Source organism: Cricetulus griseus, chromosome 3, assembly GCF_003668045.3.
Source record: "Cricetulus griseus strain 17A/GY chromosome 3, alternate assembly CriGri-PICRH-1.0, whole genome shotgun sequence".
Taxonomy (NCBI): Eukaryota; Metazoa; Chordata; class Mammalia; order Rodentia; family Cricetidae; genus Cricetulus; species Cricetulus griseus.
In genome coordinates, this window is record NC_048596.1 from 21,492,706 (window position 1) to 21,560,068 (window position 67,363).

The 67,363-nt window shown below is 38.8% G+C and overlaps 1 protein-coding gene across 3 annotated transcripts; it reads right to left on the reverse strand.

Annotated features, from left to right (window-relative positions):
* Positions 1-7,756: 7,756 nt before the first annotated feature.
* On the reverse strand, positions 7,757-41,047 carry LOC100757723 (cytochrome P450 2C29). 3 transcript variants are annotated; one of them, XM_035443076.1, is made up of 10 exons: positions 40,880-41,047; positions 39,558-39,720; positions 39,238-39,387; positions 37,335-37,495; positions 35,947-36,128; positions 31,089-31,101; positions 25,869-25,992; positions 19,274-19,461; positions 17,054-17,195; positions 7,757-8,228 (listed from the first exon to the last, which is right to left on the reverse strand). In XM_035443076.1, exons 1-10 carry the CDS (start codon positions 41,045-41,047, stop codon positions 8,047-8,049), a joined length of 1,473 nt encoding a protein of 490 aa, XP_035298967.1. In that variant the 3' UTR covers positions 7,757-8,046. The 3 variants fall into 3 exon arrangements, with proteins under 3 accessions (XP_035298967.1, XP_035298966.1, XP_035298968.1); XM_035443075.1 differs by lacking the exon at positions 31,089-31,101 and having other exon boundaries at positions 25,869-26,010; positions 35,952-36,128; XM_035443077.1 differs by lacking the exons at positions 31,089-31,101; positions 35,947-36,128 and having other exon boundaries at positions 25,869-26,010.
* Between the last annotated feature and the right edge of the window lie 26,316 nt (positions 41,048-67,363).

Here is a 67,363-nt window from a genome sequence, read left to right on the forward strand (position 1 = left end):
GAATCAGGTAGTGTAAATGGCAATGGGAATGATTGTCCAAATACATGAGATTCTTGAATGCAAATGTCATTAAAAATAATTTCAGCTTTTGAAATTAAATATGCCACCTATGTCTACATGAAATAATTATAAATACAAACATACAGTGATAAAAGACTGTGATATTTATGAAAGATTAGACAAGTTACTAAATGAAATACAACAATGGGCAAGAAAGCATTAGTGCAGGAGTCAATTCATCCTTGATAAATTCTCAGAGTGATTAGTGAAAAATGCAATGTTTCATGAATATTCTCTTTCTTAAAAAAGAAGAAACAATGCAAAATATGGACTGGTTGATTTTAAAGATATTTGTTTCAGATCAACATAACTTGATTTTTTTGTGTTCTTTGACTTAATAATGTGATCTCTTCAGTAATGGGCTCTTATCATGAAATTCTTGAGGATAACTTAGAGCAATGGCTATAGCCTGTAATATATGTGGGTCTATGGGTCTTCACTGGCAAAAAACTCTGATAGAGGTAACTTGTATCTGGCACTGGGCTTTTCATTTGTTAACCTATGTTGTCTAATAGGGTCATTGTACCACATTATAGAGTAATACATCTAAACTCTCTTTATATGTGTAGATGATGTAGAAACTTCATTTCACCTGGCTTGCATTCATGCAGATGTAAGGTGCTATACATACTAGTTGAATAAAAAAGTTATCCCCAATATTATCCAGTAATGAACTCTTGGAGCTACAATAATAAGACAAGACCATTGGTGTAAGAGTGGCTTGAAAACACAGTAGCAACCCATCATTTTTCTCTTACAATTTAAGGCCCATTCTACAAGATTGAACCAATACTATTATCAGGGCCAAGAACATGAGGCTAGATAGTTTATATGTCTTAAGAGAGATCCAACTACTAATACTTCATGAACACATAGTATTTAACTGACTCTTATTGAAACTAGTTATTATTTATCTTATTAACTACTTTTACTTACTATCTTTTCCCTATTTATTATTATATTGTTATTTATTTTTATATGTTTTATCTATTTATTACATTTACTTTTTTATTTATAATAGTAATTTACTTATTTACAATTTTACTTATTATTTATTTATGACCATTTGTTATTATATTTTATACAATCAATTAATACAGACCCATGACTATAGGAGGTTCAGAGAATGATATGGCAGAGTGTTTCGTCACAAGAGTGGATAGTATTATTTTGGATTTTGGTCACAGTCCCCCCCCCCATGTCTTAGTATTCTTTGTAATAGAGGGGGAAGAAAGATTGTAATAGCCAGAGGGAGTGGACGATTTCAAGGAAACAGTGCTTTACAGACACTATGGGCAATAGCCCCTCTGATGTCACAGCAGTTATACCAGGAAACAAGACATGTTTAAGTTCAAGCCGATCAAATTTCCAGAATGTATGTGTTGGAGGGGGGTAATCACATTGTCTCTCCACTAGTTGAACAGCTATTGGTAAATAATAGTGTCCAGAAATGAGAGACTTCATTTCCTGTAACATTAGTAGGTAAAGTACCACACAATCCAGAGTATATAGGCATCACGTTTTGGTTTAATTGGTTTGGAGATTTGAAAGAAAATGCCCCCAACAGGGAGTGGCTCTATTGGTGTGGATTTTTTGGAGTTGGTGTGCCTTGTTGGAGGAAGGAAGTATGTTACTGTGGAGGTGTGATTTGAGGTCTCATATATGCTCAAGCCATGCTCAGTGTCACAGTTTACTTCCTGTTGCATGTGGCTCAAGATGTGGAACATTCAATTCCTTCTTCAGCACCACATTGGCCTGCATGCTACCATGTCCCATGGTAATGATAATGGACTAAACCTCTGACACTGTAAACCATCCCCAATTAAATGTTTTCCTTCATAAGAGTTGTTATGGGGGCTGGAGAGATGGCTCAGCGGTTAAGAGCTCTGACTGTTCTTCCAGAGGTTCTGATTTCAATTCCAGGCAACCACATGGTGGCTCACAACCACCTTGAATGAGATCTGGCATGTAGGCAGAAGACTATATATATATAATAAATAAATAAAATAATAAAAAGAGTTGTTATGGTCATGATGTCTCTTCACAATGACAGAAACCCTATCTAGGACAATGGGTAAGAAAGATAAATGAGGGTGCTTATGGAATGAATGAAGGACCTACAAGGGGTGAGGGGAGGTGTGAATATGATCAAAATGCAATATATGAAACTCAAGGAATGGGTAAAAATGATTTTGAAAATCCTTCCCCTTTCTCAAAGTATTTACTTCATGTAGAGTATGTCGTTTGCCCCCACACAGAGGCAAAGTCTATATAGTCTCATTACAGGAAAATGAGACACTGAGCAGGGACCAACATTTCTCTAGGTGTAAAATGATGCTGTATTTAAAGAAGTATACAAAACTTGTTTCCTCTTAACACAGTCTATCAATTCATGGAGTTTTAGAGCAATGAGAGTCAGCTAACAAATTATTTTGCAGTAGATAACAGAGAGTTCCAAGAGTTTGAGTCACTAAAGTTTAGAGATTTCAAAAGCAAACTTTTCTAAACTCTATGTAATAATAACCATGGAAACATTACTGACTAGATCCATGTTTATTTATTACAACTGATTATGGCATATAGTGAACTATGAGGCAGAGTTTATAAATGTTTGTGAATGTAATTGAACATAGTGTTTCTGTGCAGGCTAAGAAGTGAGACACAAGTGGTGTGACCTCCAGTCCTTTTCTATGAGTAGAGGAGGCCATAGGAATGTACAATAGTGACAACTAGTATTTAGCAAGTTGACCCACCAGACATGTTTCCTGATTGGGAAGCCCCACCTGGTAAGGCCAAGGGGTGTTACTGGCCGTAGATAAGTATTTGTCTCTGTATTTTCTATCATAAGCCACCTCATTTCTTCCTAACAACTTCATTTCTCCCCTAAGAAAAGCTTTGGGTGTATTCTTACTGCTTGTGTATTTATTATGTACAAATATGCCATCTATTGGGAACACATATATCTGTGGATGGTCAGGGAGATGACCATATGATGACCAGGAAGATAGACATAACATTCTCAGTCACAATGACAGCCTTTCACACAGACAGCTGATTTCAGACTTCAGAACAGATTAAAAGCAAACTGGTTGTCCCTGGAGACAAATATCTGGTTGTCCCTAGAGACAAATATATGAGGTATGTTTTTACTGATTCAAGGTCAGAGTTTGAAGCAACCTTAGTCTGCAGTACTCCCTACCACTCAAGGTCCAGCTAATTAGTCATTACTGTTAAGTCTTGAATTCCAATGTCATTTTCTGTCTGGGATTCCTCACCAACTTACAGCTATGTGCATGGGCCAATGTGACATTCCGAACCTAAGAGAACTACCTGATTTATTGGGTGCTATGGGAATGTGTTGGGCCCTGAAAATGTAACTTGTAATTGTCCAGAGTTTGGCTGTGAAGGAGCAGGGGCAACAGTGGTGTGGAGCTATGTGAGAGATGCTGCAGAATAGGGAGTGTGTGTGTGTGTGTGTGTGTGTGTGTGTGTGTGTGTGTGTGTGTGTGTTCTGAGTGTTAGATGATGAAGCACGAGAGAAGTGCAAGGAAGTGAGTGGGTGAATGAGTGAGTGATATAGCAGCTTCTCTGAGGATAAGGGGGGGCAAAGAAATGGTTTCAGACCTGGGAGAATGTAGAGAAGCTGTGAAAGTTGCTAGACACCTGCAAGGGGGTGGCGAGAAATTTCCAGGAAGAAGCTGAGTAGAGCCATGAGGAAACAGAATGATGGGTGTCATGGTAACAAAAATTTCAACCCTAAGCAGACTGAGAGACTTGCCATGGAGAAATGTGCCAAATCACAGAGGAGCAGCACTCCTTTGCACATGACGGAAGCATGGTAGGTTAAGAGGAAGCTTTGTGACATTCTTGTGAGGCTTTATCAGCAAATGTAGACACACAAAGATCTCTCCAATGTCACTTACCTAGTAGAAGGGGAGAGATAGTGATTAGAACAAGTACAGGAGAAAACAGTTGGAGAGGTACAAGTGTCTTATTGAGTAGACTCTCACATGGTAGGACCCTGAAGGGCATATCTGTAAGATGCCCACATAGTGGTTGCTCCAAAAAGTCGGTACCTACATGGTAGGTACCACAAAGGGAATAGTAGGTTCCAGGAGCCAGAATGAGGACACTTGCTTAGAGATCAAGAAGCTATGGATCATTAGGTTAGGTGGAGGAAAGAAGGGACTGGAGAGGCAAACTTTAGAATCAAGTTTTGTGTGTGGCAAAACCCTGCAGAGGCAAAGTATTCATACATACCTTAGGAGAGTCAGGTTAGAAGCTTGGTTTGGAATTGCCAAGTTCATTAGGAAGAAACTCATTTGTGCTACTCTCAGGATTTCAGCTCCAGATGATTGAAAAAGGAAATAAAAAGGAAGGAGATGAGTGCTCCTAGGTAAGGTGGAGAAGCTTCTTATGGATGCATTGGAGAGCATAGCCAGAGGAAGAGACATCTTGGAGAATCCAGATTGGACATGGCCCCATCTGAGCTGGGCCATGTCAGCAGAGGGGAGGGGAGTGAAGAGAAGATAGGGGAGAACGGGGTGCAGCAGTTAAGATGGCAATGATACAAAAGGGGCAGGTAATTAAAGTGGCTGGATTACATATGGAAGAACCCCCGGGAGACGGCAGCTCTGCTGCTGGGCTAGAGAGTTCAAATTGGCAATGGGTATGGCAGCTCTGCCCTGTTACAGTTTGGGACTGAGGGATGCTGGGAGACCCTGGCTGGCAGATCTGCTGTGATACTTTAAAAACACACCTCGTCATTTGTCCCATTGTTTGAGACTTAACCAGAACCATATTTAATACCACTTTCATCTGTTCAAAGACTGCATAGCCTGTGTGAATATATGCCTGTGCACTGATACTGATGTGTGTACAGACACATGTCTGCATTTGCCACTACTATAGTTGTCAACTGGGAATAGGCAAAGTGACTTCCTTTGGCATTCACAGCAAGGGCACATGACTTACTTATCTTCTCATTTAATAACTTCCAATGTGATGAGAAGGGAATATATCAAGTAAAACCATTAGGAAGGTGAGTCTCCACCATGACTGTTTTTTTTTTTTTTTTGCTGGAGAGAAGAGAGACACTTGGAGATAAAGTAAGCAGTAGGAAAGCAAAAGGCATGCTCAGGTTTAAACCGGAAAGAACAAGTCAAAAGTATATTTAATATATTTATATTTTTTCTTGGTATGAGGAAAGCAGGAATGACCTCCATTCTGTGTATTCCTGTGTATTCCACACTTGTTTCTCTATCAGATGTGGGTGCTTGACACTGTTTATCTGTTTTATGTGTAGATGCTTCCACTAACTCTTGATGATGCCCTGCCAAGAGCTTTCTCTTACTCTCTTATTATCCTCCTCAGTCTTTTTTTATGTACAGTGGAAGAGCATAGAACTCCTCTCTCTCTCTCTCTTTCTCTCTCTCTCTCTCTCTCTCTCTCTCTCTCTCTCTGTATTACACTTGAATGCACAGGATATGTATGTTTTCATTTGTCTATGATTGTCTGTTTCTGTGTTGGTGTGCATATGCAAGAGCGTATGGAGTCAAGCCCTCAGTTTTTGGTGGTGTTCCTTAGGAACTTCCTACATTGGTTCCTGGATAAGATATCCCACTGGGCTGGCTATAACCTGGCATGACTCTGGTTCTGCTTCCAAGTCTCTTGTAAGAAGTACTCATCATCATTTCTGACCTCTAAGATAGGTGTTGAATGTAGACTTGTGTCCTTAGGCCTTCCTGGCAAGAACATTGTTGACTGAGCCACCTTCGCAGCCTCTTTCCCTTAATATTCTCTATGCTTCCTGATATGAGAACCAGTAGGAATCTTTGGGAAGAAAATCTGTTTTCTTTCATCACTGTCTAGAGCTATGCATCCTAGTCTCAGAGTAGCACATGACTACCTGGCCAACAGGTTTCCTTAGATCAAGGCACCTGTGGAAATAGACTTTCACTTGGAATGGGCCAGCAGTCCATGGGGCTATGTAGCAATTTGCAAAATTTGTGCAGCTTGAAGGCTCTTTTCTTTTATTATATTCTTAACTCTTGGGGGGATCGTTTTATTTTGTCAGTCACACACGCAAAAGCTATAAATTTTCACTGGAAATTCTGGTCCTTCTCAAATATTTCTCTCTAAGATTTAGCAGGGAGCTAATGCTTCTCAAACCTCTTATCTGGAATCACTAACTACAACTTCCATTTCTGGCAACTTGTCTGGCTCAATAGAGACAGTTAGGTACAAATGAGAAAATAACACTTGGATCATTAACCATGTCTCACAGTTCTGGAAAGACGGGTAAGGCATATATACACAGAAAAGGGAAAAGCCTAGGAATACACGTAGTGCCAACTGTTGACAGTAAGTTCCCTGGACATCAAGCATATAGAATCAATGATAAGATCTAGTATGATCCAATGAAAATGCATGCAAATTATGGGAGGAAAAGATCTATTTTTTCAGAGGAACTTGTAGTGGTAGAAGAAGAGATGGGAAAACAGTGCTTTATCAAAGTCTGTCTTTCACAGAGACATTGAGACATGACACCCTTTTATAAAAAGGGGACTGTATAAAGGCATTGTAGAATATTATTTTAAGATGAGTAACTTTTTATGTTGTGGAATATTTGTTTAGTGATGCAAGGATGTGTTGTATTCTTTTATGATGTATTTCTTTATCTCTGTGAAACTGTGTTATTTTTCCTGTCTAAAACACCTGATTGGTATAATAAAGAGCTGAAAGGCCAATAAGAAGGCATCAGGAAGGATAGGAGGGGACGGCAGGCAGAGAAAATAAATAGAAGGAGAACAGGAGGGCTCAGGAATCAAGAGAGATTAAGGAGCAAACAAAGAAGGTGCCAGCCACACAGCCACACAGCTAACCATGGAGTAAAAGTGAAAGTAGTAAGCTTACAGAAGTAAGAAAAGGAAAAAGCCCAGAGGCAAAAGGTAGATGGAATCATTTAAGAAAAGCTGGATAGAAATAAGCCAAGCTAAGGCTAGTCATTCATAAGTAAGAATAAGGCTCAGTGTGTGCATGTAATTGGGAGCTGGGTGGTGCCACCCCTCGCCCCAAAGAGTAAAAAGCAATCAACTACATAAAAGCATATCTTTCGGGCATCAATGGATTGTCTAGGCTAGCATATTGTTGTCCTTAAAGCATGATACCCATGTCTATTACCTTTTTACTTTGTAGCCACAAGTAGAGGGCAGCTTACATAAGTGCTGTGATAGCAGCAGATGTCTGATCTGGTATTTAGTTAAACCTGCTAATATTCTGAGCTCTGAGTGTAGAATAATGTTATGTTGGGAGTGGAAATGTGTATTTGCCGACATAAAAAGGAACAATAGATGCTTTCATAAGGATCATGATGTATTTCTTAAAACATATTATGTGTCTTAAAGCCAACTATAGGAACCATTACTAAAGCTGTTCATGTAACCCTGGTAAGTAACTGTAAGTAAAAATAAAGATGGTCCAAGCTCTTTGGGGCCACTTGTGTGCAATCCACCTGGTCGTCAAATTTTTTCCTTGTGATGATGCTCCTTCCCCATTTCAGGACCTGAAAATAGGCTGAGGCTGGACCCCAGAATATCCCTTATGTGAACTGAAGGATAATCTGATTAGAACAGGAATACAAACTGAAAATTTTATCAAGGCATGCAAAAAACACACATGACTGTGAATTATTGTTTATTTGTTTTACCTGGTAGAATTTTATCTGTTTTACCGTGAAGCCATGTTAACAGCTTAGGTTTAGATTCCTGTGAGTACAAGGAATATTAAGAGTGTTATAGAGAACATAGAATAGCAGATATTTTGTGCAGTGACTTAAGAGACTGCCAACTGACATCACTGGGCAATGAGAAAACACAAGCCATGAGAAGGGGGAAGGACACAGTGTATAGGCTGGAAAAATGGTAAATGTAGGCTTTGGGGTGATTTCAGAAAGGAATACAACGTGAGCCAGGCATCTGATATTCTTCAGACAGGAATGAAGCAGATCTGGTAATGTGGAGGCACTAAAGATATACCATTGACCACTGAGGTAATATTGACATCCTTTGGGGGAACTAGAGATTTCAGCTTGAACTTCTGTAAAATGGTAGTCAGGAATAGAAAAAGCTCCATTTTAGCCAGGCCCTCTCCTGCACAAACACGTTTTCCTGTGGGGAAAAGAGACAAAGGAGGTGACCATGACTTGTACATAAGTGAGGGTGAGATACCTTGTGTTTGTAAACCAAACTGAGCTAAGAGGAACTGCTGAGTTACTGGATGGGTAGTTAATTGTGTGGATGAGTGAGAAGATAATCAGTTAAGCAAACAGACAATAGTGGGTAACATTTAAGTAACATAAGATTTAAGAAATGAATCAAACAAAAATCCTCATCAGCTTGATTGCCCACATCTGTCATCAGAACATCTGTGAGACTGAAGGATAAGGATTATGAATTTGTTATCAAATACTTAGTGTATGGCCATCCATGTCAACAGATTCAGATGCCTACCACAACAGACATGCATATTTCAACATAGATGAAGCCTTAGAAAAAGATCTTAAAACAGCCTGTTTGCATGTAACAACAGAGGTCCTTAAAGGGAAATGAATAAATCCCTTAGTGAGATATAGGCAAACACAAACAAACAGTGGGAGAAAAAGAATAAATACTTTAAAGACATTCAAGAAAACACAAATATCAGAAGAAGAAAAGAAACTATTCAGGTTCTAAAAATGGAAATAGAATCAATAAAGAAAATTTGAACTGAGGAAATTCTGGAAATGAAAACTTTAGGAATTCAAGTAGGAACTATAGAGGAAATCTTCACCATCAGAATACAAGAAATGGAAGAAGGAAACTCATGCATTGTAGTTACAATAAAAAAATTGGTTATATCAGTCAAAGAAAAGTTTAAATATAAAAGTCTCCTGAGACACAACATCCAGGAAATCTGTGACACTATTAAAAAACCAAAACCCTAACAATAGAAACAGAAAGAAAAGAATTTAATCTCAAGGTGTAGAAAATATTTTCAACAAAATCATAGGAGAAAATTTCTCTAATCTAAAGAGGAAATTTTGTAAATTCTTGTGAAGGTACAAGAAACACACAGAAAACAAAATAGAGTGGACCACAAAAAAGTCCTCAGCACATGATAATCAAAACACTGTAAGTACAGAACAAAGAACATTAAAAGTTACAAGGAGGAAAAAAACAAGTAACATACAAAGGCAGACCTATTAGAGTTACACCTGCCTGTTCAAAAGTCACAAGAGTCAGGACAAATGTGCTGATCACAGATGCCAACAGAGACAACCATATCCAGCAAAACTTTCAATCACCATAGCTGGATAAAATAAAATGATCCATGATAGTCAAATTTAAGCAATATTTTTCTATAAACCCAAACCTAGAGAAGGTTCTAGAAGGAAAATTCCAACCACAATAGGCTAACTACAACTATGACAACAAAGGGAAAAAATAAAATCAGAATCAGTAAGTCAAAAGAAGAAAAGTAAACACACACACACACACACACACACACACACACACACACACACACACACACACCCCACAGTGGACACCAGCAATAACATAACAGTAATCAGCAATCATTAGCCATTACCATCTTTCAATATCAGTGGTCTCAATTCTCTTATAAAACACAGACTAACAGAATGGATGTGAAAAAAGGATCCCTACTTTTGCTGCATCTAAGAAATTCACCTGAATATCAAGAATAGACATTCCTCAGGATAAAAGGTTAGAAAAGTTATTCCAAACAAAGTGACATGAGAATCAAGCTGGTGTAGCCATTTGATAGCTAATAAAATAGATTCAAACCAAAACTAACCAGTAGATATTGGGAAGGACACTACAAATTCATTTAAGGAAAAATCCACAAAGATGGCACTTTAATTCTTAGTGTGTATGCTTCAAACATAAGGTCACCAAAGTTTGTAAATGAAACACCACCACAGCTTAAGTCACATATTGACCCTCACAAACTGATAGTAGGAGAGGTCAATACTCCACATTTAGATGATATAAAAACAATTGTCTTAACTGATATATACAGAATGTTTCACCCAAACACACCAAAACTTCTTGCACCCATTGTACTGTCTCAAAAATTAACCACATATTCTAACACAAAGCAAATCTCAACAAATGTAAGAAAATTGAAATCATCCCTGTGTCCTATCAAACCAAAACAGTTTAAAGCTAGATATTAACAACAACAGAAGCAACAGAAAATTTACAAATTAATGGAAACTAAACAACTCCCTACTGAATGAAAAATAAATCAAGACCAAAATAAAGAATTTAAAGACTTCCTAGATTTCAACAAAAATGAATCCACATCAGATCCAAACTTAAGGGCTTCTAAGAGTCAGGTCCACAGCATGTGCATAAATAAATCAAGAGTGAGCCTGGGCATTGGTGGCAAACACCTTTAATCCCAGAACTGGGGAGGCAGAGGCACTTGGATTTCTGTGAGTTCAAGGTCAGTATGGTCTACAAAGTGAGTTCCAGGACAACCTCCAGAGCAATAGAGAGAAATCTTGTCTCAAAAAAGAATAAGTAAATAAATAAATAAATAAATAAATTAGAGTGATCTCATACTAGGGAGCTAACAGCACACCTGAAAGGTGTATAACACAAAAAGAATTCAACCCAAAAGGAGTAGATGGCAAAAAGATTAAAAGTCAGGGTTGAAATCTATAAACAGAAACAAAAATACAAAAATTCCATGAAAAAAGTAACTAGTTCTTTGAGAAAACCAATAAGATTGACAAATCTTTATCCAAATAAACTAAAAGACAGAGAAAGAATATCCAAATTGACAAAATTAGAAACGAAAAGGATGACATAATGAAAGATGCTGAGGAAATCCAGAGAATTACAAGGATATAGTTAAAAAATATGTAGTCTATCAAACTGAAAAAACTAAATGAAATGGAACATTTTTGATAGGAACCACTTACCAAAGTTAAATTAAGAACAAATAAGTAATTAAAACAATCCCCCTCACACACTACCTGTGAGCAACCTCTCCAAATCCCCAACCCCTCCCCCGCACCTATCAGTGACTGAGGTGATAAAGCTTGCCTGGAGATTAGAATGCAATGCTAGCTACAGCCATAGAGGTCAGACAGTTGTGGTACACACCTTTAATCGAAGCAGTCACACTAGTTAGCCATGGAAGCTGGGAAGTGGTGCTACAAGCCTTTAATACCAGGACTAGAGAGGTATATAAGACAGGGGAAGGTTCTCAGAGCTGGCATTCAGTCTTGAGTCAATTAGACTCCAGCCAGGTTGAGGACAGGATCACCACAGTCTTGGGAGAGATAACAGCTCTCTGGTAGCTTGACTGTATTGCTTTTCTGATCTTCAGCTTGAACACTGATATATGTCTCTGTGTTTATATCATACATGTTACAACTGACTACCAGACCTGAGAGCCTGCATGCACGTGGAGGAGTTAAGTTTCTGGCTCCCAGAAGGCCCTACTATCTAGGCCCTAGCCACCAGTGTCTCATCCCAAGCCCCAACCCAACTATCCCCCACCACATCAGAAACCACCAGAGCCAAGACCCTGCCAGTACCTGGAGGTGCAATCACCAGAGCCACAGGCCACACCTGACCAGTTTAGAGGAAGAGATGAATAGACTACAGTGTAAGAATACATTGAACAACATAAAGAGTCATACAACACCACCAGAAGCTAGTGTTTATACAACAGCAAGACCTGAACATCACAGTGCAGATTAAGCAGAAGAAAACAACCTTAAAAATAACTTCATGAAGTTGATAGAGGCCCTTAAAGAGTAAATGAAAAATTCCCTTATAGAAGTGGAGGAAAAGACTAACAAAAAATTGAAAGAAATAAACAAATTCCTTAAAGAAAGTCAAGAAAAAAAAAAACAAACATGTGAAGGAAAGAGTCTAAGACTCAAAAACTGAAATAGAGGAAATAAAAAAACCCACAAACTGAAGAAATGCAGGAAATGTAAAATCAGGGTAAATGATCAGAAACTATAGAAGCAAGAATAACTAACAGAATACAATGGGCATTGAAGATACGAAAAAGAAAATAGATTCATCGGGGAAAATAAATATTAAATCCAACAAATTCTTAACACAAAACATCCATGAAATCTGGAAGACCATGAAAAACCAAACCTAAGAATAATAGGGATAGAAGAAGGTGAAGAAGTCCATCTCAAAGGCACAGAAAACATATTCAAGAAAATCATAGAAGAAAACTTTCACAACCTAAAGAAGGACATGCCTATGAAATATTAGAAGCTTACAGAACACCAAATGGATTGAACAATTAGTGTCCTCTCCACATAATAATCAAAATACTTAACATACAGAATAAAGAAAGAATATTAGAGCTGCAAAAGAAAAAGGCCAAATAACATATAAAGTCAGACCTCTCAGAATTACACCTGACTTCACAATGGAAACTCCAAAAGTGAGGCAGCCCTAGACAGATGTTCTGCAGACAGTAAAATACCACAGAGACCAGCCTATACTACTACACCCAGCAAATCTTTCAAGCACTATACACAGAGAAAACAAGATATTCCATGGCAAAACCATATTTAAACACTACCTATCCACATCCAGCACTACAAAAAGCACTAGAAGAAAAATTCCAGCCCAAGTAAGTTAGCTACACCCATAAAAATACAAGCAATAGATTATCATGCACTAGCAAAGCACAAAGATGGGAAACACACACATAATACTACCACCACCACCACCAAAACAAAAAATAACAGGAACAAATAATCACTGGTCATTAATGTTTCTTCATATCAATGGTCTCAATTCAACTATAAAAAGACACAGCCTAAGAGAATGGATATGAAAAAAGGATCAATGCTTCTGCTGCATACAAGAAACACACCTCAACTTCAAAGACAAGCATTACTTCAGAGGAAAGGGATGGGAAAAGATTTTCCAATAAAATGGGCTGAAGAAACAAGCTGCTGTAGCTATCCTAATATCTAGCAAAGAGACTTCAAACTAAAGATAAACTCATTTCATATTGATCACAGGAAAAAACCATCAAGATGAAATCTCAATTCTGAACATCTATGCTCCAAATACAAGGGCATGAACATTTATAAAAGAAGCATTACTAAAGCTCAAATCACACATTAAACTCCACACACTAAGAGTGGGAGACTTCAACACCCCACTTTCATCACTGGACAGGACTGCCAGACAGAAACTTAACAGAGAAATAAAGGACCTAACAGAAGTTATGACTCAAATGGGATTAATGAACTTGTATATTACATTCTACCCAAATACAAAAGAATATATCATCTCAGCACTGCATGGAACCTTCTCTAAAATCCACTGCATACTCGGTAACAAAGCAAACCTCAACAGATACAAAAAATTGGAATAACTCCTGGTATCTTATTGGATCACCATGGGTTAAAGTTAGAATTCAACTAATTGCAGAAAGCTCCCAAACTCATGGAAATTGAACAATGCTCAACTGAATCACCCCTGTGTAAAGGAAGAAATAAAGAAATTAAAGACTTCCTTGAAATTTTTTGATTGCTGATAAGCAAACAACAGATTGTTGACAGACATGGGAGGTAAACCAGACTGTTAAAATAAATCAGCCTATATATTGTAAGAATGCCTTAACTTACAATTGTTAACTAAAAAACTTCACTGCTTTGGAGCAGAGGTTTTGCTTTTGTTTCCATGGTAAATGAGAGACTGTTGACTCCTTTAGGATTAATATGGATCAGGTTTGATCAGGGAAAACCTCCTGAATCCTGACAGCTGATATATATCAACAAAGGTTACAGCTTGTCTTCCCAGGAGATGTCTATGATCTCAGTTTTCTTGGGAACCACTAAAGATGCCTTCTCAGATAGACAACAGGAAGCAGTCTAGAGAAAAATGACACCCATACTTCCAAGAGTTGGGTTGTGGGTTGTATTTTGTTATTTTATGTGGATATTTGTTATCATTTAGGGGAATAAAAGAATATAAGATAGATAGACAACTATTACTCTCAGATATTTTGCATTGGCATGGAGTTTGGTGTCTTGACACAAATGTAAAAATATATGGCATACTTTCATTTGGGGTATTTGGCTTAGGTAACTTATTTAAAAGTGCAATGTATAATTAAGAAACGAGGTTAGTAGTTAGTCTACAACATTCAAACTTTTAATCAAATTAGGTATGCTTTCAAGGTAAACAGACATTTTATACAAATAGGTGATTTTTCAAACACCTCAAAGATATGTACAGAATTAGGCATTTAATAACCTATGCTTTTTCATGACAATAAGAAACATATGCCCCTGGCAGCATGAATTTACTTCATAAAAGAATGATGGGCACGAATGAAACTCCATATGGAGTTTGTTTTCATCATGGCAAGGTTAGCCATTTGGTCAAGACACTGCTTTTGCCTTGACTGATGACTGCATGCTGTACAAACTAGGCATGCAGGACACACAGGATAGCAACTGCCAAATTTTGCAAAGATAATGCAGGAGAGTCCTTCAAAATTCCTGCTTCAAGAAGAGTCTGGCAGATATTTTAGGCCTGCAGTCTGAATATGGATGTCCCCAAATTGCAGAAGATTATTGGGGATTCTCTTTGTAGCCAGATGTCTATGTTGTTAGGTAATATTACCTCTTTCTGGAGTCTTTGATGGACTTAAAGACTAAATAGAGTTATAGTTTTCGTTAGATATTATAGACAGTAAATTAGATTTAAAACTTTGGATTTAGAAGGATAAGATAGATAGATAAAGGAGGATAAATGGGAGAAATTGAGGCTGGTGAAGAAGAAGCAAGACAGAGGGGTGAGAAAGGGGGAGAGGAGGGAACCCAGGGCAAGCCACACACAGTAGGAAAGAAAGACAGCTATATAGAATAAAGAAAGGTAAAAGTCCCAGAGGCAAAATGTAATTAAAGAGAAATTGGATAATTTAAAGTAGAAAATCTGGTTAGAAATAAGCCGAGCTAAGGCCAGGCATTCATAAGTAAGAATAAGTCTCTGTGTGATTATTTGGCAGCTAAGTGACAGATCCCCTAAGAGTAAAAGAAAAAAAAAGCCAATTACACACTATGGAAACCAGTGTGGCAGTTCCTCAGAAAGACAAGAATTGATTTTATTCAAGATCTAGCTATATATACTACTTGTGATGAATAGTTTTATGCCAACTTGACATATGCTAAAATCATATGAGAAGAGGGAAACTTGATTAAGACAATGCTTCCACAATATCTGTCTACAGGCAAGTTTGTGGGATATTCTTAATTAGTAGTTGATAGCAGACGGCTAAGACCAATTTGTTTGGAGTTACCTATGAGGTGGAGGCCCTGACTTCTGCACTAAAGCACGCTGAGCATGGTAGAGGAAGCTATTCAGTATATAGGCCCCTCCGTGGCCTATAATGGGGAAATATGAGCAAAATAATCCCCCCTTTTATCACAACTTCCTTTTGGACATGGTGTTTCAGTACAGCAAAAATAATCCTAAGGCACCACTCCTGAACAAATATCCAAATGCTCTACATCTTACCACAAAGATACTTAATCAAATATGTTCATTGCTTCTCTATTCACAATAGCCAAGAATAAAAAACCCCACATGTCCCTTGACATGAGAATTTATAAGGAAAAAGTGCTACATTTGCACAGTGGAGTATTACTCAGATGCTAACAACAAAATGACATCAAGAAATTTGCAAAGAAATGGATGGAAGTAGAAAAAAATAATTCCAAGTATGATAACCCAGAAAGATTAATATGAGCTATGTTCACTCTAAGTATACATTATCCATTAAATAAATGATAACCAAGGTACAATACATACACCCAGAGAGATTAGGTGTAGAGAAAAATACTAGTGGGGCACTCATTGATCTTCCTGGGAGAGAAAACATAGTAGATATTTATAGGTGTACTGGAACATGGGACTCAAAGAGAAGGATCAGATGGAAAAGTGGAAGGATTGCTAGAATTGAGGAGCATTTTTAGGGGTAATATAGAAATGTAGTCAGTGGAAATTTCCTAAAATACATGAAGGTGAATTTTCTAGTACCAGGACTGTGTTACATCAAATTAAGTTGTTGGCCAAAGTATTCTGATGAAAATCTCCAAACAATCCAGGCTGTTGTCAAGACAATAGGTTGCACTCCACAAACTAACAGCAAGTCCCCACTGATGAAGACAACACCCACACAACTCCTTGAACACAGATTGGTTGATACCTATATGTAACCTTCACCTCTCTGTTCTACTGTCTTGATTTACTCTGCAGGCTAGTAGTGGCTAAATGTATACACCAACTTAGCAACATAACTTTTGACTTACAATGCTGTCCTCCTTGAAATATATGCTAGGGCAACGGCAACACAAATCTTACTGGAGTAACTAACCAATATCTGATTTGACTTAAGACCCACTCCACAAGAAGGAACCTGTATCTGACACTATTTATGTGATTAAGAACCAGGAACAAGATAGCTCAGAGATCTATGGTAAAACAAAATGCTACTGGTCTTAAAAAATAAAAAAGTAGTGATAAAATGACTCCTAATGATATTCTACTATATTCATAGATCAGTTCCTTATGCAGCAATCTTCAGAAAAACTTCCTCTATCAGCAGAGAGAAAGAACACAGAGACCCATATCTAAACATTATGCAGAGATACACACACACACACACACACACACACACAGAGAGAGAGAGAGAGAGAGAGAGAGAGAGAGAGAGAGAGAGACAGAGACCTAGAAACACTAAGCTCTAAGTGGGATATCTCCATACAATCCTTCACCTCAGAGTTCAAAATTTGATCTTATCATGGCAGTCTCACCATTAAGGAAGTTATGTTCCTGATAATTCAAGTATTATCCCCATGGGAGTCACTGTTTATGTTCACACAGATTCTCATGTAACTGGAGCAATGGAAATGAATTTCTATTACCTGTTGAGAAAGGCATGAAGTAGTCACTTTTCTTAAAGTTTCCATTCCCATCTAGGAAGTGACCAGGGTCAAATGTCTCTGGGTTGGGAAATTCCTTGCTGTCGTGCAATACAGATGACAGTGATGCTATTACTGTTGTTCCCTGCAAACAAGAAACACAGAGAAAGGTACAAAGAAACCATGAATCTAAATGAATAAAGGATTTAGCCTACTTCACCTTCCAATCCATAGAGAAGATTAAGTGAAAATAAGAGCAGGAACATTTCAAAGCACAGCATGTAAGGAGCAGGGAGGGGTCTGAGAACTATTCACAGTGATGTAGCTAACATATCTTCAATGATATTTGAAGTCAGTACTTGGATGTTTGGTGCTAATGCTTCCAAGTCTGTTCTCCCTTTCCTCAGGTTTGTACATATGTGTCTCACCACCTGCTGCTCTAGTTCAACACATGGTTTTCACAGGTCACATGAACTATGGTTGCAAATGAAGTGCAGTATTATATGTCAGTAAACAGGAAATGAGTCATAAAAGTATGCAAACAAGCTCCCTTAGTCATGTGACCCCAGGGAAAGCTCTCTGGCCTGCCATAATTAGGTGCAGAGCAGGGAGGGCATTTGAGAGTATTTAAAAATCAAATGCCAGTCTCAATAATTTTGAAAATGGCCGTCCTCAGTTGTATACAAATTGCCTCTGGCTGCTTCTTACTACAATGGCAGAATTCAGAATTGGTGACACAATCTTCATGGACTATAAACTCTGCAGTATTTGTCCACCAAGTCAAAATTAAATATATACTGACTCTTATCTTAGCCCATTATCTGTACTGAAATCAGAGGTCCCATCTGGTAAAGAAGTTCTAACCAGATTTATAAGAGAGTAAAGTCAGTCATAGAGACAAGATTATTTCTGTGCCTGGCAGTTCCAGCAAGGGAAGGATTACTATTCTATTTTTCAAGTTCCAACGTGAACAGTCAAATCATGAGCCACCAAACAAGAGATACAGAATAATGAATTTTAAGCAGTTGCAGTACTTGCCTTAAGCAAGACTGTAATCACAGCAAGGGAATCCGGGACATAGGTCACTCCTGTCTCACTCTTCATTGTATCTTGCCATTTAGTTATAAGAACCTAAATAAAGTGTTGTTATACTATTCATAGACCTCAACAACAAGAATGACAAATCATATCTCAAGAAAGTCTTTTGGCGCAACTTAATCTAATTAATACATTTTTCATATTTTCTGAGTACATCAGACTTGACAGGGAATAATTGAAGTTATACTAATAAGAAATAAAATAAGTATGCACATTAGATTATTTGGACCTATTAATTCTGTCATCTCTCCTATTTTATTTTAACTTCATCTGTTCTCTGGGAATGTTTTGTGAATCCTAAATCATTGATTTCAGTTTCTGCATTCTTCTAGTTTCTGCTTGCTCTCACGATCCTAGTGTCCTGATTATCTTTTGCAAACTTTCACTTTTAGTGTGCATAAAATTTTAAAAAATGATTCTGTTTAATGCTATCTGGAGTTCATGAGTCAGTTCAATGATAAAAAACTGAAATAAAGGAGAAGAATATAAAAATCTGGATAAAATTGTTAACCAGGAAATGTCTTGAAATCCCATCACATACATTTACAGATGAACCATTATCTGTAACTAGAATACATAAGATTATGAACAATAAAATAACCATGATTGAATCAATTGTTTCACCATGATTGAAACAATTGTTTATATAAAACAGGTCAAAGGAATGTGGAATTTCTTAAAAATGATTATCAGATAATATTCATTATTCAATAAATTTCTAAGAAAATATTTACAAGCCACATCATTGAAAAGCAACACTTGTGGGAGAAATGAAGAAAGCATAAATTAACAAATGGTACAGATTTTTGATGAGCTAAAGAATTCAGGATATAAACTCTTCCCAATTACTTGGAAATTTTTCTCTCAACAAAAATTTCAAAAGTGTTTATTATCAATAAGTTGGAAAACACACATGGAATTCTATATGCCCCAGCTCTGTCAAAGCAAAATTTGGAAGTTAGAACAAATGTGGAAGCTTCATTCCTGTGTCCCTGCATATTATAAAGCAGCTCTCAATATCATGGAGCAGCATAAGGCAGCACAGTGTGACTCTGCAGACTGGAGCCATACTGTAACTGGGAGCAACAAGAGAGCAGAGGTGCAATAAAGAAGAAACATACTTACCTTGGGGATGAGATAATTCCTGAATTTAACGTCACAGGTCACAGCATGTGGTACACTGTTAGGGACAAGATCAATGAACCTCTGGACCTCATGAATCGTGGCATTCGTGTAGGGCATGTGGTTCCTGTCCTGCATGCAGGGGCTTCGTTCTCTGCCAACCACACGATCAATCTCTTCCTGGACTTTAGCTGGTTATAAACAGTGAGAAATGATGGAATAGGAGGAAAATTACACGTTTGTCACTATTAAGTCGGGCCATACAGTGCACAACCAATGTGCCCAGCATTAAGAGTATAAATGTTGAACAAACCCCTGGTGAATACATTTAAGTATATAGAATGCAGAGATAGGAATTCACACTGCTCTCATTCTACATAGCTACTATTCTGTATGTAAAAGTATGTACAAGTGTGTTCACATGTGTGTATGTGGACAAATATGCAGAGGCATGTGTACAGGAGCACACTGCCTGTGGCGGAGGAATGAAAATTTCAGATTTTCATTCTCTTTGTCTCCTCACAGGGCACCTGGGTCAGTCTGCAGCTGACCATTTAGGGGAGACCCTCTGCCTGGTGCATCCTTAGTTCTACAGTCTCCATCACTCTATCGCCAAGATTACAGGCACACACCACCACAACAGGCATTTACACGGGTTCAGGATAAAGTGATGTTTGTCACAATAAAGTAATACTACACAGGACATGAAGAATGTGTCTATGCAGAGTTATAAATGTACATTTCTTGCTCAGATATAAACTTGAATAAACATAATTTTTATTACACAAATTTAACTCTTTTATATGGAATAGATACTATGATTCATTATCATGTGTTAATTATTTACAGCCATACTATCAAATGAAATGTGAACTAATTAAACATTTCAACTAACAAAACATAGTACAATTAACCAGATGTTATTGTTATTAATAAAAGACATAAATGATTATTAAATATGTGTGTGTGTGTGCAATATTAAATTATAATCCAGCTACATTTCCATTATCTAACAGTGGTAGGATTGGACACCAACAACTGCTTGTGTAATATATTAACATTTTATTTTACTTTTTATTTTTTAGTTTTTTGGTGTTTTGAGACAGGGTTTCTCTGTATAGTTTTGGAGCCTATCCTGGCACCCACTCTGTAGACCAGGCTGGCCTCGAACTCAGAGATCTGCCTGCCTCTGTCTTCCTAGTGCTGGGAATAAATGTATGTGCCACCAATGCCTAGTTGTATTCATATTTTAAATAATTGCTCCTAATATATTCAAATATATACAATATCTATTGAGTTTGTTATCAGAAATGAAAATATAATTCATAATACATCCTGTATATAAATGCTAGCTATAAATAATGAAATAGACACTTATACACACAAGTACCACACAAACAACTGTACACACATAAATTGTCATTTACCTAACTGTTGATCTTGAGTTACAATAGTTAGTTAAACCAATATTTATTGTTGGAATAATTGTATTTACATATATATTCTGTATTACAAAATTAGTTTTCATTATTGTTATACTTTGTGACTGATGCATGCCCTTTATTTTTAGATTGTAATTTACCCTTTGTGAGTTAGCGTTATTTATAATTGTTAATGTGATGCTTCTACTCCAGGAATAAAAGAGCTGAGTTACTCTTTTGTCCCTCATTTGCTGTTCATGCCTGTAGCATTCATAGGGTGGGCTTTCTAAATCTGGTTCCCAGAAACAACTCACCATCTATCATGGGGTGTGTAGATTTCTAAAGTCCATCACTTCCTGTGATGTTGCTTTAGACAATATGATGAAAAATACCCTCCTGCATTTCATGAAGAAAGCAAGTGTAGACTGTAGATTTATGGTGTGTGTGGAGGTGTATCCCCACATATGATCGATATTTAAGACACTATACACTTCTCTTTTCTCAGTGTGAATCACAGATCACTCTCAAGAGTTTTTCTTATAATAGACCTGGTGTTTTTATATTTCATGACTCTTTGCCTTGCCCTGTGTAGGGGATGTTCTAGCGATGTCTGCTTAGTGGCTGGCTACAGGTGTGACTGACCATGCCTGCGAAGACATGGTCAGGGTGATGTAGAGTGAGAGTCACTTATGTGGAGTTCTTTCTTTGCTTTCACTTTCATCTTTGGCTTGCTGTACTTACTGCTATTGTGCCAGCTGGCTATGTCGCTCTGTAAGTAAGGCTTTTCCCTATTAATTTCCCTTGTATTTTTCCTGACTCTGTATTGGTAATTTCCCACATTATCTTGTTGTTAGAAGCAGGATCTTGTAAACCTAGGCCTCATTTGGCAGTCTGCAGGTCCCAGCGGGACTGCGGTCTAGGCTGGGAAAGCATCATCTCTCCAAAGGTGCTCCCGGCTCTCAGCTGACCCGTTGCGCCACAAGTGTGTCCCATTGCCGCTGAGCCGCTCAGAATCCTCCGCCCAGCTGGGAGACTTCCACAGACCTCCCTATGGTTACTGTCACAGTTTCTAGCTGCGTGCACAGGACCGGCTCAGACTGCGGCATACCCGTGCCTGGAGGCCTCCTGCTCTTAGCCAAGTAGGCTGGTTTTCAGCAGGGTCTGTGGCTTCCCCTTACAGCGGCAGGCAGAAAACCACTTCTTTTTCTTTGGTTGTGGCCACAAGGCTGTACACTCTCTAAGCTAAGTGCAGCTGCCTTTGTGACCTCTCTCCATTGCTGCCACCAACTTGCCTGACCAACCATTGCCAAATTCCACATGGACTAACAGATTGCCTACACCACTTGCTGGTCAAAGAAAGTTACTGCATCTGGAGTAGGAGCCATTAGGCAAAATCATGGTGGAATATTTATCATTTGCTAAAATTGGTAATATTTTTGCTTATTACATGAATTCAATGTTTGAGGAGGATGGTAACCTGCCAATTACTGGCCTATATGCAGTAATGGCAGTTAGCTTGCTGGTACAATTAACATTCTTAGCCAGAGGTCTCAGGAATAGGGACAAGGATAACCTCACCACCTACTTAAAGGAAATAACAGCTTTATGCAATGAGGTCAGACCACATTTATGCAGCAAGTGGAACAGAAATTGGATGATAAGCTTGGCTTTGTGTCTGATACACTAAAGACAGAGCTGTCTGTTACCCAATATGAGATGTAGCGTAATTATGATAAGATAAACACAGAGAGATCCTCCATGTCTGAGGCATTAGAGGCTAGGCTGTCAGAGGACCGTGATGAACTAAAGAATTTCTGTAGCCAGCTAGAATCTCAGATAGGCACTATTACCCAGAAACTAGATGCAAAGGTGCAAAATACCCAGGATACAGTTGAAGAATTGCATAATGCCATTCAATCAATCATTGAAGCATCTAAGGTAGTAGATCACAAATTTGAGTCTAGATTTGAATATTTGGAAGTATAGGGCTGACAGATTAGATAGGTTAGAGCAATTTACAGATTCACTAACATGCTTGGAATATTTTATGATGCAGGAAATTGAAACTTTCATGAGGATATCATTACTAGGCTTAAAGATTATTGGGATGCCTCAGAGGCAAAATCACTCCAATCTGAGGTACCTACACCACCCAGGTATCATGACTATTCTTCTAAGGTTGTTACTCGTATGCCATTAGTCTACCCAGGTACCATGGTAGAAAAGCCATCTTCTAAGAAACATCCTTAGGGACAGATGGCTTATGTATGGCAACCTATATAGCTGAAGGATCTTAAGAATATTAAAGAATAAATAGTCTCATATGGTCTCCATAGACCACACATAAAACAGCTATTACACTCATGGGCAACCTTTAACAGGGTGACACCCATAGATTGAGAATGTTTGGTAGCAGCTGTACTTGAGAATTCATGCCAAATCCAGTGGAAGGCATTGGTCAGGGAAGAGGTGAAGCTCCTCGAGCATCAAGGCATTAAGGAAGGTTATGAAGTCCCCTAGGTAAGATTCTTGGTGAGGGTATTTATGTTAACCCACAGGCTCAGGCTGAATATGATGACCATATACTGTCCCTATGCAGGAAAGCAGCATCAAACACCTGGGATAAGGTTCGTGAGCCAGGAGAAACCCTAGAAGCTTATACCAGAATAGAACAGGTTCCAGGACTTCTTACAAAGGTTAATTAGGGTAGTAGAATTACAGGTAACAGATCCAGAAACAAGACAATCAATTATGTATATAATAGCATATGAAAATGCAAATCCAATATGCAAAAGAATATTTAAGCCTTTAAAGATCAGATCAGCTCCACTAGAAGAATGGGTTTTGAATGCAGCCAACATTGACTATAATGTGCAAGATACTGTAGTTGGGTAGGAGAAGCCATCTGGAAATGTTAAAAAAGGCAACAGGAGATTAAAAGTTCTAGAGGTGAGATGCAAGGGCTTGGGAAGGAAAAGCACCTTACAGAGGTCAACATAGGTACCAAGAGGCTAGAGGTTACTATACTATGAACCAGAACCATGGGTAGGAAGAGCCTTCACCAGGAGACCATGAAGGCCCAGGAACCTAGATGTTTCATCTGTGGTATAATGGGATATATCAAGAGAAATTGTAGACAAAGGAATTCTAACAATGCTTCATACAGAAGGCCACTGCTTTCTGGATTGTGTAGAAGATGTGGTAAAGGCAGGCACTGGAATAATGAATGTAGATTGCCCAGGGATATGCAAGGGTTTAGGTAAAATAGACATAGTTAGGATGTGACAAAAGCAGATTGTTGTATCTTCTTATATTTCACCTTTATGTTTGTTAATTTTGGGTACTACACTGTTAAGTTTTAATCCTCTTTTAGACTAAAAGGGGAATTGTAGCGGATGCTGTAGCCATGCCTGCTTAGGGACTGGCTACAGGTGTGCCTGACCACACCTGCAAGGGCGGGGTCAGAGTGATGTAGAGTGAGGGATGCTTACATGGTGCTCTGTTTTCGTTTTCACTTTCATCTTTGGCTTGCTGTACTTACAGCTGCTGCGCTGGCTGGCTAGGTTGCTTTGTAAGTACGGATTTTCCCTATTAAATTCCCTTGTATTTTTACCTGACTCCGTATTGGTAATTTCCCACATTAGCCCTCATCTTGTACTGATGATTTTATTTAATTCTTTATGATGGGTATTTGGAAGGAATTGTCTAGGAAAATGGTAAGATACAGAGATCTTTGCACTTCACCATTGTCTGTACGTAGATCCAGTTGTTGATATTCATGAAATATGATGGAGAAAAACCCCGAGATCATCCAGGGACTCAGCATTTCCAGTTCTCCTCCTTCATCCTCCTATATTGCTCTTTCCCCGCCACCCACTAAATCTGGCTTCTTGGACTCAGTTTATTTTCAGAATAATTCAGTGTTTTCATTAATGGAAAGTGTAACCCAGAGGATGTGAGAACTACAGTTATACCAGACTCTGGTTCCCATCGGGTTTACTCTTAAACTCCTTAGATTCCAACAAAGACCCTTTTGTGGAATATAGTGACACAGTTTGTTTTTTTATTTCATAGCAAATCTTTAGACATATATGTTATACCATTATTTTCTAGGCTTCTTTTTATACTCACTGCCTGATACCATTTTGTTTCTGGAATTTGATGAATGTTTCTTAGATGTTTACTACTGTTGTCTATTTTCCTACTTTAAACACACTATTATTTTTCATAATTTTGTTATTTTTGTTATTTTCATTTCAGTGTGCATTAAACATAGGACATAAGATGTGTTTCACATATGGTGATCAACTGGTGAGATTTAAGAATAAATTTCTAAACTGATGTTATTTGCAAAATAAAATAAAATAAAATAAAATATTTCAGATATATTTAAAAATTGTTTAACAGAAATTTTATGAAAATATATATAATTCTAAATACAACTACTGCATCAATGTAAATAATTTCAAATGAACTAAATGGTTTAGAATGATTTCCAGGGCAAAACTTCTTATGAAAATACATAAAATATTAGGGTTATGTTTGTTTTGTATTAACATATTTATTAGATATCAAAGTTACTAATAGAGAAGTATTACAAGGATAATTAGTTTTCACATGTTTTGCCACCAACTGACTAATAAAACCCTGTGAATATTATCTTAAAATCCTTAAGGTACTTTATAAAGCAAATAGTTAAATTTTCTTTAAAAAATGTTTTCTTTCATAGAAAATAGCTTTTTCCTCACATAATAAATCCTGATGAGAATTTTCCCTACAACTACTCATAACAGCTGCCCCCCCCACCTCCCCTTCTACAGGATTACTTCTTATGTTTCAATAAAGCAAGTTTTGTCCAAATTCGATTTATTAGAAAGAAGATATGAAACTTCAAGAATTTGCCTATGTGTAAACCCAGATGTTGATGAGTATAGGAAAGAAACAATAGGCTAAAATGTGCCAGTGGCGCCTTCCATGGATGACATCCAAGGAAACTTAGTCAAAGAACTGGGTTTTCCTAAAATTGTGTTCCTTTCATTTCTCTCAGCCATCACCCTGTTTACAAGTTGTGAAACAGAAAATTAAATAATGAGGTGTTGAAAAACAACACAGAGGATAGTGGGAGCATTTCCCCATCACCTTAAAGGACCTTTGCGAGTCACCACCCATGTTCTCACCTGTGACATGTGGGTACTTCATCAGGAGCAGGAGAGCATATTTCATTGTTGAGCCTGTTGTCTCTGTCCCAGCACCAAACAGATCATTCACCATTACTGTCAGATTTTCAAGTGTATATTTCAGCTCCTGATTGCAGTTTTCCTAAGAGTGATATGATACAATTATCTGATAATTTTTCCTAGTAAATGCAATTACAACGAACCTACAAAGTTGCAAAAATTTATATTGCTGATAAGACAGAATCTGGACTGTACACTAGTAATGGAAACCAATGTGACATTTCAGAGACTGTAATTTAGATATTCAAAATCACCTCATGTACAAGCATTTGGAAGTTGCAATAGTGGTAAGATGGAAATAATACTCAAAGTATTCTAATGAATCATTTCTATTTGTACTAATGCTCAAATATGAAAACAAATACTAAAATTTAAGTGAAACTGTGGAGAAATATTTGAACTTTCCAAATGTGAAAGCCTACTGCAGACCACAGCATGAAAACAATGTGATATTGATATACAGATCAAGACACAAAGAGCTCTGAGGTCCAGATGTGCACAGATTCACATGTGGGCAAAACTGCCTTGCACATGAAATAGAAACTTAAGAATGGAAAATAAAGGATCTTGTAGCCATGAAATTGTATATTGTCTGTTGAAAATTTAAGATATTCTTACAAAAGTAAATATGAAATTGCAGTTTAATCAGAAAACCCAGTATTGGTATATGCATACAGAAAGTGAAAGATGCCATAAAACAATGCGTGCACAGATGCTCATTGATAAATAGCTCAAAAGAGTCAGATGTAGAAATACTGCAGAGATGCATGAATGATGAATAAGAGCATGAGTTCTCATGCTCGTAAATGAAGTTTGCTTTAACAGAAAGGGCATACAGAAAGAAACAGAAGGGAAAAGAACATACAAGATTTTGTAAATCCAAGAAGAAATATGGAAAAGCCTCAAATACTATGAGTTTATTAGATGTTAATTTACTCTCTTAGAGAGACAAAGCAACCTCTATATAGATGAAATCACACTGACACTTACTAATAGAAATGGAGTAATGGGAGTGATGGCTTAGTAGCTGTGGTTTGCATTGTAAAGTGCTGGAAGATTTTGAAACTATAGCGTTGGTATAGTATTTGTGGATACATTAAATGCCATCACAGTGTATTCAAAATTGGTGACAGAAAATACATGTAAAATTTTCCTGTAATTTTGAAAATGGCACATACCTGTAATATTGATGGATTAAATAAATCTCTATACAAATCTCTATCAGCCCCTTTGAAAGAATGGAGAGGAAAATCCTAAAAGTCATACTGGAATTTATAACATCCAGAATGGTCAAGCAGTCTGGAAAAAGTCAACAGCAAAGTAGAGGGACATACATTCCTGGATTTTAAATATTATTAAAATGTTTTATTGATGAAGAACTTGGGACATTAGGCCACTAGCAAGTACAGAAATAATGATGAATCAAGCAAATTGATTCCCATAATCAAACTGTATGTTTACTGTTAATTGATTTTTGATGAGAGTCCCAATGAAATTGCATAGGGAAATGTATTTTTTAAAGTTACACAGTGACAACACAGTTAAACTTCACACAATATCCAATAGTTAGCAATTTTCAATCCCACTGTGGCAAATTAATCAGAAATTGTACCCAATTAAAATTTATTTTTTGCTCTTGGATGGATAGGGTCAACATAATAAAAATGACAATCTTACCAAAAGCAGTATGCATATTTAATGCAATACTCATAAAATACCAAAACATTTCTTCACAGATCTCAAAATAATAATATTCAACTTGATATGGAAAAAACAAAAATCCAAGGATAACTAAAACAATCCTGTACAATAAAAGAACTTCCAGAGGCATCACCATCCTTGACTTCAAGCTCTACTACATTGCCCTAGTCGTAAAAACCTACACACCTATGAACACCAGATTTCTGACAAATAAGCTGAAACAGTATGATAAAAGAAAAGCATCTTCAACAGATGGTGCTGGCATATCTAGATGTCAACATGTATAAGATTGAAAATAGATCCATATCTATCACCATGCACAAAACTCAAGTCAAAGTGGATTAAAAACCTCAACATAAATAAATCCAGATACACTGAACCTCACAGAAGAGAAAGTGGGAGGTAGCCTTGAATAAATTGGCACAGGAGACTACTTCCTAAATATAACACCTATAGCACAGACATAGAGAGCAACAATCAATAAATACATCTCATAAAACTGAAAAGCTTTTGTAGGGCAAATGACACTGCCAATAAGACATAGTGATTGCCTAAGGACTGGGAAAACATCTTCAACCTCACATCTGACAGAGGGCTGATCTACAGGCCTTAGAGAAACTTGTTAAAAAACTAGAAGAAACAAATATGGTATGAACTGATTTATATATGGATTTTAGACACAGAGCAAAAGATTACCAGCCTACAATCCACTGCCAGAGAAGCTAGGAAACAAGGAGGATTCTAAGAGAGACATACATGGTCCCCTGGAGATTATAGAGATTTTTAAACCTGGACTGAGGAATAACATGGAAAAAGCAAGTTCAGCATTGCATTTTCAGGTTAAAAAACAGCACTCAAAGGTCTTAAGAAAATCACCATTAATATACCAGTAACTCTGCAGGAAGTGGAAAATGAAAGAGGTGTTATAAGAGCTGAATGGAAGCCTATGACAATGATAGGTTTAGGGAAATGCAAGGAATTTGTAGTCTCATAGGTCATCCATTCACAATTTGTGAAGAAGATGAAAACACATGGTCTGTTTGCAATAGGGTTATGCCTATAGATTGGATAGATTTGATTAAAGCTGTCCAAGAGCCTGGATCACAATTACAGTTTCTGGTTCATAGAAGAGGCTAAGAATATTGAACAAAAGGCTAAACAAGAGATAAGGCTATTTCCCAAGATCAAATTCTTGGAGATTAAGCTACTTTAGAAAGGCAATGTCTATATGATGACACCTCTTGGGTTTATGCCATGCATCAGCTTCAAAAACTTGGGAGAGAATTTGAGAAACCGGAAAGACCTACCTAAATCATTCATAAAAGTTATACAGGGCCAGGCATTGGTGGTGCCTGCCTTTAATCCCAGTACTCGGCAGGCAGATCACTGTGAGTTCTAAGCCAGCCTGGTCTATAAATTGAGTTCCAGGACAGGCTCCAAAGCAATACAGAGAAACCATATCTTGAAAAACAAACAAACAAAAAAGTGATACAGAGCCCAAAAGAAGCATTCACGATTTCTTGAATCAGCTTATTGAAACCAATGAATTTATATTAGATAATACAGAATTGACTTTATGCTTTATTCACTTACAAGACATAATCTGTTATAGGAGTCATTCCATATATATAACACACCTCCATTCCAATACAGCTCTGCCAGGCCATCTAGCACAAGGTAATAACAAAATTAATCTACTTTTGATAGGAAATGTGCTAAAGGCCTCAGGACAGCATAAAAAACACCATGTCAATAGCAATTTTTGAAAAAAGCTTTTCCATCACTTCTAAGATGACAAAGGTATTGTAAGGAATTTTCCTACTGACTTTTTATAACACTAAACTCTATTATCTGCAGAAAGCAACCCAAAGGGTACTCAAAGTAATGACATCTGGCAGATGGATGCGTTCCATATTGTAGAATTTGGAAAATTAAATGATGTACAACACACCATTAATACCTATACAAGTTTTCAATAGGCAACTGCTTTGAATTTGGAAATGGCTTATTCTGTAATCACACATTTCCTAGAATTTAGGGCAATCATGGTTATACCTGCACAAATTAAGGCAGACAATGCCCCAACATATGTATCTAAGAAAATGAAATGGTTTTTGCTTATTATATTATAAAGCATACTCCAACAGGGCAAGGAGTTACAGAAAGATCAAATCAAATTCTTAAAGATATGCTAAATAAACAGAAAGGGATGATAAAGAACCCCCAAAATTGATTGCATACTGCTTTATTAACTTTGAATTTTTTGAATTCTAATGAGAAAGAAACAATAGTTGTGGAGAGACATTGGCTTATAGAAAAATTAGGAAATTAAACCAGCCTGTATACTTCAAAGATGTGTTGACTTCAGAATGGATACCTGGATATGTTTTACACTGGGGAAGAAGTTTTGCTTTTGTTCCACAGGTGAAGAAAAGCTATGGATACCATCAAAATGGATAAAGATTCAATTTGAACAAGCACCTCTTAATTAGAATAGAAGATAGTTTATTAAGCAGCATGGCCATTTAATTTAAACTAACCTATAAAACAAACAAATGTTTTTTATTTGTTCAGATATAAGCTGCCAAACGAGAACCTCCCCCAGAAATTTAGGGTTGGGGAAGGGTTTTTTTTTTTTTTTGTCTTTTCAGGAGAATAAATGTATCAAGCTAAGGAATTTGGAGACAACTGGACAACTGAGACATCTGAAGAAAAGGGACAAATAATCCAGGAAAAATTTCCCAAGGGAAGGAATAAATCAACCTATTCTTAATATCATATTTCCAACAGGATAAATTTTCATAAATCTTCCCAAATGATTGTTTCTGATTTTCTCTACAGACACACAATGAAAATGGCTCTTTTATAGTACCATTCTAATTAAAGATTAAAGCTGGCTTTGGAGTTTTAGTGTAGCTGTCTCCTGTAAGCCCAAACATGCTTGTCCAACAAAAATTAAAAATCTTTGTCTCATGTCAGAAGAGCCACCTGATATGAAACAGAAGAAAAACAAATATTTAAGATCTTTTGAATTGCCACTAATCTCATAATCTTTTGATTTCATCTTGACTTTTAACAGCTTTTCTTAAAACATCAATCTTATATTTATATAAAAATTTGTAATATTAATATATATGTATTTTAAAGTTTTTGTCATGACATTAATGGTCATATAGAGTACTAACTAATTCTACAAAAGGTTTCATCTACCTTCTCTTATATGATTTCAGGTTTGAGTCTCTACTAGTTTTCTACAATGAACCATGACAATCCCTAACATTGACTTTTGAAGTCTCCAAAAGGAGGATGGGGCCTCAGAATGACAATTTCCCGAGGACTATTAAAATGTCATTATACTGAACAACTCCAACTAAAAATTGACTGTAGACTACGAACTGCTCAAAACAATTTCGAGGTGGCCATCAGAGATCATCTAGCTCTACAGACACTCCTCAGTACAATTTTGAGGTGGCTACCTGAGATGATGCAGACTCAAAGACTACTCTAGCCAGGACTTGAGCTAAGTCCTACACAACTTGACAATTAACCCAAATTTATTTTTCTTTTCAGGATCCTCTAAAGATGTTGTTGCCCCCAGACAACAGGAAGCTACTTTAAGAACATGATGCCCACATTCCCAAGAGGTGGAGTGGTAGTTTTGGGTTATTCTTTGAGTCATGGATATTTGTCATTGTTTGGGGGATTGATTGCAAAATGTTGATAGGATCCTAGGTAGTTAACAAAGGATATTAGGTTCAAGGCTTTTGTTTTGAAAAAAAAAAAAGAATACAGATATGATTGGATAAAAAGGGGTATATGGTTGAATCTACTCTGAAAAGAAAAAAGAGGATATTGATAGGATAAGACAAAAAGGCATATTATTAAATCTACTTTTAAAAAAACAACTACTAGTTTTAAATATTGTATATTGGATCGGATTTTGTATATTGTATACAAATATTGTATAGTGATACAAATTTGAGATTAATTTTGTTAAAATATCTTGTACATATATTTCTAATCTTGTTCAAGGTACTATACCTATACAGCTCATGTATCAATGCAATGCAAATTTCTAGTCCTTGAATGTTATTATTACCAACTGTATAGGATAATGGGGAAATGCAGGTGAGTAATTAGCCACCTGTTACAGCTGAACCTGTCGTCATGTTAGGTATGATTTCAAGTCAAACAGATTTTGTATAAACAGGTCATCTTCAAAAACTTCAGAAATCTACAGAATATTGCATTTAAAATACTTTAATAACATAGGTTCTTTTTTATGACAATGAGACATGTTTGCACTTGCTGCACGAATATATTTCAGGCAAGATGATGGGCATTGAAGAAACCCCACATGGAGTTTATTTTCTTTGTGGCAAAAGTAACCACTGGGCAAGAGCATGCCCTTGCCTTCACTGGTGACACTATGCAGTCCAAATTGGACAAATAGGACCACAAAGAGAGTGACTGCAAACCTTGCCAAGACAAGGTAGGATAGTCTTTCAAAAATTCTGCTTCACAGAAAAGTCCATGAGATATGTGAGACCTATAGGCCAAAGATAGATGCCCCAACATTACAGAGCAACTTTGGGTAACTCTCCAGGCAGCTAGCTGTTTTTGCCATTTCTCACATTTTTTTTTCCGGAAATGCTTGTTTGTGCTTCCTGTTTGCCTAGTTAATATTATTTCCTTCTCAGATCCCTCAGGGAGTTGAAGAATAGATAGTTGTAGTTTTCCTCATTTACCAGACTCAGATAAGAAACTCACTAAAGATATGTAAAATGTAAAAGGTTGAAAGACATTAAAAGATCATTTGATAAGGCAAATTATAATAGAAAATAAATTAGGTATAAGACTTTGAACTCCCCATGATAGGATAGATAGTGAAGATTTTTCTCTGAATTTGTCAAATGCAAATGGACTAGACATTATTAATGTGCTTATTGCCTGTATATATTATATATACTTATTATACTTATTTTTTATTTATGAACAATAATTTTACATATCAGTCCCTCCCATCCTCCCATGCTCCATATCAACCCCCACAATTAACCCTCCACCTGCTCCTCAAGGATAGTGAGGCCTTCCATGGGGGACTCATCAAAACCTGCCACTTATTGTAATTATTGTATATAGCTTTTCTTAGGTTGGTTGTAGCCTTCTCTTTTTTGTATTAGACAAAAAGTTGAATTGTGGCGACATATTATTCATAATTTATTAAAGCCAATGGATTTTAAAATTGCAAAGCAACCATAATACTAGCCATAGAATCCCAGGCAGTGGTGGCATACACCTTTAATCCCAGGACTTCAGAGGCAAAGGCAAATGGATCTCTCTGAGTTCAAGGCCACCCAGGGCTACACAAGATTGAAACCATCTAAAAGAGTAACAGAGCTCATTCCTTTAATCCCAGCATTAGAGAGGTATTGATGATGGCAGCTGGGTCTTCAGTTAGTATCAGGCATGGTTTCTCCAGAAATGACGAGGAGAAGCATCAATCTGAGGCTTGGTGAGAGCTTATGGAGACAGGACCAGCCCTTTTAGCCTGAAGTAGAGGTAAGAGCCAGTGGCTTGGCTGTTTTGCTTTTCTGATCTTCAGCTTGAAGTTTGAACCCCAACATCAGTCTCGGGGTCAATATTTTAACCTTTTTTAAAAAATTATTTTAAACTAGAAACAATCTTGTTTTATGTGTCAATCTCAATTCCCTCTCCATTCCCTCCTCCCCTGCTACACTCTGTCTTCCTATTCCACCCTTTTCTGCTCCCCAGGGAGGATGAGGCCTTCCATAAGGGAATCTTCAAAGTCTGTCACATCATCTGGAACAGGGCCTAGACCCTCCCCTGTATGTCTAGGCTGAGAGAGTATCCTCTCTCTATGTGGAGTGGGCTCCCAAAGTTCATTCATGTTCTAGGGATAAATGCAGATCCACTACCAGAACCCCCATAGATTAACCAGACCTCCAAACTGACATCCTCATTCAGGGGGTCTGGATTGGTCCTATGCTATCAGTCTGGGGTCTATGATCTCCTCCTTGTTCAGGACAGCTGTTTCTGTGGGTTTCTCCAACCTGGTCTTGGGGGTCATTTTTTTTTTGTTACACAAAACGAATACCATTTTACATCTGTCAGAATCACTAAGATTATATACACCAATGATAGCCAGTGTTGGACAGGATGTGGTGTAAAGGGAACACTCCTCCACTGCTGGTGGGAGTACAGACTTATACAGTCCCATTGAAAATCAGTGTGGCACTTTCTCAGAAAACTGGGAATCAGTCAACATCAACCAGCATTACCAATCTTGGGCATATACCCAAAGGGTGCTCACAAGGACACTGGCGAAATATTTTCAAAGTAGCATTATTCATAATAGCCAGAACATGGAAAGAAACTAGATGCCACTCAATTGAAGAATGGATAAAGAAAATGTGGTACATTTACACAATGAAGTATTATTTGGCTGTAAAAAAACAATGACATTTGTAGACAAACGGATGGAACTTGAAAGAAAAAAAAATCCCGAGTGAGTTAACCCAGACCCAGAATGACAAACACAGTATGTACTCACTCATAGGTGGATATTAGATCTAAAGCAAAGGATAGCCAGACCACAATCCACAGCTCCAGAGAAGCTAGGTAATAAGGAATTTCCTAAGAGGGACACATGGATCACACTGGGAAAGGCAAATAGATGAGAGTTCTTGGGTAAACTGGGGGAATGGTGGGGGGGATGGTGCAGGGGGTCATCCTGACCCAGCCTCCTGTGGCCTGCTACAGGTATACCTGACCACAACCCCTAGGGCATGGACAGGATGATGTGAGTGCACCTGAAGAGTCAGGGACACACGTGGGAAAGCTCTCTTCTCTCTGTTGCATTGACTTGTTCTGCTTTCCTGCCAGTTGGCTAGGTGCACTGTAAGTAAGACATATTTCCCCAGTAAATATACCCATACCCTATGTGCTTACGTATTGGTGATTCACCACTTATAGATGGTAAAGGGGAGGAAATGGGGATGAGAACATGAGGGAATTGGATGGTCGATTTGGGGGAGGGATGGAGTGGGAGAGCAATGAAAGAGGTATCTCTACAGAGGGAACCATTGGGGGCCTAGAGAGACACCTGATTCTAGGGAAATTCTCAGGGATCCACAAGGATGATCCCAGCTAAGGACCCTAGCAATAATGGAGAGGGTCCCTCACCTGCCATCCCTGTAATCAGATGGGTGGCTACTATGTCTTCATAGAGTCTTTATCTAGTAACTGGTAGAAGCAGATGCAGAGCTCCACAACCAAGCACCAGGCCAAGTTAAGGAAGTCCAGTCAAAAAGAGGGAGAAGGGATATGTGAGCAGCGGGTTGGAGGTGTGTGTGTGTGTGTGTGTGTGTGTGTGTGTGTGTGTGTGTGTGTGTGTGTGTGTGTGTGTGTGTGTGAAGATTATGATGTGGAATCCACAGAGACAGCTGACCCAAACTTGTGGTAGCTCATAAACTCTAGATCCTGCCTGGGGAGACAACATGGGTCCAAACTAGTCCTTCTGCATGTAGGTGACAGTTTTGTAGCCAGCGCTGTTTGTGGGACCCCTGGCAGTAGGACAATGATCTATCACTGGTACATGAGCTGGCATTTGAAGCACATTCCATATGGTGGGATGCCTTGCTTGGCCTGCTAGGGAAGGGTGCTTGGTCCTGTCTCAACTGACTGTGTCAGGCTTTGTTGACTCCCCATGGGAGGCCTTACCCTTTCTGAGGAGTAGATTGTTGTGATTTGGAGGGAGGTTGGGGAGGAGCGAGAGGAGGCGAGGGAGGGGGAACTGTGGTTGGTAGGTAAAATGAATAATTTTTCTTCTATCCACATACTTGTTCCTATTCCACACCTCTCTCTACATCATTCAGGCCTTTTAAATTTGCCATAGTATCTACAATTGCAAATACATCCAGATTAATTTTCATGTATAAGACTTGCAAGTATTCAATACACTATATGATGATGCCAATGCTCATGTTAATACAGAACAATTTATGATTTGTGATTATATTGTAGTTTGTTTCGCATTATCTGTCTTTTGTATTATCTTTCTACTCTGCTAGATTGTTTTAGCTTTTCTTTTTGGTTCTTATTTTAAAGAACAGGGCTAATGTGCACTAATGAAGAAATTCACTTTATTTCTTTTAGACTTATTCACACACATAATAAATATGAAATATCAAAAATTGACCAATGTATTAAGTGCATAAATGTGTATTATCATGTCATTTTATACAAAATGTAAGCATCTATATATACATATAAGTATAGAAATATATATTAATACTTTACCTGCCTCCCTTTAATTAGGTAATAATCAATGAAGTCCCGGGGATTTGTGACATCCAATGATTCTGCATGCTCCTTTATTTTCTCCAAAAAGTAACTTTTAAGATAAGTATAATTTTTATGGAATATGTTATGACTTCCTGGACAATAATCAAGAATAGCAGGAAAAGCATTGCAAACCTATAAGAAAATGCAAAAAATTGCTAAATGAATACACTATAATGATAAAAGTAAGAGATATTTATAGCATATAGAAAGCTTGATTTGCAGTTACAGCTTAGATATAAATGTTCTGTTCCTTGAGGAAGTGGTTTATTTTCATACATGGTAATTTTCTATTCTAATGGAAATGAGGGAGAAATCTCTGCCTAAATGGTCAAAGACCACAGTAAATTTTCTACATTCATTATCTTTTTGGTGTGTAGCACATTCATGTTAGATCATTGATGGTTCATATGAATTTTTTCTGCAAGTATGAAATTATATATAAGCAGATTACTCACAGTCACACTTTCAGGTGACAGTGGTAGTTAAGATGGTTTGGTGACCTGATTACAGCATAAATCTAGAGTCTGCAGATATTGTTACTATGAACTAACTTTTTATACAAAAAGGGTATATAGAAGTGGGTACAGTTCAAAAATGCCTAATACCCCTCAGGGAGTGTGTGTATATGTAGGACATGCAAGTGATTCAGACACTATTTTCCAGGCATACTCAGTGATGATAAATATTAAATACATAAAGTAAAATTATATATACACATATATCACAATAACTTCTATTGCAATGTCCAGGAGATGCCAATTCAGCACTGGAAAACTCTGTGGAGCTTTTCCAGTTATAAGCACCATCAAACCATTCATCTTGTCATTTCTACCTGTCACTCTGTCAACTAGGACCCCAGCTGATGTATCAAACCACTGAAGCTATTCAGTGTTTCATGGCAGTTGTCATTGCCACAAATATTCTTCCTCTTGTAAGAGAATAGTATGTCTTAACTAAAATATTCCTACATTTTCATATGATAAGGATGAATGTAATTGTTGGAAAAAAGCCAATAAATTTGCGTAGTAAAAGAATGTCCTATGAATGACTGGCCAACCATCTAGAAGCAAATACAGTACTCTATTCCAACAGCTCTGTGGAAGTCATTGCTAAATGTCAATGTATAGGAAGCTATCAGGTGAGCCATTCTCACATTTTTCCTCATATCTTTCTACTTTTACAGCAAATGACTTAGATCTTCCTCCTAGATAATTATTCCAAAATATGTTAGTCAGAACTTAGTATCTGCTCAGCTCTCTGCTTGGTCCATATTGAGTTTGACTTGTAAGAAAGAAAGACCATACATATGTCCTCAGGAGGAAAGGAAATTGGTTTCACCTGTATCCATGGGGCACTCAGAATCTTGGCGTTCTCTTCCAGATATTTCAACAAGTTAAGAACATGCTTATCTTTATAATCAAAACGATTTTGGAAAACAATGGAGCAGATGACATTGCAAGGAGCACATGTCAGGATGAAGGAGGGGTCACAGGGTAAACCTGGAGATTTGGGAACAATTGTGAAATGCCATTAAAATATACAAAGAAGACATTTTGCCTTTGTTAACAGTTAAGTTATTTTATACGTTTTAAGCAGTGTCTTAATTAGTAATATTAACAGCCAATACTCATCTGGTGAAGAATCAGCAATAAAGTTAACCTTAATCTTGAGTTGGCCTTCTCAGTGGTTAAGTAATAGAAGATCATGTCTACTGTGTTGTTTATATACATTAATCTCAGATGCAAATGCTATTTTGTTCAAAAGACTTTTATAAACCTAATGTTCTAATGATCATAGCTCAATCACTTTTGTCTGCTATGTCTATAGATCATATAGAACTTAGGAAGACATTGAATTGTGGAGATCTGTAATTTTTCTTTTTAATGAATACTAGTAAACAACATGCAGTGTTCTACTAAAGTGAACAAAAATGACAATGCTATGCAGTTACATTCAGGAATAAGGAGAACAATTTGAAAATCAATATATATCATTGGTATATGGAAGAAAAAGTAAGATCTGTTTACAAAACTAAATGATGTGATAGCCTTTATTTTTAATATCCATCCCAGGTGGGGAAAATAATGAGGAAACCAATGAAGATTTTCCTTTTCTCATGTGCATGTTTCAACCAATTAATTTTGTTCCTTAAGAAATAAATATTTTGCACTTGGTGTTGTAGTGCATGCCTTCAACTCCAGCTCTTGTGAAGCAGAGATAGGTGGCTTTCTGAGTGCAAGGCCAGCCTAGTCTACAGAGTGAGTTCCAGGAGAGCCACACAATTTAGAACGAAAGAAGATAACATTTCTCATTATAAGAACTTACTAGGTAAGTGGCATTCAATGTATTACCAAAGGAACAGTCATCAATTTTCTAACACAAAAGAGGAAATATGAAAATAATATGCTAAACTAAGACATGTAGGGAACTACTAGAGAGACAATGAAAACATTTCTTGTCTAGTTAAATGAATCATAGGATAATTTCCAAGTAAGTAAATTTTGAATATTGGTGTTGAAATATGTTTCAGTAAAAGATATGAATCTAAACACTAAGTCATTTGTTAGAAGAAATAATGAAAATTTGTGAAATCATGTTATTAAAAAGCGATACAATAATTGATGAAAAGTCTTTTACACTTAGCTAAGAAATGAAGATCCTACATTACATTACTGTTATGAACGAATGTGAAAATGATCCTTGAAGGAATTGAGGATACAGAAATGAAGCAATGGAGAGAAATGCAGTTCAAAAAATAAACATCAATGTCACGTAATTTAGGTCCCTTAATATACTTCATGACATTGTCACCATTATCAGTATCTGGTTAGATGATACACAATAGGGAAACCACACTTGTGTTAAGGAGAATGCATAGCTCCAAAATGCAATGGAAAATTAGTATGAGGTCTCATTTCAAATAAAAGATTGAATAGGATAGGAACCACGAGACTTACACAATCATACTAGACCAGTGATTCTCAATTTTCCTAATACTTTGACCTGTTAATATAGTTCCTCATGTTGTGGTGATCCCCAAACATAAAATTATTTTCATTGCTAATTCCTAACTGTAATTTTGCTACTGTTACCAATCATATTGTAAATGTTTGTGTTTTTTGATGGTCTTAGGTGACCACTATGAAAGGGTCATTCAATTGCCTAAGGGTTCACAATCCACAGGATGAGAGCTGTTGTACCAGACAAAGATGCAAAAGTTTTACTATAAACCTGCACTTACCATTGGTTTTCCTCAGTTCCTCCACAAGGCACTGTGCTTCCTCTTGAACACGGTCCTCAATGCTCCTTTTTCCCATGCCTAAATTCCGCAGGGTGGTGAGGGAAAAGCGCTTCATCTCTTTCCATGTATTTCCATTGCTAAAAATGACTCCTGAACAAATGGAAAAAGTAGAATTAGAGGCCAGAGATAGAAGAGAGAGCTGATTAAGGGTAGCCATAGAGTCCCAACCTGTGTCTGAGGAGCAAGTACAGATTTTGTTTTCCATCCTCAGGCTCACTATGGACACTCCCTATCACACACATAAGTACATGTACACTTACCAAGGCCATTAAAAATTTTATCAAGAACTGGGAACCTTCCTCTTCCAGAAAACTCCTCCCCATGGTCAATCAGAGCTTCCTTCACTGCATTGTAGCCATGCAATACCACAGTGGGCTGTTGGCCAAAATACAGAGTAAACACAGGGCCGTAGACTTTTGAGAGCTGGGAACAGGAAAGTAAAGGTAAATATTAGCACAAAAATAATGTCACCTCATTCTCCATATAGTCAACCTCATTGAGGCTGACTTAATTGTATGTTAATGTTTTTTATGCAGGGAAAGTCAGTAGCAGAAGTTTCTGATATCTATCAATATGGTGATTATCACTTATGTTTCCTACAGTGTCCTAGGCAAATACCCAGTAGTTGAACCATAGGTGACAATGAAACAAAATACTTTAAAACACTTGCCAGATCTCTTTGTCTTATTTCACAAATAAAATGAAGTAAAAAGAAAACCCCATTTATTTTATGGAACCTATATCAAGTAAATAAAATCTCAAAATTGGCACTCTGATTATTCAGTATTAGATGCATGAATGATTTCTAATCATTCTCATGATCATTCCAATATGAAATCAACATCAATAGTTGAATGAAAATTTTAGTATCAGCTTTGACACTCCTCCTGTGGAAAACTAGTGATCCCTGTGATAAAGAGTAGAAATTTTTGTGAGGTCACCACAAATGATCACATCCAGTTCCCCTCTATAGTTACAAAAAATGAGAGTGAACACTTAGAAGATGAATTTGAGCATCCAACATGTGTAGAATAAAGAGATATTTATTATACAGTGTTCTCTCCCTCAGAATAGGTTTGTTTAAAATGAAAACAGATTTTGGGTACTCCTACATATATTGGTCACACAGTATATGTATTTCATTTTGTGTGTGAGCCCATGCCTGTAAGTATTTATTTAAATCAGTTAGTTTTTAGAGTCCAATAACAGGGGTTAATCCCAGTAACATTAAGTGTCCAAAATTCTGACTCATTGATGAACTATTCCTCAATCTCAACCTTCAGTGAAAAACAATGGAAAACAATAATAAAACAAGGATGTGAAGAAGTATATAGAACCTTTAGGATCTTGTGATTTATATTATAAAGAACAATGACCTAGATATTCTCTACCTGAAACATATAGCTCATTACTGAATTCTTGACCAGGAAAGGGGCAAAAAAGGAAAAAAAAGAAGAAATAAAAAACTTTACCTAATTTTGACTATATGATCATTTTTAATATTATTGCCTCCAGTATTTCATTGAAAACATTTGACTTATATCCATTTTCGAAGTTCGAGAAGAGCATAAAGCATACTTACTTTGGTAAAGGATTTCTGGATATTCTTCACATCTATCTGGAGGAAATTGCCAATAAGTGGGAGAGGAGTGGGGCCAGGAGGAAGCTTCCCTCTTTCAGTCTTCTGTCTCCAGAGTGAGAGGAGAAGCAGAAAGGAGAGGCTGAGTACCAGGACCGTGAATGGATCCATGGAGACCCTTCTTACTGCACAGAGTTTTGATCATGTGGCTGAGGAATCAACATGTTTTATTTCCTAGCTTCATTGCCTCATCAACAAGATAATGTTTAACCTCTCACTGAAGTAGACTTTGACTTAGTGGTATACAAATCCAATTCTTCCTTAATCTTATCCTTTGTAATATTCACCATTAGATCATTGGGCTTAATTCTATTGAACAGTGTACAAATACTCTTTGCTTTTAATTTGAAATAGAATCTAGTATGATAAACCCATTCTAACCACAGATTACTTTACATCCACTCCTCTAAAATTTCCAACACTCCCCCTCCCCCACATTCACACCCATTTGGTTTCCTTTCAGAAAAGAGCCTCCAAGAGATAACCAAACACAACAAAATAAAATACAGTAAGACAAGGTAACACAATAGAAGGATAAGTGTTCCAAGAGCAGGCAACACTATTAGAAACAATTTTGTCCTAATGCTAGGAGTCCTACAAAAACACCAAGATAGCAGCCAAAACATATATGCAAATGACATGGTGCAGAACCATGAAGGACATGTACTTGCTGCTTCAGTTTCTGTGAGTCCATATGAGGCCTGCTTAGTTGATTCAATGAGCTATATACTCATGGGGTCCTCCATCCCTTCTGATTCTTACAATCTTTTCTCCCCAACTGCCACATAAGAGAGATCCAATTAAGATGTCAAATTACACTCTTTAACTGCATAATGTCTACTCTGTGTCTCTGCAGTCACTCCCATCTGATGCTGGAGGAAGCTTCTTTGATGACCACTGGACAAGGCACCAAGCTATGAGTATAGCAGAATCTTGTTAATCAGGCATTTGTTGACCACTTCCACAAGTTCTGCACCATTATTACCCCAGCACATCTTACATGTAGGACAGAGTGTTGGTCAAGTTTTTGTGGCTGTCTTGGTGTCCATGATTCTTTTTCAGTAGCCTACAGAGTACCTCCGGAAACCAAAGAGACTAGAAAATAGGGATGAAGGCTGTATTCAGGAACCATCTCAACCTCTCTATATTTAATGAGCTGTATAGATGTTGACCTTGGTATGGGGGCCCTGATGTCAGTTTTCTAACAGCAACCCTCTGTTTTAGCATGTGCTTGGATTATTTGAGGATATGCATGGTACCTCTTTGGCCAAAATCTCAACAGCATGCAACACAGTCCCATCACTTGGAGCCTTATCTGGAAATAAGAGATGACCAGTTGAGGGTTCATATCCCCCATTATTAGGTTCCTCAAGATCACCCTCAGGTATTCCAGGAAGCTTCCATTGCTCGGCTTGCACAGAGCCCCCACAAATGCCTGAAATTTGATATGACTTTTCCAGCACTCTCTCCTTCCTTCCCATCTTCCTGTCCCACTTGTTCTATCCTTCTCCCAGTTTCCATCCACTCCCAGTCCATCCACAAAATCGATTCCATTTCCCCTTCCCAGGGAGACTCATATATCCTCTTTAGACCCCTCCTCTTTATCAAATGCCTCTGGGTCTGGAGATTGCAGCTTGGTTATTATTTACTCAAAGTAGCCAACATAACTTATAAGTGAATACACAAAATATTTGTGTTTCTGTAATTGGGTTACCTCAGTCAAGATAAGTTTTTCTAGTTCCATCAATCTTCCTGCAAATTTCATGATGTAATCTTTTTTAACAGCTGAGTAATACTTTATTGTGTAAATGTACCACATCTTATTCACCCATTCTTTGGTTGTGAGGCAGCTGGGTTGTTTCTATGTTCTGGGTATTATGTACAAAGCCACAATGAATATAGTGAAGAAAATGTTCTTGTGGTAAGATGGTGTGTCTTTGGTTATAAGCCAAAGTATCGTATAGTTGAATCTTGACGTAAATCATTTCCCAATTTTCTGAGGAGCTTCCATATTGATTTCCATAGTGACTGTTCAAGTTTGCACTCCCACCAGCAATGAATGAGTGTCCTTATAGTTAACAAATGCACTATCATGAGATATTAGTTGTGTTATTGTTCGCAGCCATTCTGACAACTGAAACATAGAATCTCAAAGTAGCTTTCATTTGCATTTCCCTGATGTCTAAGGATGTAGAACATTTCCTTGTGTTTCTCAGCCATTTGAGATTCCTCAGTTTAGGTTTGTACTCCTTTTAAAAATTGGGTTATTTGGTTTTTTGATATCTAGTTTCTTGAGTTCTTTAAATATTTTTGATATTAGTGTTCTATCATTTGTTGGTTGGTGAAGTTATTTTTCCATTCTGTTGGCTGTCACCTGTCCAATTGATGGTAACTTTCACCTGAAAGTTGCTTTTAAATTTCATGTTGTCCCATTTATTAATTATTGATCATAGTGCCTGGTCTACTGGTGTTTTGTTCAGAAGGTCGTCTCCTGTGCCCAGGCAATCAAGGTGGATCCCCATTGTCTCTTCTATGTGGTTCAGTACTTCTGGTTTTATGTTGAGGTCCCTGATCTTCTTAGACTTGAGTTTTTGGAAGGATGAGGAATATGAATTTATTTGAATCCTTCTACATTCAAACATCCAGGTTGATGAGCACCATTTGTTAGAGATGGTATCATTTTCAAGTGTCTATCTCTGGCTTCTTCAGCAAAAATTAGGTGTCCATAGGCTGGTGGATTCTTGTCTGGGTCTTCAATTCCATTGTATAGATCAACATTTCTGTTTTTATGTTAATACCATTCTGTTTTTATTACTATAGGCCTGTAGCAGAACTTGAAATCAGGAATAGTGCTACCTCTAGAAGTTCTTTTATTGTTCAGAATTGTGTTAACTATCCTGGTTTTGGTATTTCCAATAAAATTAAGTATTGTCCTTTCAAGATCTGGAGAGGATTATGTTCAAATTTTGATGGGTATTTTTTTGAATGTGTAGATTGCTTCTGGTAGGACCATTTTTCTATGTTAATCCTACTGATCCAAGAGCATGGGAGACCTTACCATCCATATCATCTTTAATTTCTTTTTTCAAAGACATGAGTTTTTGAAGACCTTCACTTCCTTGATTGTAGTTACCCAAGATCTTTTATATTAGCTGAGGATATTGTGAAAGGCATTGTTTACCTGATTTCTCAGACCACTTGTCATTTGTATAAAGGAGGGATACTGATTTTTTTTTGTTAATGTTGTATTATGAGAGACTTTTTGCTAAAAGTGTTTATTAGTTGTATGAGTTCTCTGATGGAATATTTGGGGTTGGTCGTGTATACTTTCATATCAGCTGCAAATATTGATACTTTGACTTCTTTATTTACAATTTGTATCACACTGATCTTTAGGGAGTGATCCCAATCACAGGTACCACTGACCAACCTTGAGCATGGTCACAGGTAAGTAGAAGGCATTTAAGAACCATAGAGAGGAGCATGGGTCTCTCTTCCTATGATGAGCTGACTGGAAAGCTTTTCTGGTTCCATCCTGCTCAGGTGCAAACCTGGTTACTGGTTCCCTGGGGTGAATTTCTTCCCCTAATAAACTACTGATCTCTGACTACACCTTGTATTCACCAGTATCTCTTGTCAGTAGATTTGGTTCTGAATTTGAACCCATGAGTGGGTCATGATCTGGGGAACTAATATGAACCCAGCCAGTGGCAGGTGGGGTTTATCACCCTGCTGCATTGGCACCCAGGTGACTCTTTCCCTTTGCCCTGCCTTAGAAACTCCTGAGAGCACTCATCGCTTTATGGAGGGAGGAAGCAAAAGCCCTTGAGTTCCAAGGCTCAAAAGTTATGAAACTCCCCAAGATAAGGTTCTTGGTGAGGGTCTTTATGCTGACCCACCGACTCAGGCTGAATATGAGGAGCACATATTGTCCTTATGCAGAACAGCAACTTTAAATGCCTGGGATGAGTTTCGTGAACCAGGAGAAAGAGGAAAACTGCATACCAAGATAACACAGGGACCAACAGAACATTTCATTGACTTTTCAGAAAGACTATCCCGGACAGTAGAGTTACAGGCAGCAGATTCAGACTCTAGAAAAATGTTCATACAATCTCTAGCTTATGAAAATGCAAATCCACTATGCAAAAGGATACTTTTGCCTTTAAATATCAGATCAGTACCACTGGAAGAATAGGGTTTGTATACAGCTAATCTCGAGTATAAAGTCCAATATACAGAAGCTTGGGTAGGAGAGACCATCTCAAAAGGTTTAAAAAGACACCAAGACGCTAAATGTTCTAAAGATGATGACACAGAAGATTGGGAAGGAGAAGCAAATTCCAAAGGTCTGAAAAGACACCAAGAGGCCAGATGCTCTAACTGTACTGAAACAGGAACTTGGGTAAGAAGAGCAATCCCCAGGGGTTGAGAAGGCATCAGGATACTAGATGTTTTAACTGTGGTAGAATGGAACATATTAGAAAGAATTGCAGGCGAGGCAATTCCATCCATGTCTCATATAGAAGGCCTCTGCCTCCTGGATTATGTAGGAGATGTGGTAAGGGCAAACACTGGACCAATAAATGTAGATTGACCAGAGACATACAAGGAAACATGTTGCAATTGGAAAACTCCTTGGGGAGGCCAATTGAAGGTCCCCAATTTGAAAAAGGTCTTGGTCATTCCCAGTCACTATGGAGGATAATCTGTCACAGGACAAATAATTAATACACTGCCTATTGTAAAGAATAATACCAAACAAGATAGTAGTTTGGTTAATGAGGAGGAATCCAATGTGGCTGGAGGAGACAAAAATGCATATTTTGGCAAACTTCTATAAAGGATCAGAGGCTTCAGTTAAAAGTAAGAATAAATAATAAAGTTATTACCAGTTTGGTGGACACTGGGGTGGACATGACTACTATAACCTGAAAATCCTGGACTCAGAGATGGCCCCTAAAAGAGATGAATGCTCAATTTTTAGAGATTGAAACTTTATCTAAAGTATGCCCAAGTGTGTGGTGAGTTGTCTTTATAGGACTGGAGGGACAGAGTGGAAAGTGAAAGCCATATGTAGCAAATATCACAATAAATCTCTGGGGTCATGACTTTTTAGAGCAATGGAATACCCAGATTAACATTCCTCCAGTATCAGATGTAAATCATATACAAACTTTAGATGGTAGGCACAATATAGTAAGGCACAATGGAAAACAGATACCAACCCTCCAGGCTGTATATAAACAAAGTACAAATGCTGAATCTACAGAGGAACCAAAAGCTCTACCCTTAAAATGGCTTACAGATGAACCTGTCTGTGTAGGACAATGGCCTATGACCTCTGAGAAGCTAGAGGCTTTAGAAAATCTAGTTCAGAAACCGTTACATGTTGGGCATATAGAAGGATCTATCAGACCTTGGAATTCTGTATTTGTTTTCAAAAAGAACTCTGGTAAATGGAGGATGCTGACAGACCTGAGAGCCATCAATAAAATTATTCAGCTTATGGGCTCTATACAACCTGGAATGCCTTTGCCTTCCTTGATTCCTAAAGGATAGCCTATCATAGTCATTGATCTACAAGACTGGTTCTTTACTATACCATTGTAAAAAAAAAAGGATAGGGAAAAATTTGTGTTCTTGTACTCATAATAATTCACAGCTGGTTAAGAGATTTCAATGGAATGTTTTGCCAGAGGGAATGTAAAATAGTTCTACTCTGTGCCAACACTTCATACAAAAACTTTTGGAAATAATTCATAAGAAATTTCCATAATCCACAAGAGTAACAGAACTGTGCTGTTTTTCTGGGATTTTGTTTTTTACTTTTTTTTAAAATGGAGAGTGCTGGATGTCTCTACAAATTTGTTCAAATGACTGCAGAACCTGGAAAAGCTGTTGCTGCTATTGATGCATAACATACTACCATTATTGGTCTCTATCTATCTATCTATCTATCTATCTATCTATCTATCTATCTATCTAAAATTTGAATTTTTGGAAACTTTAGCTGTGCTGTCAACTTTGGAAAAAAGTTTTACCAGTTTACCGTGTTGAGTTGGCATTGTACAAAAATTAACAGCCATATTGGTCTAGAAATGTTGAACTTAATTTTTTTCCATTTGTACAGGGGTAATGCACTGTATTAAATATGTAAGGTCTTAAAAAAAGAAGGGATTTTGAGAGCCCATCCCAGGTGAAGGGATGCTCTCTTGACCTGGACACATGGAGAAGGGCCTAGGCCTGGTCCAGAATGATGTGGTAGATTTTGCAGAGCCCCTTTTGAGGGCCTTACCTTGACTGGGGAGTGGAGGGGGGATGGCTAGGGGCAGGTGTGATCTTGGGGGGAAGGGCAGGGAGAGGGAGAAGGGATTGACATCTGAAGCAAGATTGTTCCTAATTTGAACTAATAAAATAAAAAAGAAATTTCCACAATCCATAATATATCATTCTATGAATGACATATTGTAGTTGGATTCTAAGAAGGAAACAGTAGAATGGATGTTTGAGACAGTAAAGGAAGTTCTACCTCACTGGGGATTACAGATTGCCCCCAGAAAAGATACAAAGAAGAGTTTCTATTAATTATTTAGGTTATAAAATAGATCTCTAAAAAATCAGGCTGCAAAAAGTACAATTTTGAAGATATTGCTATCAAACTCTTAATGACCTGCAGAAATTGCTTGGGGAAATTTCTCAACTACAGACAATAATTCTAGTAGAAGGACATGACTTAAATCTTTTAAAAAGGCTTTAAGAGGGAAAAGGACTTAATCAAACCCCAAATATTGTCAGAGAATACTACATCCCCTCTTCTCCCCTTTCCCCACTGTTGACCTAGTTAGGGCTAGTTTCCTATTGTTTGGGGTTGGGTTTGGTTTGAGGTGTTCAGGCTTGGACATCTCTTTCAGATGACTTTAGAGTTGAGATGGAATAGCCATAGTTAGTATGTGATATATGTAGATTATCAAATCTTCTTGGAATTTACCTTTATAATTGTTAATTATAGATATCTTACACTGTTATAGATCCTTGTAAGATGTAACATATGTATAATTTGTTGGTCACACATCATCTTACTCTGTAAAGTCTTCTCTCTACTTAAATAATGTATGCTTTTACATATGTTAAGATGTTTTGTACACAATTTAGTTTTGTCTCAAGTTTAAATCCTCTTTAGACTAAAAGGGGAATTGTAGGGAGTGACCATGATCACAGGTACTGCTTACCACACTTGGGCATGGTCACAGTTAATTAACAGGGGTTTAAGAGCCAGAGAGAGGTGCACATGGCTCTCTCGCTAGGGTGAGCAGACTGGGCAGAATTTCTGGGTCTGTCCTGCTCAGGTGCAAACTTGGTTAGTGGTTCCCTTGGGTGAGTATCTTCCCCCAATAAACTACCAATTATTAACCTATCTCTCACTACACCTTGTATTCATTAATACTGACCTCCTTAAGCTGTATTATTGCTCTAGCTAAAACTTCAAGTTCTATGTTGAATAGATTCAAGGAGAGTGAACAGCCTTGTCTTGTCCCTGATTTTTCTGAAATTGCTTCATGTATCTTCTCCATTTAATTTGTGCTGTCTATAGGCTTGCTGTAAATTCCCTTTGTTATGTTGAGACATGTCCCTTGTATCCCTAAACTCTCAAGCACTTTTATCATGAATGGGTTTTGGATTTTATCAAAGGCTTTTTAGCATCTAATGGGATGATAGTGTTTCTTTTTTCTTTCAGTTTGTTTATACGGTGTATTACACCTACTGATATTTTATCAAACCATTCCAGTATATGGGATGGAGCTTACTTTTTATGGTAGATTATCTTTTTCATGTGTTCTTGGATGCAGATTGCAGGCATTTTTTGAGTATTTTTACATCTATGTCCATGAGAGAAATTTAAATGATCTAGAATGGTGACAGTGGATTTTAAATACTAGTAAAAATATTTCAATATTGAAGATGTCAGACACTGAGCCATTAGTAAAGGAATCAAAGATATTGGGAGCAGAACTTATTCCCATGAACAAACCAGAATATTTATCATCAGTTGTTTTTTAATGGGAGTGCCAAATAAATTGTGGGGAAACTGTTTTACTTTTTTTTTCTGAAATCACAAAAAGCCAACCTCACTGGGACAAATTCATTTGAAATTATACTCAAAGGTTTACTCTTTCATCCACCTACATTTTCCAATGGCACACATAATTCTTCCTTTAGAAGTGCTCTATAGGGTCTGTTACTGCAAATGTGTTCAGATATATTTTAATTCTTATGATATGCAAGGGATCTACACACATGTTGATGATGCTATGAACGCTCAAGTGAAGACAGAATAGTTTATGGTCCATGACTAGACTGGGATTTGTTTCATCTTATCCAACTTTTGTGTTGTCTTTCTACTGTGCTAGATTGTTTTAGCTTTTCGTTTTTGTTTTAATTTAAAGATCAGGGAAAATGTGCTCTAATTAACAAATTCAACCTTTTTCTTCCAGGCTTACTCACACACATAATGAATACTAACTTACTTTACAAATTATACTGGAATGGTTTCAAACATCACTCTTATAGTAGCAAGTATCCATTGAATATAAAATACTTGAGGAATTCTATAATTAAATACATTTATATTAACACTTTATACCTACCTTCCTTTAATTAGGCTAACAATCAATAAAGTCCTGAGAATTTGTAAAACTCCAGTGATTCTTCATGTTAGTTTATTTTCTTGAAAATGTAACTTTTAATACAAGTATAGTTTCCAAAATGTTTGTTATGATTTCCTGGATAATAAACTCGTAGAGCAGGGAAATTGTTGCAAACCTACAAGGAAATGCAACAATTTACTAAATGAATCCATTATAATGACACAATTAAAACATACGTAAAACACATCACTGACTGATCTGTATTGATAGATTGAGATACAAGTGATATCCATTAAGGAGGTGGCTTATTTACATGGCTTGTAATTCTTTATTATAATACAGAGGTTTGAGGGTGAAATTTCTCCCCAAATAATCAATAATCAGTAAAATTTCCACACTCACCTATCTTTTTAGTATAAATTATGTTCATGTCATTTCATTGATAACTGTAGTTAACTCTGTTCTACAACATTCCATTCATTGCACACTGTCAAGGTGACATTAGAAGCTAAAACTTTGAGATAACATTTATAGAAAAATCTAGTGCCTGAGATTTTATTTCTATCAACCATCTTCTGAAGTCCAAAAGTGGTGGGGCTTCAAAAATACCCCCAAATCCATTGAACACTATAACTTTTAGGTATTTATCTATGATCACACAATCATTTTGTGTACAGAGAGCAAGAGATGCCAGTTCAGGACAGAACACTTTTGTAAGCATGATAAACACAGCATTAGAACATTCATCTTTTTATTTTGAGCTTATACCCTGTCAACTAGAATCACGACTGACCCAGTAAAGGACTAAACTACTCAGTTTCATTACCATTAATATTTTTACATCTCTGAGAGAATATTCATTCTATACTGAAATAATGCTGCTTAATAATCTGATCAGAATGTCTAATTATTGAAAAATAGGCACAGAATTTGCATAGTATAATAAAACCTGTGAAGGACTGTCCACTTCTCTACAAGTGAATGTAGTATTTTATAAAAAGAGTTCTGTGGCAATGAGAAAATTCATGGATAAACGCTATCAGGATTGAGCCATTTTGGCATTTGGACCTAAGTTTTGCCATTTGTGTAGGTAAGGGTTTGGACTTCCTTTTCAGATATTCTTTCCATAATGTGCTAGCCCTTGTCATCCGGTCACCTTATTCAAGCTAAATATTTAATTTGACCTTGAGAAAGAAAGACAATAAGTGTGTTCTCAGAAGGAAAGTTCTTGGTTTCACCTGTAGACAGAGGGAGCTCAGAATCTTGGAGTTCTCATTCAGTTTGTGTCAAGTTAAGAAAATCCTTATCTTTATACTCAAAACAATTTTGGAACATAATGGATCACATGCAGGGAGCAAAGCCCAGGATGAAGGTTGGATCATAAAGTGAGTCTAAAGAGTTGGAAAAAATTACAAATTACCATTAAAATATACAAAGAAGAAATTTTGCCTTTGTTAATAGGTTAAGATAATGCAGAAATTTTAAATGGTATTTTAATTATGAATATACTTAAATGATAGATATTTGCCTAGTGAAGAATAAACAATCACATTGATCTTACATCTGAGTTTATCTTCATTCTCATTAATTAAATAAGAATAGATCACAATTATTATATTGACTGCTGCAGGTTTAGCCTCAAGTGTGTGTTTTCATCTGAAAAAAATATATTATTTACTTTTTAGTTTTGACTTTTACTTGCTCTTTAAATAAGACAATTAGGGATATTGGTGTACATAGCACACAGTAATACTTATTTTGCCATGATAGTAACCAAAGCCAGAAGTACAGCTATTATATCTAAATATAAAAGAAATAAGTGTCAACAATATTGGGTGAAAGGGGAGCATATCATACACAAGATACAGTATGTCTAAACATATTGAAATTTTAGTAAGACTGTAAAATATGAATAACTAAAATCAATTCCGCTAGAGAGTAAATGTACCTTTTCTGGATTCTCCCAAGTAGAATTGGGGTTTACATGTAATCATACCTCAAAACTTTACTCTCAGGACAGACAAACCACAAAACACATGCAAAATACTTATTGGTTTATAATTTTCATGGTGCATTCAATATTCAATGCACTTGGCTCCAAGCCTTCAATTTGTGGTGACTGTATAAAACCGAAATGTCACAACTCCCTGATTCATAACGTAAATGTCATGAGGTTGTCACACAGTCATTTGATCGGGGTGGCAAGAAAGTTCCAGGAAGATGCGGAGTGGAGCATGAAGAAACAGAATGGTAAGTGTCATGGTAACTAAAATTTCAATCCAGAGTCTCCCCAAACAGACTGAGAGACTTGCAATGGAGAAATGTGGCAAATCACAGAGGAGCAGCACTCCTTTCCACATGATAGGAGCATGGTAGGTTAAGAGGAAGCTTTGTGACATACTTGTGAGGCTTTATCAGTAAGCATAGACCCACAAGATCTCTCCAATATCACTTACCTAGTAGAAGGGGAGAGATAAGTGGTTAGAGCAAGTAGAGGAGAAAACAGTTGGAGAGGTACAAGTGTCTTATTGAATAGACTTTCTCACTTGGTAGGACCCTGAAGGGCACATCTGGAAGATGCCCATGTAGTGGTTGCACCAAAAAGGGATAACAAGAAGGTGCCTACATCGTAGGTACCACAAAGGGAATAGTGCATTCCAGGAGCCAGAGGGAGGACACTTGCTTAGTGAACAAGAAGCTATGGATCATTAGGTTAGGTGGAGGGAAGAAGGAAATGGAGAGGCAAACTTTAGAATCAAGTTTGGTGGGTGACAAAACACTGCAGAGGCAAAGTATCTGTACAAATCTTAAAGAGTCAGGTTAGAAGCTTGGTTTGGAATTGCCAAGTTCCTTAGGAAGAAACTCATTCATGCTACTCCCAGAATTTCAGCTCCAGATGGATGAAAAAATAGGAATAAAATGAAATAAAAAGGAAGGGAGATGAGTGCTCCTAGGTAAGGTGGAGGAGAAGCTTCTTATGGATGCATTGGAGAGCATAGGAAGAGGCAGAGACATCTTGGAGAGTCCAGATTGGACATGGCCCCATCTGAGCTGGGCCATGTCAGCAGAGGGGAAGGGGAGGGAAGAGAAGATGAGGAGAACAGGGAGCAGCAGCTAAGATGTCAAAGGTACAAAAGGGGCAGGTAATTAAAGTGGCTGAATTACATATGGAAGAACCCCTGGGAGACGGCAGCTCAGGTCCTGGGCTAGAGAGTTCAAGTTGGCAATGGGTATGGCAGCTCTGCCCTGTAACAGTTAGGGACTGAGGGATGCTGGGAGACACTGACTGATAGATCTGCTGTAATATGTAATATGTAATATGTTAATATGTAATATGTAATAGGCACCTCATCATTTGTCCCATTGTTTGAGACTTAACAAGAACCATATTTTATACCACTTTCATCTGTTCAAATATTGCATAGCCTGTGTGAATATATGGCTGTGCACTGATACTGATGTGCGTGCAGACACATGTCTGTATTTGCCACTACTATAGTTGTTAACTTGGAACAGGTAAAGGGACTTCCTTTGGCACTGACAGGAGGGCTCATGACTTACTTATCTTCTCATTTAATAACTTCCAATGTGATGAGAAGGGAATATATCAAGTGAAACCATTAGGAAGGTGATTCTTACCATGACTGTTATTTTTGCTGGAGAGAAGAGAAACACTTGAAGATAAAGTAAGCAGTAGGAAAGCAAAAGGCATGCTCAGGTTTAAACTGGAAATAACAAGTCAAAAGTATATTTAATATATTTATATTTTTCTTGGTATGAGGAAAGCAGGAATGACCTCCATTCTGCCTGTGCATTCCACACTTGTTTTTTTTTTATCGAATATGGGTGCTGGACACTGTTTATCTGTTTCAGATGTAGATGTTTCCACTAACTCTAGATGATGCCCTGCCAAGAGCTTTCTCTTACTCTGCTACTATCTTCCTCAGTCTTTTTTAATATGTACAGTGGAAGAGCATAGAACTCTCAGTTCTCTCTTTCTGTCTCTCTCTCTGTCTTTGTGTGTGTATTACACTTGCATGCACATAATATGTATGTTTTCATTTGTCTGTGATTGTGTATTTCTGTGTTGGTGTGTGCAAGAGCATATGGAGTCAAGCCCTCAGTTTTTGGTGGTGTTCCTTAGGAACTTCCTACATTGGTTCCTGGATAGGATATCCCACTGGGCTGGCTATAACCTGGCATGACTCTGGTTCTGCTTCCAAGTCTCTTGTAAGAAGTACTCATCATCATTTCTGACCTCTAAGATAGATGTTGAATGTAGACTTGTGTCCTTAGGCCTTCCTGGCAAGAACATTGTTGACTGAGCCACCTTTGCAGCCTCTTTCCCTTAATATTCTCTATGCTTCCTGATATGAGAACCAGTAGGAATCTTTGGGAAGAAAATCTGTTTTCTTTCATCACTGTCTAGAGCTATGCATCCTAGTCTCAGAGTAGCACATGACTACCTGGCCAACAGGTTTCCTTGGATCAAGGCACCTGTGGAAATGGACTTTCACCTGAATGGGCCAGAAGTCCATGGGGCTATGTAGCAATTTGCAAAATTTGTGCAGCTTGAAGGCTCTTTTCTCTTTTATTATATTCTTAACTCTTGGGGGGCGATAGTTTTATTTTGTCAGTCACACATGCAAAAGCTGTAAATTTTCACTGGAAATTCTGGTCTTTCTCAAACATTTCTCTTTTAGATTTAGTAGCGAGCTAATGCTTCTCAAACATCTTATCTGGAATTACTAACTACAACTTCCATTTCTGGCAACTTGTCTGGCTCAATAGAGACAGTTAGGTACAAATGAGAAAATAACACTTGGATCATTAACCATGTCTCACAGTTCTGGAAAGACGGGTAAGGCATATATACACAGAAAAGGGAAAAGCCTAGGAATACACGTAGTGCCAACTGTTGACAGTAAGTTCCCTGGACATCAAGCATATAGAATCAATGATAAGATCTAGTATGATCCAATGAAAATGCATGCAAATTATGGGAGGAAAAGATCTATTTTTTTCAGAGGAACTTGTAGTGGTAGAAGAAGAGATGGGAAAACAGTGCTTTATCAAAGTCTGTCTTTTACAGAGACATTGAGACATGACACCCTTTTATAAAAAGGGGACTATATAAAGGTATAGTAGAATATTATTTTAAGATGAGTAACTTTTTATGTTGTGGAATGTATGTTCAATGATGCAAAGATGGGTTGTATTCTTTTATGTTGTATTTCTTTATCTCTGTGAAACTGTGTTACTTTGCTTGTCTAAAACACCTGATTTGTATAATAAAGAGCTGAAAGGCCAATAACAAGGTATCAGGAAGGATAGAGGGGACGGCAGGCAGAGAGAATAAATAGAAGGAGAACAGGAGGGCTCAGGAATCAAGAAAGTTTATGGAGCAAGCAAAGAAAGTGCCAGCCACACAGCCACACAGTCAACCATGGAGTAAAAGTGAAAGTAGTAAGCTTACAGAAGTAAGAAAAGGAAAAACGGCCAGAGGCAAAAGGTAGATGGGATCATTTAAGTTTAGAAAAGCTCGATAGCAATAAGCCAAGCTAAGGCTAGTCATTCATAAGTAAGAATAAGAGTCTGTGTGTGCATGTATTTGGGAGATGGGTGGTAGCCTCCCCCCACCACCAAAGAGTAAAAAACAGCCAACTACATAAAAGCATATCTTTCGGGCATGAATGAATTGACTAGGCTTGCATATTGTTGTCCTTAAAGCATGGTACCCATGTCTATTATCTTTTAACTTTGTAGCCACAAGTAGAGGGCAGCTTACATAAGTGCTGTGATAGCAACTGATGTCTGATCTGGTATTTTGTTAAATCTGCTAATATTCTGAGCTCTGTGTGTGGAATAAAGTTATGTTGGGAGTGGGAATGTGTATTTGCTGACATAAAAAGGAACAATAGAAGGCTCCATAAGGATCATGCTGTATTCCTTAAAACATATTATGTTTCTTAAGCCAAAAATAAGTGCCAATAATAAAGCTGTTCATGTAACCCTGGTAAGTAACTGTAAGTAAAAATAAAGATGGTCCAAGCTCTTGGGGCCATTTGTGTGCAATCCACCTGGTGGTCAATTTTTTTCCTTGTGATGATGCTCCTTCCCCATTTCAGGATCTGAAAATAGGTGGAGTCTGGACCCCAGCACATCCCTTTTGTGCACTGAAGGATAATCTGATTAGAACAGGAATACAAACTGAAAATTTTATCAAGGCATGCAAAAACACACATCATTGTGAATTATTATTTATTTGTTTTACATAGTAGAATTTTATCTGTTTTACAGTGAAGCCATGTTAACAGCTTAGGTTTAGATTCATATGAGTACAAGGAATATTAAGAGTGTTATAGAGAACATAAAATAGCAGATATGTTTGTGCAGTGACTTAAGAGACTGCCAACTGACATCACTGGGCAATGAGAAAACACAAGCCATGAGAAGGTGGAAGGACACAATGTCCAGGCTGGGAAAGTGGTAAATGTAGGCTTTGGGGTGATTTCAGAAAAGAATACAATGTGAACTAGGCATCTGATATTCTTCAGACAGGAATGAAGCAGATCTGGAAAGGGGGAGGCACTGAAGCTAAACCATTGACCACTGGGGTAATATTGACATCCTTTGGGGGAACTAGAGATTTCAGCTTGAACTTCTGTAAAATGGTAGTCAGGAATAGAAAAAGCTCCATTTGAGCCAGGCCCTCTCCTGCACAAACCCGTTTTCCTGTGGGGAAAAGAGACAAAGGAGGTGACCATGACTTGTACGAGATGCCTTGTGTTTGTAAACCAAACAACAGAGCTAAGAGGAACTGCTGAGTTACTGGATGGGTAGTTAATTGTGTGGATGAGTGAGAGGATAATCAGTTAAGCAAACAGACAATAGTGGGTAACATTTAAGTAACATAAGACTTAAGAAATGAATCAAACAAAAATCCTCATCAGCTTGATTGCCCACATCTGTCATCAGAACATCTGTGAGACTGAAGGATGAGGATTATGAATTTGTTATCAAATACTTAGTGTATGGCCATCCATGTCAACAGATTCAGCATGTATACTATGTGAGTGAAGATTCAATATTCTTGACAAACATCCTGATTGGTGGAGCAGGGGAACCTGTGATAACCTCATGGTGTGCTGCCAGATCTACAAGAATTCCATGATCTCATGATGATGTAATACTTTCTTACCTTCTGAACTAAGAGAAAAACATCCTGATTCAGAAGTTTGTCACTTTTTAAATAAATAGTGATGTGTATATTTTGTGTATGTATGGGAGAATTGGCATGTCAATGTTAGTTTTCCAGAGTACCCAGAAGGTTGCTCCTGATCTCCTAAAATTAGAGATATGAATCTGAAGTGCACAAAATGGGTGCTATCATTGACCTCAGGTTTGTTGAAATCATAGCAAGTTATCCTAACTGGAATTTCTCCAGCCATTTTTTACAATGGGAAAAATGACCTCCCCCAGATAAAATTCCAACAAGAACTTGGAATGTGCTCATAGTGTCTTACCTGCAACTGAGTAGCAATTAGCTGTTTATAGCTACCAGGAGACAGAGAATAAGTTTTCATCATGGATGTGACTTCAGGTTGTGTTACCAGTGCTTGTGAGAATGTCACTAGAAGCAAAGAGTGCTCTAGTAGGTTAAAAATAAAGTATATGACTAAGGGAGAAAGAATGGTGACAGGAATAATGCAAAGAAGGGGAGGGAAATAGTACAGGTGGTTTTTATCAAAAGACATTGGATACATGTTTGAAAATCAAACAAGAGAAACATATTGTAAAATGACAAGTATTTATATTTCTGTTGTCTCTATTATGTACATTCTTTGAAGCAAGTAGAAAGTAAACTATTAGTGCCACCACACTCTCATGAAAGCCAGAGAGTAACAGGAACCAATGAACAAAATACCCAACAAAGATAAAATCAGTACCTAAAACTGTAATCTTCTCAATCCTACATGTCTAGATGACAGTTTCAAAGTAAAACCAATAGTAACCAGGGCAATAAATCTCCACAAGAGCCCATCAACCGTACTACAACAGACATGCACATTTCAACATAGATGAAACCCTAGAAAAAGATCTTAAAACAGCCTTTTTGCATGTAACAGAGGTCCTTAAAGGAAAATAAATAAATCCCTCAGTGAAATATAGGCAAACACAAACAAACAGTGGGTGAAAAAGATTAAATACTTTAAAGACATTCAAGAAAACACAAATATCAGAAGAAAAAAATAGCAACTGCTCAAGATTTAAAAATGGAAGTAGAATCAATAAAGAAAATTTGAACTGAGGAAATTCTGGAAATGAAAACGTTAGGTAATCAAGTAGGAACTATAGAGGAAATCTTCACCAACAGAATACAAGAAATGGAAGAAGGAAACTCAGGCATTGTGGTTACAATAGAAAAAAATGGATATATCAGTCAAAGAAAACTTTAAATCTAAATGTCTCCTGACACAAAATATACAAGAAATCTGGGACACTATTAAAAAAACAAAAACCTAACAATAGTAACAGAAAGAAAACAATTTAATCTAAAGGTCTAGAAAATATTTTAAACAAAATCGTAGAAGAAAATTTCTTTAATCTAAAGAGGAAATTTTGTAAAGGTACAAGAAACACACAGAAAACAAAATAGAATGGACCACAAAAGAAAGTCCTCAGAACATAATAATCAAAACACTGAAAGTACAGAACAAAGAATATTAAAAGTTGCAAGGGAAAAATTTATAAAGGTATAAGGAACACACAGAAAACAAAATAGAATGGACCACAAAAGAAAATCCTCAGCACATAATAATCAAAACACTGGCCCTTTCCGTGGATTCATCGCAGACCAGGTGAGCCACCCCCTGCTTTTACCCAATTCTTGTCCTAAGCGCCATTCACCCAGATCCCTCCAGGCTCGTTCCTGCTTGAAACAGACACCCCCAGGCAGGGAGGAGCTTCCTGAATCTGGCTTGGTTCAGGACACTCTTCCTTCCCTTTCCGTGGACTCATCGCAGACCAGGTGAGCCACCCCCTGCTTTTACCCAATTCTTGTCCTAAGCGCCATTCACCCAGATCCCTCCAGGCTTGTCCCTGCTTGAAACAGACACGCCCAGGCAGGGAGGAGCTTCCTGAATCTGGCTTGGTTCAGGACACTCTTCCTTCCCTTTCCGTGGACTCATCGCAGACCAGGTGAGCCACCCCCTGCTTTTACTCAATTCATGTCCTAAGCGCCATTCACCCAGATCCCTCCAGGCTCGTCCTTGTTTGAAACAGACACGCCCAGGCAGGGAGGAGCTTCCTGAATCTGGCTTGGTTCAGGACACTCTTCCTTCCCTTTCCGTGGACTCATCGCAGACCAGGTGAGCCACCCCCTGCTTTTACTCAATTCTTGTCCTAAGCACCATTCACCCAGATCCCTCCAGGCTCGTCCCTGCTTGAAACAGACACGTCCAGGCAGGGAGGAGCTCCCCGCATCTGGGTACAGGCCACTCTTCATTCCATTCCTCCAAGAGGCCTAACGCCATCAGAGTGAGGAGGCTACGAGGAGAGGCAAAACCATCCAGAGCTTCGGACATTGAATTCCTGGCCCACACACACTACAGAGTAACAAGAGGAGATAGAGAGATCCTACCTGCACTCACTGGAAAAAGATATGGGAAGAAGACAGAATAAGAACCCGCTCAACAACAGAAAGACCAATATGACACCACCAGAATCTAGGGACTCCACTCCAGCAAGATCTGAAAAGCCCAACACAGTGCATGAAGAAGAGATGGACCTCAAAAATTATCTGAGCAAGATGATAGAGACCTTCAAAGAGGAAACAAGAAAATCCCTTAAAGAAATAGAAGAAAAAGTAAGCAAAAAATTACACGATATGGAGGAAAAGACAAACCAAAATATTCAAGAAATAAACAAATCTCTTAAAGAAGCTAAAGAAACCCAAGATAAAACAACCAAACAAGTGAAGGAAGCTCTTGAAACAGTTCAAAACATGAAAGCTGAATTAGACACATTAAAGAAAACACAGAATGAAGCGATGCTGGAAATGGAAAGGTTGGATAAACGATCAGGATCTAAAGATGTGAGTATAACTAATAGAATTCAAGAGACAGAAGAGAGAATCTCAGCTATTGAAGACTCGCTAGAGGATATACATTCATCAACCAAAGAAAACCTCAAGACCAACAAATCCCTAACACAAAATATACAGGAAATATGGGACACCGTGAAAAGACCAAACCTAAGAATAATAGGTGTAGAAGAAGGTGAAGAAACACTGCTCAAAGGTACAGAAAACATATTCAACAAAATCATAGAAGAAAACTTCCCCAACCTACAGAAAGATATGCCTATGAAAGTACAAGAAGCTTATAGGACACCAAACAGACTGGACCACAAAAAGAAGTCCCCCCGACACATAATAATCAAAACTCCAAATCTACAGAATAAAGAAAAAATATTAAGAGCTGCAAAGGAAAAAGGCCAAGTAACATATAAAGGCAAACCAATCAGAATCACACCCGACTTCTCAATGGAAACTATGAAAGCCAGAAGGTCTTGGATAGATACACTACAAGCACTAAGGGAGCATGGATGTCAACCCAGACTACTGTACCCAGCAAAACTTTCAATCACTATAGATGGAGAAAACAAGATTTTCCATGACAAAAACAGATTTAAACAATACATATCCACAAATCCAGCACTACAGAAGGTTCTGGAAGGAAAACTCCAACCCAAGGAACATAACTACATGCACAAAAACACAGGCAATAGATAATCTAATATTGCCAAACACAAAAAGAAGCAGGAGGGCAAAATCCACACACAATGACACCACCAACAATAAATCCAAACCAAACAAGAACCAACGAACAATGGACATTAATATCCCTAAATGTCAATGGCCTTAACTTACCCGTAAAAAGATATAGGCTAACAGAATGGATATGAAGACAGAATCCATCTTTCTGCTGTTTACAAGAAACACACCTCAACTTCAAAGACAGGCGATACCTCAGAGTAAAAGGATGGGAAAAGATTTTCCAATCAAATGGCCTCAAGAAACAAGCAGGTGTAGCAATCCTAACAAAATGTCTAACAATAAATGTCTAACAATAAAGTCCATATCTAACAAAATGGACTTTAAACTAAAATCAATCAAAAGAGATGAAGAAGGGCATTTCTTACTCATCACAGGAAAAGTCCATCAAGATGAAATCTCAATCCTGAACATCTATGCTCCAAATAAGAAGGCACCCACATTTGTGAAAGAAACATTACTAAAGCTCAAACCACACATAAAACCACACACACTTATAGTAGGAGACTTCAACACCCCCCTTACACCACTAGACAGGACCACCAGACAAAAACTTAACAAAGAAACAGAGGATCTGAAAGAAGTCATGGCCCAACTGGGGTTAACGGATATCTATAGAGCATTCCATCCAAACTCAAAAGAATATACCTTCTTCTCAGCACCACATGGCACCTTCTCCAAAATTGACCACATAGTAGGCAACAAAGCAAACCTCCACAATTACAAAAGAATTGAAATAACCCCCTGTATCTTATCAGACCACCATGCATTAAAGCTAGAATTCAGCAACAATACAAATGGCAGGAAACCTGCAAACTTTTGGAAAATGAATAACACCCAATTGCACCATTCCTGGTTGAGGAAGAAATAAAAAAACAAATTAAAGACTTCCTAGATTCTAATGAAAATGCAGACACAACATAACCAAACTTATGGGACACTCTGAAAGCAGTCCTAAGAGGGAAGTTCATAGCACTAAGTGCTCACATGAAGAAACTAGAGAAAAGTCACATTAGAGAACTGACTGTGAAAGACCCCTGTCCCTTAGCCCTTTCTTTCTCAAGTTTGTCTCCTCTTCCTCCTGTCGGCGGCTTCCCCGATCCCCACCCCCGGTGGCCTTTCCCCGCCCGGCCCGAGAACAAGCACCGGGTGGGGCCGGCCCGAGAATGAGCACCAGGTGGGCCAGCCCGAGAATGAGCACCGGGTGGGCCGGCACGAGGGCGAGCACCAGGTGGGTCAGCACGAGAACAAACACCGAGTGAGCCGGCCTGGAGCCCTGCCCCTGAGCCCCCGCCCCGCCCGAAGAGAAACACTCCGTCCCAAGGTCTCCGCCCCCAAGGTCAGCCATCAGGAAAGGGGGGGGAATTGAGTCTGCTGTACCAGACACCAGACCTTGAGAATATGCTGATCTGGAATGGCTCTGTGTCTCATTTGAACCATCCAATGGAAATGATTCTGTATTTCGCCTCATTTGAAAGACTCTGTGTTTCACCTCATTTGAATAACTCTGTACTTTGCCTCATTTGAATAACCCTGTATAGCGCCTCATATACATTGACCAATGGGAATAGCTCTGTATAATGCCTCATTAGAATTATCCAATCGAATCCCTGCTCCTAGCTTGCGCCTTTTTCCCTATATAAGGACCCCTTTCCCTTGGCTCGAGGCGCTTAGCCACACAAAGGCTAAGTCGCCCCGGGTACCCGAGTCTCCAATAAAGCCTCTTGTTTTTTGCATCCAGTTCGTGGCCTCGCTGATTCCTGGGTGTGTGGGTCTCCCTCTACGAAAGTGCCTCTTCGGGGGTCTTTCATTTGGGGGCTCGTCCGGGATAGAGACCCCCGCCCAGGGACCACCGACCCACGTTTGGGAGGTAAGCATTGTGCGGATCCGCTGTCTTGTCTTGTCTTGTCTCGTCTCGTCTGTCTGTCTGAATCCGTTTTGTGAATTGCGCTTGCGTTTGTAGTATACAGCTGTGTACATTTGTATTTGGCGGATCCGAGAGGAGCTGACGAGCTCGGACTCCGGACCGCGGCTCCAGGAGACGTCCTGGTAGCGTTTGAAGCCCTCGGGGGTGAGGGATTTGTATTTTGAACTTGGGAAGCCCTCGGGGTGAGGGATTTGTACTTTGAACTTAGATCTATGACTGGACATTTTCCCAGTCTCTTTGGAGAAGGCCCTCGGCTTGAGGGATTTGCAATCTTTACTGGGGACGAGGAAGGAGGGCCCCCTTCCTCGACCCCCTCTCAATTCCTTCTGTCGACTCTCTGTCGAAACCGCGCTGCGAAAGTCTGTTCTGTGTTATTCGGTCTTTGTCTTGTAGCTGTCATTTGTGTCCTCCTAAGCCTAGAAACTATGGGGCAAACTGTCACCACTCCTTTGTCCCTAACACTCTCGCACTGGAGAGATGTACAGGAATATGCTCATAACCAATCTGTTAATGTGCGTAAACGCAAATGGATTACTCTTTGTTCTTCAGAATGGCCGACCTTTGACGTAGGCTGGCCGCGAGATGGTACCTTTAACCCCCAGACTATATTCCAGGTAAAAGAGAAGATTATGGATCCTGGACCACACGGGCATCCCGATCAAGTGGCTTATATCGTCACTTGGGAGGCTTTGGTTCAGGACCCCCCTCCCTGGGTACGTCCTTTCTTACATCCCAAGGGCCCCTCTCTCCTTCCCCCCTCTAACCGCTCCAACCGACCCATTCCTTCGGCCCCTACACCTCCCACTCCTTTGATTCCTCCCAACCCCCCTTCCCATTCCAACCTTTACCCTACCGTGGTGAAAGACACTAAGGCTAAAGAAAAGAAGACACCTAAGGTACTCCCTCCGGGAGAAGACCAGTTGGTTGATCTATTAACGGAGGAGCCCCCGCCATATCCGCCACTGCCGCCCCCACCAGAGGCAGAAGCGGACTCCGCCGCTGCCTTGGCGGAAGCGGCCCCTGACCCTTCACCAATGGCTTATCGACTAAGAGGTCGCAGGGAGCAGCCCGTTCCAGATTCAACCACTTTGCCCCTCCGAACTGGACTGAACGGCCAACCTCAGTATTGGCCATTCTCAGCATCGGACCTCTATAACTGGAAAAATAATAATCCTTCTTTTTCTGCAGACCCCGTGAGGCTGACATCTCTCATAGAGTCGGTACTCACGACTCACCAACCCACCTGGGATGATTGTCAGCAGCTTTTGCAGGTCCTCTTAACCTCGGAGGAGAAACAGCGCGTGCTACTAGAAGCACGAAAAAATGTCCCAGGAGTAAACGGGCAGCCCACCCAGCTACCCAATGAAATTGATGCGGCTTGCCCTCTTGAAAGACCTGAATGGGATTTTACCACCGAAGCAGGTAGGACCCACCTGCGTCTCTATCGCCAGTTGCTGGTAGCGGGACTCCGGGGGGCAGGACGCAGACCCACTAATTTGGCCCAGGTGAAGCAGATAATACAGGGTGCGGAGGAATCACCTGCCGCTTTTCTAGAGAGATTGAAAGAAGCGTACAGGATGTATACTCCCTATAATCCGGAAGATCCAGGTCAGGCCACCAACGTTTCTATGTCCTTTATTTGGCAATCAGCCCCGGACATAAGAAACAAGCTTCAAAGGCTAGAAAATCTACAGGGATATACACTCCAAGATTTGTTGAAGGAAGCAGAACGTATTTTTAATAAGAGGGAAACACAGACAGAAAGAGAAGAACGTTGGAGGAAGGAAACCCAGGAGAGAGAGGAAAGACTAAGACAGGAAGCTGAGGAAAAAGAGGTTGCGAGAGACCGTAAGCGGAATAAAGAAATGAGCAGGTTATTGGCCACAGTAGTGACAGGCCAGAGACAGAATAGACAGAGGGATGACAGAAGGGGGCCCCACCTGGACAGGGACCAATGTGCTTACTGTAAAGAAAAAGGACATTGGGCAAGAGAATGCCCTAAGAACCCCCGGGCCAAGCTTCCACCGCCAAGGGTTTCTGACCTCCTGAACCTAGAAGATTAGAGGAGTCGGGGCCAGGAGCCCCCCCCTGAGCCCAGGATAACACTGCAAGTCGGGGGGCATCCGGTCACCTTCCTAGTCGATACAGGGGCACAACATTCCGTTCTGAATCGGTCACCCGGACCCCTGAGTCACCGGACTGCATGGGTACAGGGAGCTACAGGCGGAAAGCAGTACCATTGGACTACAAATCGGCAGCTCCAGCTCGCGACCGGTAAGGTTATGCATTCTTTCCTCCATGTGCCAGATTGCCCCTACCCCTTACTAGGACGGGACCTATTGACCAAATTAAAAGCTCAAATACACTTTGAGAGGTCAGAAGTCAAAGTCACAGGGCCAGAGGGAATTCCCCTTACCATCTTGACAATGTCCATAGAAGATGAATATAGACTCCATGAAAAGAGGACTAATTCGAACAATCAGGAAACCCTTGATCACTGGCTTGCGGAATTTCCCCAAGCCTGGGCTGAAACAGGAGGAATGGGCCTTGCCATTAACCAGGCCCCAATTATAGTAACCTTAAAAGCTGCCATCCTTCCTGCATCCGTCAGACAGTATCCAATGCCTAAAGAAGCCCGCGAAGGAATTCGGCCACATATTAAAAGGTTACTTGAACAAGGGATTCTGGTGCCCTGTAAATCTCCTTGGAATACACCCTTGCTACCCGTTAGGAAGCCGGGAACTAATGACTACCGGCCAGTGCAGGACCTGAGAGAAGTCAATAAAAGGATAGAGGACATACACCCTACTGTCCCCAACCCTTACAATTTGCTGAGTGGATTGCCACCTAACTATACCTGGTACACAGTCTTAGATCTTAAAGACGCTTTCTTCTGCCTCCGCCTGCATCCCACCAGCCAGCCTATATTTGCCTTTGAATGGCAGGACGCGGCCCTTGGAATCTCTGGGCAGCTGACTTGGACTAGGCTACCTCAAGGGTTTAAGAACAGCCCTACCCTTTTTGATGAAGCTTTACATCAGGACCTGGCAGAATTCCGGGTTAGGTACCCCGCTCTAATCCTCTTACAATATGTAGATGACATTCTCCTGGCAGCCAAAACCAAAGGGGAATGCAAGGAAGGCACTCAAGCCCTCCTCCAGACTCTTGGGAGCCTAGGGTACCGGGCATCCGCCAAGAAGGCCCAGATATGTCAGAAACAGGTGACCTATTTAGGATACAAGATAAAGGATGGACGTCGATGGCTAACGGAAGCCCGTATGCGAGCCATCTTAGACATTCCCACCCCACAAAATCCCCGCCAACTGAGAGAGTTCTTGGGAACGGCAGGCTTCTGCCACCTATGGATCCCTGGGTTTGCCGAAATGGCGGCTCCCCTCTACCCCCTCACTCGGCCAGGGGTTGCTTTTAAATGGGAAGAGCCCCAAAAGAAAGCCTTCACCGACATCAAAAAGGCTCTCCTTGAATCACCAGCCCTGGGTCTACCGGACTTAGCTAAGCCATTTGAACTTTTTATAGATGAGAAAGAGGGCTATGCTAAGGGAGTCCTCACCCAAAAACTGGGGCCTTGGAGAAGGCCCACTGCATACCTCTCCAAGAAATTGGATCCTGTGGCATCGGGATGGCCACCCTGCCTTCGAATGATTGCCGCTATAGCCCTGCTGGTAAAAGATTCTCACAAGCTAACCTTGGGGCAGCCTTTGACCATACATGCCCCTCATGCAGTAGAGGCAGTCATCAGACAGCCTCCAGACAGATGGCTTACTAATGCCCGAATGACTCATTACCAGACTATGCTGTTAGACAAAGACCGGGTCCACTTCGGGCCTTTGGTGACTCTGAACCCAGCCACCCTGCTCCCCCTCCCTGGGGAGCCCGAGGCTCATGATTGCTTACAGGTATTGGCCGAGGCCCATGGAGCGAGATCCGACCTGACTGACCAGCCTCTACCTAGCCCGGACCACATCTGGTTCACGGATGGAAGCAGCTTTTTGCATCAAGGAGAACGAAGGGCGGGCGCGGCAGTCACCACAGAGAATCAGGTCGTCTGGGCCCAGGCACTCCCCCCTGGAACTTCCGCACAGAGGGCAGAACTCATAGCACTCACGCAGGCTCTAAAATTGGCAGAAGGTAAGAGGCTCACCGTGTATACAGACAGTCGTTATGCCTTCGCCACTGCCCATATACATGGAGAAATTTACAGACGGAGGGGGCTGCTTACCTCCGAAGGGAAAGACATTAAAAATAAGGAGGAAATCCTCGCTCTCTTAAGGGCTCTTCATCTGCCCGCTGCCTTAAGTATCATACATTGCCCTGGACACCAAAAAGGGGATTCTTTCGAAGCAAGGGGCAATCGAAGGGCAGACTTGGCTGCCCGAGAGGCGGCCCTGACCACAGACACCACTAACCTCCTGGCTCTAGAGCCCACCAACGACCATCCCTTCCCCTCATGGGACTATGAACAAAGAGACATCCAAACCCTAGAGAAATTGGGAGCCACAAAGGAACCAAACGGGGATTGGACTTATGAAGGAAAGACTGTCATCCCCTACCGGGTAACCAAGTACCTAGTGACATTTTTACATAAGATGACACATCTGAGCTCCAAGAAGATGCGGGAGCTCCTCGAACGAGAAGAGGAATTCAATTTCCTTTTGGGGAAGAACGATATTCTAAAACAGGTAACTGAGCAATGTGATGCGTGCGCCCGAGTCAACGCATCCAGACTGAAGCTTCCTCCCGGGAACCGGGTCAGAGGCTACCGGCCCGGAACACATTGGGAGATAGATTTCACTGAGATTAAACCAGGAAAATATGGATACAAGTATCTATTAATTTTTGTAGACACCTTTTCAGGATGGGTTGAAGCCTTCCCTACTAAACATGAAACAGCCAAGATCGTTACTAAGAAATTGCTTGAAGAAATCTTTCCCCGTTATGGGATGCCTCAGGTATTGGGAACAGACAATGGGCCCGCCTTCGTCTCCCAGGTAAGT

Coding starts and splice junctions, on each gene's coding strand:
- LOC100757723 (XM_035443075.1), bottom strand. CDS start 41,047: ATGGATCCATTCACGGTCCTGGTACTCAGCCTCTCCTTTCTGCTTCTC. Junction 39,388..39,557: donor TAAAATTTTTAATGGCCTTG/GTAAGTGTACAT, acceptor CCATTTGTTCAG/GAGTCATTTTTAGCAATGGA. Junction 8,229..17,053: donor CTTCATGCCTTTCTCAACAG/GTAATAGAAATT, acceptor TTTTCCCCACAG/GAAAACGTGTTTGTGCAGGA.